General features: G+C 39.8%; 2 protein-coding genes across 3 annotated transcripts in view; one reads left to right on the top strand and one right to left on the bottom strand.

The window, feature by feature from the left end:
* Positions 1 to 461: 461 nt before the first annotated feature.
* On the top strand, positions 462 to 56,332 carry LOC133400070 (versican core protein-like). 2 transcript variants are annotated; one of them, XM_061672286.1, is made up of 15 exons: positions 462 to 559; positions 19,799 to 19,862; positions 22,861 to 23,241; positions 24,106 to 24,280; positions 24,367 to 24,494; positions 26,947 to 27,240; positions 30,722 to 31,930; positions 34,684 to 46,650; positions 46,731 to 46,844; positions 46,932 to 47,045; positions 48,454 to 48,612; positions 48,768 to 48,850; positions 52,682 to 52,826; positions 54,315 to 54,497; positions 54,566 to 56,332. In XM_061672286.1, exons 1-15 carry the CDS (start codon positions 548 to 550, stop codon positions 54,721 to 54,723), a joined length of 15,186 nt encoding a protein of 5,061 aa, XP_061528270.1. In that variant the 5' UTR covers positions 462 to 547; the 3' UTR covers positions 54,724 to 56,332. The 2 variants fall into 2 exon arrangements, with proteins under 2 accessions (XP_061528270.1, XP_061528271.1); XM_061672287.1 differs by lacking the exon at positions 462 to 559 and adding an exon at positions 18,180 to 18,368.
* Positions 56,333 to 60,393: 4,061 nt separating this feature from the next.
* The window catches only part of LOC133399559 (hyaluronan and proteoglycan link protein 1-like), an 8,868-nt gene continuing 8,313 nt past the window's right edge, over positions 60,394 to 60,948 (bottom strand). Inside the window, exon 5 of the mRNA XM_061671125.1 lies at positions 60,394 to 60,683. Coding sequence (XP_061527109.1) covers positions 60,394 to 60,683 — 290 coding nt within the window. The remainder of the gene's footprint in view (positions 60,684 to 60,948) is intronic.

Below are 60,948 nucleotides of genomic sequence, written 5' to 3'. Positions count from 1 at the left end.
GGTTTGTGGCTCTGTCTGTGTGATAACATCCTACTTTGACACGCCTTGTGTGGAATGTCACATCTCTAGTTGGAATCAAATGGTCACACCACTTCAGGATTGGGATCGTGCAGTTACTCAATGTCTACGTGAGGTAGAAATGCACATAATTGCCACAGATGCGCCATGAATGATGTTGATGGAGATTTTGTTTGAATAATAAACAGTTTGCGATTTTTCTATGGAATTGTCAATAATTCAAAAAAATGTAAAGCAAGACATCTGTGTGAAATTGCTAAAAAAAGACATTTGAGCTTCTACATTAGCAATCTGATGGATGTTTTGAAGTGTCTGAAGTCCATTTGTGTACCCATTTGTTATAGAGTAAAAATGCTTGATTTTTGATGAACGATGCTGCCTCTAAATAAGTGTTTCTGTCTGCAGGACATTATCAGGTCAGCCAGGGTTTTTCTTTGGACCACACCATGTCTCTTGATGAGAATGTTCAAGCAAGATGGAAACCAACGGAAGCAGTTGATGAACAGAACCTTGGCGCTTCTGAAATGGAATGAAATCACAGGTTTGTCAGTCAGCCAATTTGGTAAAACTAATTAAAGGGTATTTCATCCACAGTGTCCTAGAAGCACTGTTTTGTAGTTTAAATTACTTTTGCCTGGTACCACGTTTCAAGTCAACACCACTGCTATGACAGCAAATGCATCGGACATGAAGAAAGAGAATAAATAAATATATGTCAATATGTCACAGTATGTATGTAATATTATGGCACTTATGGTACTGACTTCACGTACCACTGGCCTTGAGTGTGGCTACCATCATGGATTTAGCTGTGTGAAAATGTTCTTTGGAAACAACAAAATCATAAAACTAGTTCCAAAGGGTTATATTCTCCCATCAACCTTCAATATAGGACCTATGGGGTCTAAATAGTCCATATTTCACTAACTAGTTGATTTTATGTATTTTCTGCTCAAGAAATTGAACTGGTATTTTTATTTCCAATGATATATCTGTATATATCTATATCTTTTTTGGAGCAATATGTAAATAACTAGAACGCCCCTTTTTTATCGCCAAAATCGACACACGCCCATGTCAGTGTCAGCAGCAGAGACCAAATTCACTGCATAACCAGTGTGGAAAAAGGAATGTACAGTACTATAACTATTAAGTGGCAGTATTTAGTCATATTTTATATATCGAAGCTGCCGAGCGTAATCCCCCCTACATCCAAAATGACAACTTTTCAGGAAATTAAGAAAAAAAGACATCATGCTTGCGTTTCCAAACACTGCTTTGTTCAAGTTGCTATTATACCTTATAAAATTATGCAAAATTATGTTCAATCGCTAATTTAATATGCTGAAAAATTGCTAATTTATTAGGTTGTCATCGATAAAATGGTACAAACACGGCCAGCCAGCTGTGCACATCAAAGTCTACCTGTGTCACACGACACCACCACCCTACAGAAAAGCCTTTAAAAGCAAACGCCTGTGTCACATTATCCATCCAAACTCTTTTGGAAGATGTTAGCGGTATTCGTGATGCAATCAATACAACTCGAGCTGACAAAACACGTGTATAATGGTGGAAATTAATTTACAAACACGTGCAGGAGCATGTGGCTGGCTTTTTCTTCGAGACATTTCAGCGATTTATTTAAAAAGACAATCCTACTAAAATTTGTTAATATCATTGTTTTCACTCATTATTATCTAAAAAATCTAAAAAATATATCCAGGCTTTCAATGTAGGCAACAATTATACCACAGAACAGTGAGGAAATGTCTTCGCCTTCTGGACTTGACGTGTCAGGCCGTGACAGGCTGACGTGACCAAAATGTGGGTGGACCAAAATCTGGCTGAAAATCAAATATTTTATTGGAAAAAAAAAGCCTAAAATTACTACTGAGTCTATATTGGGGGGATTTTTTTCTGCAGACATCGTTTTTAAGTCCGGAACTATGGAATAAGTGCCAATGTTCACAGAATTAGAGAGTTCCTCTAAGTCTGTCATTTAACCACCTTTGCCAGATATGCAATCTGATTGAACTAACCCTAAAATGTGAGCATTGCCTGTCAAATCTAGCTTTTTGCGCATTCTCCCCTAGACTTAAGTACTTTTGTCTTCTTACATGCGCCAGAGGCTGTACTAAATCCAGCGCCCCTTGAAGGTGAAACATATTGCACTTTGAGTTTAAATTCAGTTACAGCATGCCTTGCCACACGTTTTAAGGGATTTCCAGAAATGTATGTAGAGAGATGATCAGAAGATATTTGTTTGAGAGGAGCTGTGAGTCGGCTATTACAGCATTTTATCAAACTGCTTGCAACAACAAGAAAAATCAACGAGCGAATCCTTGTCACGTGAAAAACTCTTAACTCAAGGTACCACTAAACTGCATAATCCACTATATGAATTATATAATATTATGCTGATGATGGTGATGTCAAACTTCACAGGACAAGTGGTATGAAAAATAGATTATTATTATTATAGTTATTATAATGTTTAAAATGAAAGGCGCAATACTATATTTTACTGTGTTTAAATACAGCTCCAAAGGAATATCAAATAAGTGTAAAATGGTTCCATTTCTTTGCCCTATTGCTTCTTCCTCAGTGAGATCGCATCTGGGAATCAGCATGGAAATGAACCAAGACAGTTGGAACAAAGTAGCTGCCTGTGGTGCAATGTTGCTAGCTTCTCTTTGCTGGTTAACCCCCCACTTTTAGTCCTCGAGGGAGTCCCCGAATTTGATCCAAGGTTGCTTCTCCTATTATAAAAAAAAAAAAAAAAACCAACAATTTCACATCTGGTTTGTTTTAATTGTGGCTCAGCCTGCGTGGAGACATCAGTGGTGCTATGATGAATTTGCTCACATGCGTCACTGATCATGTGATAAAGAGGAACTGAATGCTCCCCCTGAGGTCCCTTGGGATGGATGGCGTTGCCTCTAATGACTTGGAGAACGCGTTATAGAGACTTGACAAAAGGAGTATGGAAGTCGTTTTTCAACAGTTGGACATTGCCTTGGCTCTGGGTGAGACCGACCAGAGAGCAACATCTTGCACAGGCTACACCCAGAAAACATAGTGTCATCACCAGGCAACCAATGTAGCTTTGTTGCAGTTTATTTGTCATGGCTTGCTGAGGTTTCATTGCCTCTCCCTCCTCATTTATGGAAGGGAAATACAGTATATGCCTTAAGCCATGGTGTCCAAACAATAGCCCTTTTTTTGTTTGTTTGTTTTTTTTAAGCAGCTTGTGGTGTAAACTATCAGTACATTTAAAAAGAAGAAATTTGTCCTCATGTCTCACTTCATCGTTTTCTACCAATCACACATAATTTAAATAACAACATTTCTATTCATAATGCGCCGATGAATAAAGATAATTCAGTTACAGCAGCAAGTACCATGAAACACCATTGTTCTGCTCCGTGCTAAGGTCAGCTTCGCACAGATTTCTCTTATTTTAGTTCTTAATGTGGGGAATGCAAAATTCCTGAAAGATCTATGACATTTTGATTTATCACTGTGCTGTTTTTTTTAATTTTTATTTTTTAAATGTGCAGTGCAAAATACATACATCGATCTATTTTCTTTCCCACTTATCCTCATCAGCCTATCCCAGCTGACTTTGGGCGAGAGGCGGGGTACATACACCCTGTTTACTGTATATCATACATTGACAGCCACTGACAATGTATGATGTACAGTAAACACAGTGTTAAGGGAGTAACCCATCCATCCATCCATCCATCCATCCATTTTCTGAGCCGTTTCTCCTCACTGGGGTCGCGGTCGTGCGGGAGCCTATCCCAGCTGTCATCGGGCAGGAGGCGGGGTACACCCTGAACTGGTTGCCAGCCAATCGCAGGGCACATACAAACAAACAACCATCCGTACTCACATTCACACCTACGGGCAATTTAGAGTCTCCAATTAATGCATGTTTTTGGGATGTGGGAGGAAACCGGAGGACCCGGAGAAAACCCACCCAGGCACGGGGAGAACATGCAAACTCCACACAGGCGGGGCCAGGGATTGAACCCGGGTCCTCAGAACTGTGAGGCTGACGCTCTAACCAGTCGTCCACCGTGCCGCCGTTAAGGGAGTAACCATGTAACTAAATTAACCATGTAACTAAATTACAAAAGCTCAGATTTTGTTCATATCACTTCCTCCTCCTAAAGACAACGCTTGTGATTGGCTCTCTCTTGTCATGTGCCATTCTGCAGCTGTCTCAAACATGACATATATGACCTCAAAGCGCTATCTCGTGGTGCAATCTACTAGTTTGTCTGACATTTTGAGAAGGTTAGACTCATAATTACACTTTTAAACAGTTTCATCTACATAGGTTTTGGACTTTTTTTTATGTAACATTCTGTTATCTGGGTTGTCATATGAAACAATATTGTCTAAATTGTGAACATTTGTCATTCGGTCAACGTAGTATGGTTTGGTGGTTTTCCACATCCTGTACACATATAATGCAACACATTTTTTTTGCTATGTATTATCATGTTTTGTTAATAGTATATTATTTGTGTAAAGAGCAAATATATAGTTAATTCCAAAATAATGATCTGTGAACCTACTTTTTTTAAGGATACATCAAAGGGTCCTGTTGATGCATTCATTCGAAATTAAGAAAAGTAATCAAAATGTTATAAAATGGAATTAGTTATATTACTTTGAGACAGTAATTGAAATAGTTATACTACTATTACATTTTCCACAGGGTAATTTGTAACTGTAACCAACTACATTTCCAAAGTAATTTTCCCAACACTGAGTATATAAAACAATATGTACAATACCTACATTGATGGATTGTTTTTAGTGTGGTAAATAAAAGTGAAGAATGTCAAAATAGCCAATGCATCCTTTGAATCCCTGTATGTGTTCTGTGGAAGAAGAGGTTTGGACAGCCCAGCCTTATGCGTTGACCTCTTTATATTTGTTGGAGTTATTCACTTGTCTTGTGACCTCAAGAAACTGAGGTGTGTTAAACTGAGGTTAATAGGGTTATTTTCTCCACCTCCTCACTTCCTCCCTCTCTTCTAACCCTAACCTCTTGAGGTCATGGCAGTCAGTCGTCCCACTGACAATAATGAATCAAAGAAGACTCGTGATTCCTGTATGTCTAGCCATCCTACAGTTGACTCCAGGTTGTCTCCGTCGGCCTTTAACATTCTAATTGAACACGTTTGCTGGGGGGTGTCGCACGGCCACCAAGATAATCCCTCAGGATTCTTCTTTTGTCTTTATAAATGCAATCAATAATACATTTTACATCCAGATTAGTGTCCAAGGGTAGTTTATAGATTCGTGTGGGACATGCCTAATGGTAGTGGAGACGCCTTGGAAGAACATAATGAATATTTCAGTCCCTTGATCCTTTCAGCATTTGTTGTACTGTGTGCTGTCAACTATCTCCACCTTAATTATAAAACCAAAGTTGTTTTATTACTTCATGTTCTCTGCTTTTATTCATTTTAAGTGAACATATGAACATATTGTGTGTGCAGATTATTTTGTTGTACTGTATTTTTTTGTTCACAGAAATATAACACTGTATGTGTAATATGAAAGGTATGTCATATATTTGTGGTATGTATTCGTCACGAGAGTTTATGGTCCATTTGAAAAAATGTTGTCAGCTTGATTTGGCTCCTGGAAAAAAGATGATCTTGATTTACCTTAATAAACAGATGATCAATTGCATGCTGGATTACTATATCAATTTGTATCAGTCTATGTGGAGACACGTGCTGTTCATCTAACAGTGGAAATGATGTAACATTCTTTCCACATTTAAGTACAAACTGCCTCATAAACAACGAGGATGTCATTGCTAATGAAGCCCCATTACCGTGCAGGCAACATAAGTTGGTTCCTACTGGACACAACCACCTTGGTAGTCTGTTAAAAGCTCAAATACCGTTCGTTAACTTTTTTTATTTGGCCATTTTTAATTTTGCTTATGTGAACCTGTCTGATTCCCATGATCTCGAGAAATGACAACCTTCTTCCTGTTTTCCAGCCACAGAGGTGCAGCGAGACAAAGCGAGCTTTGTGTGGTTCTGGCTCCAGTGTGCTCTCACTGAGATGTCTGAAACAGTTTTGCATTTCCTAAGCAACTTTTCTAAATCAAGCAGGACTACTTATTTGTGTTAAAATCAAACATTGAACATGAACTTGAATGGTGTGCACTGTAATTAAGTACTTATGTTACTAAAATGTTCAAAATAAATGCATTCATTCATTCATTTACCGCACCGCTTATCCTCATTAGGGTCGCGGGGGTGCTGGAGCCTATCCCAGCTATCTTCGGCTCAGAGGTGGGTTACACCCTGAACTGGTGGCCAGCCAATCGCAGGGCACATACAAACAACCATTTGCACTCACATTCACACCTTTGGGCAATTAACCTACCATGCATGTTTTTGGAATCTGGGAGGAAATCGGAGTACCCGGAGAAAACCCACACAGGCACGGAGAGAACATGCAAACCCTACACAGACGAGGCCAGATTTGAAACCGGGTCCTCAGAACTGTGAGTGCGGATTGTTTTTCTCTATATTGTGCTGTGAGTTAGCTCAGCCTATGCCACTGGCAAATACAATCGGCTTTGTTTTAACACCCTAATTAAAGCGACCCTTTGATCATTACAAGCAACGTTTTAAGATTCTGTAGTAAAATGATCGAGCTCATTATTTGAATTAAATCAAATGTTCTGCAGGTTTTAAGAAGTTGGTAGTTGAACAGCAGAGCTCATTCGCTTTTCACTTATTGTGACGCACACACAAAAAAAGCTTTTTAAAAGAAGCTTTTTAAATATATGATTTACCCACGCAAGGAAAGGTGTGCACAGCGAAAGCTTTACTGAACCTCTACATTTTTGAACGGAAAAGTTTGAACGTAATTCACTTTTGCCCATTTTAAGGTAATGGTAATGCTGGCAGACTGTTGGCATGTGTCACCATCATTGTTTTACTTAATGCCACTGCTTACTCGGAGCAGGTTCGGAACAAACACTCACTACGCACTTCATGCAAATCTAAACCAATGAGAGCCAATATAATAGTTGTATCTGCCTTTACACAGATAACTATATTAATATTACATACCGGTAATATATAAACTATTGAATGTAGTTGTAGTTTGCAGTGGAGTGCAACAGAGTTACATCATATCAAGAGGTACAATTTCACAAAACTCTAAACTACAGGTTATCATTATAATCTTGGCGATATACAGTTTACAGGATAATGACCACTGCCACGTATTTAAATAGAGTGGTGCCTTGGGATGTGAGTGATGCAACTTTCGGGTTTTCGAGATACCAGCTGTCGTTTGGATGATGAGCGCTGTATGGTGGCGGTGAATTCAACTCAGCTCACTTCACAACGAGCAGCAGTTTGGCATAGTGAACTAATATCCAAAAAGAGTCTTCAAGCCATTATTGCCACTCCCAGTTTGAATCAAGTTTATTTGTATAGCACTAAAATCACGAAATTCTCAAAAGGGCTTCACAGGCTCACAGTTGTCTAATCTAAACGCCCCAATCAGGCAAGGGAAAAACTCAAAACTCTATTTGGGGAATACAGAAACCTTGAGAAGGGACCGCAGACAGTGTTGGACCTGAACGAGTTCAATGAACGAAACTTCATGAACTAGTTCATATTTTGTGAGAACATAAACTGAACTTAGTTCAGTTCTGCCTAATGGACGTATTTTAGAACACGCTCATTCTGGCGTCAACGAACGGTTTACGAACGTGCCACGTTTTATTAAGGAGGAAAAAATCCACTATTTACGACCCTTCATATGTCAGCAGATAAACGCTGTATTTGGCAAGCGATGGGCGCCCTGCCATGGGCAACTGCGTTATGAGGATTCCCACTTCGTCTCGAGGCAGGACACGCCCCACTGCAACAGGAAAGGCAGGCTACGCAGATGTAACGAGATGACCATCCCAAACATGTATCACATTTGTATGAAATTAAAACAAAGTTTGTTAGGTTTAGGGCTAGGGTTGGGGTTTCAGGCGGTTTAGGGTGGGTTAAGGTTAGGATTAGGGTGGATTACGGTTAGCAGGAAACTTTAACGCCGCCATAATTCAAAAAATTTATTACGAGGAAAATTATTGTTTTTCCATCAGAATGCTTTTGTTAAAACTGTACGATCACACTGTCATGATATGACATATGATATGTGCTTTTGTAGTATGGGGTACCAAACCCTCTGAAACGGGCTGTTCGGTCCTTGTACGACTGGTGTCAGAGGTTGGTTCGCATTGCCGGCAGTAAACTGGATTCGTTTCCAGTGAAGGTTGGACTCCGCCGAGGCTGCCCTTTGTCCCCGATCCTGTTCATAACTTTTATGAACAGAATCTCTAGGCGCGGCGTAGAGGGGCTCCGGTTTGCTGCCCTCAGTATTCCATCTCTGCTTTTTGCATACAATGTGGTTCTGTTGGCTTTATCAAGCCGTGATCTCCAACTCTCACTGGAGCAGTTCCCAGCCGAGTTTGAAGCGGTTGGGATGAAAATCGGCACCTCCAAATCTGAGACTATGGTCCTCAGTCGGAAAAGGGTGGCGTGCCCTCTCCGGGTCGGGGATGAGATCCTGCCCCTAGTGGAGGAGTTCAAGTATCTCGGGGTCTTGTTCAGGAGTGAGGGAAGAATGGAACAGGAGATCGACAGGCGGATCGGTGCAGCGTCTGCAGTAATGCGGACTTTGTATCGGTTTGTTGTGGCAAAGAAGGAGCCAAGCCAAAAGGCGAAGTTCTCAATTTATCGGTCGATCTACATTCTTACCCTCACCTATGGTCACGAGCTGTGGGTCGTGACGGAAAGAACAAGATCCCGGATACAAGCGGCCAAAATGAGTTTCCTCCGCAGGGTTTCTGGGCTCTCCCTTAGAGAGAGGGTGAGAAGCTCGGTCATCCGGGAGAAGGTCAGAGTAGAGCCGCTACCCCTCCGCATTGAGAGGAGTCAGATGAGGTGGCTCGGGCATCAGAAAAAGTGGCAACAATAGGAAAATTAAATGCCAGTTTTTTGTTTTTTTTTAAAGAGAATAACCTGTCAGCAACATGTTGAGAGAAAAAATAAAAACGAGCTATGAACTAGTTAATTTTTGGAATGGTGAATTTAGTTCAAAATTTTTAATTATGAACTATGCACTGAACGTATTTGTTAAGTTGACGGCGCTGGCTCGGAAACGGAGAGGGGAGGTGGAGATCTTCGGTAGTGACGTAGATAAGCTCGAGAAATTCGAATGACCCGATTTAAAGCCTCTCGGCAGAAAACTCTCTGGATCTCAGGAATGCGTGGATGATTTCAATTCACGGCATTTAATTTCAGATGTTTACTGAGGCACCATATACGAGAAAAAGTTGGTTTGGCAAACTACGGGACGTTTAAAACAACCACATAACTTTGCCTACAAGGCTGCTAGCTTACTGCTAACACATAATGGGAAACACCATAGACGTGCCATCTGTGTGGTGGTGTTACAAGGAATGGACTTTAAACACAAATGGTGCATCAACTCAAGTAGACAGACAATATAAAAAAATACTCACAGGCATATATTCTTTATCCCCTGCAAAAAATGACAAATTATAGTAGCTTACTGAGTCACTTTAAGGAGTTTTGGAAGACTTTTTCGTTTGCGTCTGCATGACTGTATTATACTGCCACCCGGTGGCCAAGTCGTGCACACCAGAAGGAGGTGCTATGACTTCATGATGCGCAAACTGTTTAATTCTCTACATTCTGTTATGTTAATACTATATATCTTTTTATAAAGTACAATATTATAGAGTGCTTTCCTTATTAAAAAACATGGCACTTCCGTTCATTTCAATGGGGAAAGATAATTTGCGATACGAGTGTTTCAGTTACAAGCGTAGTCATGTGACAAATCCACTCGTATTTCAAGGTTCCACTGTACTTTGCATGCCACCCAAGCTTCTTTAGAGATGAACAAAAATAAATACTCTAAAACTGCAATTTAAACCGAAGCAAATTACATGATATAGTGCATTATTACCTGTAAGTGACAGGCTCTGGAGCGGAATAAACAGTGAACCCTAGTATACCCATGTCTGCACATATGACACAAAACTGTGGTGGTAGTATAAATTATGATAATTGCCCCAATGCAATTTTAAATCTTTGAATGTCATGTAAACGGCTTGAGGTTCACTCAGTTTGCACAATGCTGTTTTATTCTAACGGCACATGGGACAGCTCCATGACGTGGGAATGGTCTGTTTCTCGTTATCGACCAATTTTCTTGGGTCCTTCTCACTCACTTCCTCTTTGTTTGTTCCTTTGCCATTCTTTCAGAAGAAGTGGTTTGCAAGACGGTGGTGGTCACAGTGATTCAGCATGCTGGCCTTTTCAAATAATCACCAGAAGACCTTAAGCTGAGGCAGGGTCGTTATAGTTAGTTGGCTGAGTCACAGTGAATGGGTGCAACATGCTCTGTGTGTATAAAGTACTCAATGTCTTAACACATCATTTACTCCCAATACAATGATCATCACTAAGATGTGAAACTTTTTAATGGAGTTCAGTTCATTTTGGAAAGGTGCACAATTTGTATGCACGTACATTGCAAACAGAAACAACAAGCAGTTCCTATCACACTGCCCTGTTGAAATCAATTATTGCTGCTGTATTTGGTGAAACCAAGTACCGGCAAAAAAAGAAATATATGTAGGCCTACATGTTCATCGGAAACGAGGCAAAGGTTTCATTCCTAAAAAGTACATTTAATAATATTGTAAGCCAGTCTAACATCGTACTCCGTTTGAACACTAAAAACTGTGCTTAAATATAACAAAATACAAAAACAGTACTTAAATAATAATTTAATTCAAATGTATTACAGATGAAAGTTAGATACAAATTTTGGCTTGCATTTCAAATGAACTGCAAACATGTTGCACTAAAAGTTAAATACAACTGAACTGTATTTAACAAGTTTAGTACTTGTAATTACTCTTTTCGTCAATAATGTAGAATTTTTCAAATATATTGAGCCTTAATTTGAGGCAAGTGGCAATTATATTTAGCATAAACAACACATGCTTTATTAGAAATTTATTTAATCTTTCATACAAGGTTATCTGCAAAGTAGTTGATATTTTTACCCACCTTTAATTTTTAGTTTGACTAAGGAATCTTAATATACTAAAGATCAACTCACAAGCAAATTTAGTTTTGGTATATATACAGTGCTGAGAAAAAGTATTGGCCCCCTTCTCAAATTCTTATATATTTGCATAGTTTCCCCACTTTAATGTCGAATATCATCAAACAAATGTAAATATCAGACAAATACAACCCAGGTGAACTTACATTTTTTATATGGCGATTTCATTCATTAAGGAAAAAAACAAAACTATTCAAAGTTACCTGGCCTGGCCCAAAAACTAAATATGAGGTCCATCGTCAATCACAAATGCATGAAAAAAAGAACGTCTCTCTTTGAAAAATCCATCTTAAATCAGTCTATACTGTGCTTCTAGTCATAAACTTACATTTCTCCACCACTTAATGTAAACACAAAGAAAAGGAAAACATATATGGACCTGATTTTGATTTGTGAGAACACAATCAAAATTAGTTCTTATGCTGCTTACCTTTTTTGGCCTCCAAATAAAGCTTGAGGGATCATCCTCAGTGGTCTGGGCCTCAATGCTTGGCTCCAAAGGATCAAGGTTCACATCTGTCCAGAGGCAACTTAATTTTCCCACGGAATAGATGGCTCACCCGCAAAAAAACACTCGTTTTTCTTGTAGCTGGAGGTTACGCTTTACGGTTCATTATGTAGCGATACAGACAATAATAATTGTCAGTTTTGAGTGACGTGAGACAGGTATGAATTTGACTTTGTTTCTTTATGGTGATTTAGTTTGCAGGGAGAACGGTACTGCATCATATTGTAATATATCCATGCGGCCATTTTCTTTTGCTTATCCGGAGTTGGATCGCGGAGGCAGCAGCTTAAGCAGGGAAGCCCAGACTTCCCTCTCTCCAGCCACTTCATCCACCTCTTCTGGGGGGATCCCGAGCCATTCCCAGGCCAGCCGGGAGACATAGTCATTCCAGTGTGTCCTGGGTCGTCCCCAGGGCCTTCTCCCTGTGGGACGTGCGCGAAACACCTCACCAGGGAGGCATCCAGGGGGCATTTTAACCAGATGCCCTAGCCATCTTCTCTCGATGCGGAGGAGCAGCGGCTCGACTCTGAGCCCCTCCCGGTTGACCGAGTTTCTCACCCTATCTCTACGGGAGAGCTCGGACATCCTGTGGAGGAAACTCATTTCGTCCGCTTGTACCCGCGATCCTGTTCTTTCGGTCACAACCCACAGCGCTTGACCATAAGTGAGGGTAGGAACGTAAATTGACCGGTAAATTGAGGGTTTTGCCTTTTTGCACAGCTCCTTCTTCACCACGATAGACCGATACAGAGTCCGCATCACTGCAGACAATGCAGCGATCCGCCTTTGGATCTCCCGCTTCATTCTCCCCTCACTCGTGAACAAGAAAAAACATTTTTTGTTTGTTTTTGTTTTTTTACCCCCAAGAATTGCATCTACTACTAAAAATAAATAAATAAATACACTGTTGGTAACACTTGTCTAGAACATGACTACATGTAGAACCTTAATTCTAGGATCTGGAGTCACCTTCGCAATTCACCTGATAACATTTCCATCCATCTATTTTCTATGACACTTGTCCTCAGGGTCGTGGATGAACTGGAGTCTATCCCAACTGACTTTAGGGAGAGGTGGGGTGTTACCCCGGACTGGTCACCATCCAGTCACTGGGCACATGTAAACAACCATTTACACTTATAGTCACACTAATGGACAATCTAGAGCAGTGGTTTTCAAACATTTTACACCAAGTACCACCTAAACAATACTCAGCTTTCCAAGTACCATCATCATGACCAGCATGAAAATATACCAGTGTAGTAGAGCTAAGTGTTCATCGACAATCCATCCATCCATCCATTTTCTGTACCGCTTTATCCTCACAAGGTTCGCGGGCGTGCTGGAGCCTATCCCACCTATCTTCGGACGAGAGGCGGGGTAAACTCTGAACTGGTCGCCAGCCAATTGCAGGGCACATATAAACAAACAACCATTCGCGCACACACTCACACCTACGGGCAATTTAAAGTCTTCAATCAACCTACCGTGCATGTTTTTGGGATGTGGGAGGAAACCGGAGTGCCCGGAGAAAACCCACGCACGCACGGGGAGAACATGCAAACTCCATACAGGCGGGGCCGGGATTTGAACCCTGGTCCTCAGAACTGTGAGGCAGATGTGCTAACCAGTCGGTCACCGTGCCGCCTCATCAACAATGACACAGATTTTATTCCTAAAAAAGTTTGTTTCATATTTTGTAAGCCACAACATTATGCTGAACACTGTGCTTGAACATCGGAAAATACAAAAATGTTTTACTTAAGACTCATTTAAAATGTATTGCACGTAAAAGTTCAATAACAATTGTACCCGAATAAGTGTTTAAAAATAAAAATGTCTTTAAGGTTTAATGCAAATTTAGTGAACTTAAGTTCCTACAACTGAACTGTACTTCTTTAGAGAATTGCTGAGCTAGAGTATCCTGTATAATATGGGAGGAAGCCAGGGTACCCAGAGAAAACCCATACAAGCATGGGTAGAAAATGCAAACCCCACACAGGAGGGCTGGAGACAGATTCAAACCCCAAACCTCAGAACTGTAAGCTAGAGGTACTAACCATTAAGCCACCCACCACGCTACCCTGCTAATAGTCCTTAAATCTGTACAGTACTCTCTTATTAATGCTTATTTAAGCTATCTTCATCCACTGTGCTGTCTACATTTGGAATAAAATCCCTGGATGCCTTTCAATCTAAGCTTTTTCACAATGTGTATTTTTATCATCTCGATGTTGACCTCATTTATCTTCTGCTTTTTCAAGGACATTTTTATTTGATTTATGAAGGAAAATGTGCTGAGCGAAACTAAGGTTGGTTTACGTTTGAAACATTCATTTCGACATGCCGCCAAAGAAAACACAGGAGTTTATTCTTACTCGGGCAATGTTTTCCACAGTTGTCTTATGACTGTAGTTTATAGTACTGGAGGGTTCCCTGGTCTCTTCAACATTGCAGCTTTATCCGTTTCAATAAGACAAATCCCTGCGGGCTCAGAGAGAAATTTAATGCCCCTTTAATGCTGTCTGAAGTGGCATGGGGCCGGAGATAGACCACCTTTATGAGTCATGTGATATGTGGGTCATCATGGGGCCCATGCAGCAGATCTCATGGATCAAACATTCTTTGATTGGCTCTTTAATGCCATAATTTATGGAGTCTGAGAAGCAACAGCAGATCCTGGCTTGCGCATGCAGCAGAGACGATTCACACAGCAGTAAGTGACTTGCAAATTCATGCCGGCGACTCGTTTCAAAAGGTAAAGCCGTAAAATGATTAAATGATTCCCGTAACCCCGAGCAAAGTGGTCGTTTATGAACATCCGGGTCAGGCGGTAAATTCCATGCAGAATCCAGTTCGGTCTTAGTACTGTGTCAACGTCCTCGAGAAGTGTCACCGGGAGGTCTACAGTATGCCACCTTCTATGAGGGTCAACATCACTGTGAAGTGCTTTTGGTGTCGTCATCACTATCATTCAGTCGAAATGAAAATGTACTGGAAAAAAAAAATTGAGTCATTTTGATCATGTATATTCTATTTTAAGAATCATATTGAACATTTGCATACTGTATGTCCCTGAAATATAGGTTAATTGTTCCTTTTGGAAACTGTCTGAAATTTTCACTGGCGTTACTAGCAGAATTTTGTCTTTCTTCACTGGAGGCTAAAACAGTGACTCGTTGCAGAATAAATACTTAAAGCAATGTTTCAGAATTTAAAAAAAGTTGAGATAGGACAATATTTTTTCAAAATTTAAAATAAAAATGAAAAAATGTTGGGCATAAGATATCACACTTTTTGTTTGAAATGTAGAAAAAAGTCCGGCGCGGTGCGTATTGTAACTTTGCGAGGGGGCGAGTTAGACCGGGTTGTCGTAATCTTGCAGACGAGCAGAGCCGGCGTATTTAACAAAAGGGACTGTCTGAAAAATTAGGGCGCACGAAAACTGAGGTTCAACTGTAGTTCCCCGTTGGAGATGTTCTATGTCTGTTTTTTTATTTCCATTTTTTTTTTTATCCATGTCCATCTATAAAGCACCCTAGCTCAAATCCAGAGGTGGCAAAAGTACTAACACTCTGTACTTAAGTACAGATACTTGTGTGGAAAAAAAAAAAAAGATTCTCGTTGAAGTACTGATTCACCCACTTTACTTAAGTAAACATAAAAAAGTACGTATATTGTCAAATGTACTTGTAGAAAAACTAACAAGTAAAAATGAAAATGTTCTGTTAATTATAAACAGTACCTGTTTTGACACAACAACAAAATTCTCTTGACACAAGTTAGTTTCCTTCATTTATCAACTTTCAAAGTGTTCGTACTGAGAGCAAAAAAAAAATAACTGTGCACAGCTTTGCTACTCGCTTAATTCTGACAGCATAATCGTCACTGAACTGATATCAGATCCTACATGAGCAAAAATAAATAAATAAATGCGACAACAAACAATTGTCTTAAATAAGGCCATGAGGAATATCTTCTCTGAATGTGTTGCATCATAGTTGATGTCCACGTTCCTTCATGTCGCTGCTGTCCCTGTTTGTTTTCTGTCTTAAAGGAGTTTGATCAATAAAGACCTCAACCATGGTTGATTTTTACCTCTATTTGCGACTTTTACGACATGTCGTCATCCACGGAGGTTGAACATACTGTAATAGACACATACAAAAATACACATGATGTTTTAGCAAAATAAGTACTACTCTGTAAAAGTAAAAAGCCATCAGAAAAAGTAAAAGGCCTACTCAACCTACAGATACCTGAAAAATCTCGTAGTCTAATATACTAACAAAGTACTTGGTTACGGTACTTCCTACCCCTGCTCAAACCCGATGTAGGCCTATCTGAGAAGAACTCCATCCCACCTGCCAGCACTGACAAAATTGTGCTGCTGGCAACAACAACAAGATGTGACTCAATTTGAAGCAAGAGACATGACTGTACCACCCTGTTTCCATTGCGCACCCATGAGCAAGAGATGCGCGCACAGGACGCTGATTGAAAAGGCGGACTGCTCGGATTTGCATCCTGATCAAAGCAGCAACAACTTTAATAACACCAGACTGTTTGAGATGTTTTGTTATGTTTTGGAGAAAAGCAGATAATAAACCATTATATAATCTGGTCCTCCAGCAGCCCGCGAACCTAGTGAGGATAAGCGGTACAGAAAACGGATGGCTGGAAGGATGGATCATTTGGTTCAAGCATTAACGGTACACTTTTTATGAGACTTTTATTTGTCATATCATATATTTTGCTTTTCGATGCTACATTGTTACAAATAGTAGCTACTCAGGCACCTGAAAAAAACAAAAACATTTTAGTATTACTGTAATTAAAGGAAGAGGGTTACAAATCAATGCTAATGTTAGTTTTTGATCAAGAATACGTGCTAGCTGGCCAAAAACTAACTTAGCTATATAATAATAAAAAGAACACATTTCATATTTGCCATTCAACGGCCTTACCAAGTGGTTGAAATGTCACTTGATGCTTAAAGAAAATAGTATGAGAAAAAACAGGAAGAAAAGTTACTTTTTAAAAAGAAATACACAGCTCAAAGCTTTGGGGACTGTATTTGTTTGTATTATTGTATTTGTGTTTTTTAATGCATGGAAATATTGCAGTAATATGAAATATTACCATGGTAATATTACCAGGGTTGCGTTGGTTTAAGAGACGCACCCCAATACAACTGAAAACATTGAAAAATATGTCAAATTGAGGCGACGGCGTACTTATGCAACTACCCATGGTGAGAGCCATCAGTTTGATGATGTCATTTTTGCTGAGTTATGTAGCCCACTTTTTTTTTCCAGTCACTTTCAAAGTACTTATACCACTGGTGGTAGGTGGGCACCCTCTAGTGGTAATTGAAAAAATAACTGACCAAGTCGAGTTCAATTGTATTTAACTTTTGAGTACATTGGAATAACATTTTAAGAACTGTGTTTGAATATTTATTAAGGCACATTTTTTAGCCTTTTTTCTGTAATCCATTTTAATTGAATGGTTATTTAAGTACAGTTCCCCCACCGCCCTATATTTAAGCACAGAATTAATGTTCAAACTGCATAATCTTACAACGGCTTGCAATACTATGAAATATAGTTTTTAGGAATAAAACCTCATTTTGAAGAACACTTAACTATGCTTGCTTCTATTTTAATGTTGGTCATTATAGTGGTATTTTGAGAGCAAATCTTTGTTATGTGGTACTTGGTGTAAAAGGTTTTAGAACCACCGCGCCAGGTGACAAACGGTTTTAGTAACAGGGTTTTGTGTATCTTAAGAGATGCGACTACAGAGCATAATTACTACTATCGAACATATGTCTGTGATAAAACAAAATGTTTAAACAATTACAAGGAAGAGTATAGAAACACAATCATACAAAAAAAAAAAAAAAAGCTGATCCAAAACTTATTTGGTCATTAAGAGGGAGGGACAAGTGACAAAAAAAAAAGCCATTTTTAGCGGTGCTCAAGAGCTGTTTGAAACCACCTTTACTCGAGCTGCAGTTACAATTTTTGTCTCAGGAGAACTCTTAAGTTTCACAACAAGGGCATGTTTCTGTATTTTGTGCAGGGATCGTTTGAAATTTCATGGGGGTGCGTGTGACCAAAAATGTCCTCCAATTCTGGGATGCCCCATTTGTTTTAAAGTGTCACCCATAAAAGTGGCTCAGTGGGTGGGTGATAAAAAGGGGCTCACTCGCCCTACTGACAGATGTGGTACCTGGAAAAGTCTACTCTGATTGGACGATGATGACACCCAAGAGGCACAGAGCCAAATGAAGAGTTCCCCCTCCCCAAGGTGTCTCCATTTACTTTCAGACGGGCACTTTTCTGCCCCTCCTCTCCAACACCAAGGAAATAACAGCGTGCGTTAAAGCTCAAGCCAGCTTGTCGATCGCCGCAGTTCGAGCCTTTCTGTCACTCCATCCACAACCGCGACAAATCCCGGAGTGGCTTCACGCAGCTTTGGAGCATCAATCGAGGGAGCGAGAAGGGCTGGAGTGGGCTCTTTTGGAAGGCTTTTACGCACGCACGTTACGCACTGGGATTTACTGGATTTAAGGAAATCATTTGAAGTTTTATGGAATAATAACAGTTTCGCCGTAAGTAGTTTTGTTGCTTTTACTATTAATCCAGTATTACACGTTCTGCTTGGGAAAAAAAACCAAAAAAAACGATCTTTTGTATAACAATGAACAAAATAATGATTTTACGTTTCATTGTTTATTAAAACGAACTGAAAAGTTTTGGGAAACTTGTTTTTAGAAACATGACTTTTAGGGGAATTCTTAATAGGTATCATCCATAGGGAACCTGCGCGCGAGGATGCTGTGCTGTCCTCATATAACCTTGAAATCCTGTCGCGGAAGTGGCTTTCAAGTGATATGGCGTGTGGTTGATAAATGTAACCATGATTGACTAATTACTTATACCACCAATCTGATCTCTGCGCAACTAAAATTAGATTTTATTATCCCAAAAATAGCAAGTTTTTCTTAATAAAAAAAAAAAAAAAAGAATTTTTAATTTTTATTTTTTTGTATGGATGCAACAGGTGAAGTTGTTATTTTATGATTATTTTTAGCACTTCACCTAAGTGTATTTTGGCATTCTCCAAAACTTAAACTAACAATTATCGACGTTTTTAGTGTTATTTAGTTCATTTTGATCCTTGTTTTGTTTATGTAACATGATTATTCGTCATATCAGGCTTTTTTGCTCTTCAAATGTGCTTCTTAATATCTAAAATATTTGATTTCTCTGTGGTCAAGTAGAGGTTTATAGAGAGGAATATTTGACTGCTCCAATACACGCCACTTGTGTTTAAGAGTGTAAATGAGGGTGTGCGTCTGTGTGCGTGCGTGGGTGGGGGTTAGTCCTCATGTGTAGTCTGATCCCACTTTTTTTTTTTGTCTTTTTCTTTTTTGCCTTTGTGCAGTAGTGTCCAACTCATTTTCATGGCTGCCCAAATTGTAGTTATGGTCTCCCTCAGATGGCTGTGTTGGGTGTGAAAATCTATAAATGTGTATTCACCTTATCATAATGATCACAAAAATACAATGGCCCGTGCATTGTTTTTTTTAAAAGTAAATACTGTATATTTTAATAACAAATTGAATTTAAAATTAGGAGACATGGAAAATAGGGGCGACCAAATATATAAGTATACAACGATCGTTGGATTTGGTGAAAAATAAGGCTTGCAATAGCTGTTAGACGTTTACATTTTCGTACAGATTTTCAGCCAAAATAAAAAGAACAAATCCATTTAACAAGAAACATGAAGTAGACGTTTTATTTGCCTTAGTGGGCCACATAAAGTGATGTGGTGGGCCAGATCTGGCCCCAGAGCCTTGTGTTTGATACCATGCCTTAGCACAGCCATCCATAAAATTGACTGAAAATTGAAATTTCTCATTACTTCTCTATGCCAACTAAGCTGGTCTGAACATGATTATGTTGAATGAGAATAACGTGTTAAAAACCACAAAAACAACAACAAATGCCTCTGTTTCTGTGTTTTTGTCAACAGATGATACTAAATATAAAGCAGATCCTGTGGTTATATTGTCTCTGTGAAGCAGCAACTGCAAGCGGTAGGTTTCAAACCAGCTTTCTGAATGCTCTTTTCAGGCACTCCCCTTTCTCTCCGCTCATCCGCCAGTCTACTCTGTCTCTCTCAATCATTCTGACAAGGTCACATTGAACCATGTGTTACTGAGTGACGTGTGAACAGCGACGCCTCGCAGTGCAAAAGTTCCCCTTCATTCGTTAAACCGGTGGTGTCAAACATATGACCCGTGGGCCAAAACTGGCCCCCCAGGAAGTTCAATCCGGCCCACAGAATGCATTTGAAAGTGAAAAAATACTGTAGCGACCCTACATTAAGAATTATATAATTTTCAACTGTCTGTGAGCTAGTGAATGTGAATAGGCAGAATCCTAACTTGTGATTGGATGAGAAAGCCAAGGGGCAAATTGCAAATTTTTCTTGATAAATTTGATATTGTTGTTAATGTTTCGTACATGGATAGTTCATTAAATATAAAGATTTTATTAAGGTGCTTTTATAGCTTTGCATTAAATAAAAGGGGAAAACAGCAACTTATTGTTATTTATATTTAACAACTGTACCTGCTCAGCCAATCAGTAGAGTACATTAAAGAAAGCAAATAATCTGTTTTAAGGACCATAGATGCAAGCTCAACCATTTATTACAGCTTGTTTTTAAAGGAATTATTTAACATTTATAAAACATTTTGTTATTGTAGAGGTAAAAACAAATGAGATGACAATAGAAAGAATCACTTTCTGCAATATTTTTAAGCATTGAAAAAAACAGCAATTAAATAACCCCCCCATTTGTATTGGTTGTTAAAAGACGCCCTGGGTTCCCTGGTCGGGCCCACTTGACATCAAATTAGGCTGAATGTGGCCCCTGAACTACAGTGCAATGAGTTTGACACTCCTGCTTTAAACCAACCTGTGAGATGTTTCTCAAGGTGATATGTGTCCTAAGACCTTTGCACCTGGGGGCCCCGTTGGCCCCCTAGGCTCTTCTTGGCCACTGGTCTCTGTCTGTCTCTGAGGACGGAGGGACACCTTTCAATTAGAGCGAGTTCCCAGTCTGGAAAGAACAGCTGGTTTCACCTCTCATCCTAATAAGGCCATCCGTTAAAGGGCGCACACTCATGCCTGGAAGGGAGTCTCACTGCTGTTTCCAGAGCATTCCCTACATTATTCCTCTTCAATACTCCCCCACCCCCTTCTTATCCCCACTTGGAACCTCTTCGCAAAAAAAAAAAAAGAAGCAAAATCCCTCCTCACCACATGAGTCAGCGTGATTCAGCCTGTTGCCATGTTGTGTTTGGTTGTCTGTCTGTGTCCTTTTCCTCCCGACTCCAAAGTGGACTGAGATACAGTCAGCAGGAGCAAAGTAATGGTCACCCTGTCTAGTTCAGGACAGGGCCTTGTTTAGTTCTTAACTGTGTGCAGAAATAGATACAATAGAAAATAAAAAAATCAAAATTAAAAAAAATAAAACTACCCATGTGCTGCAATGGAAAAACTGCGACCACTAGTGTTCTTATCTGGAAAAGAAAACCCAAAAAACAAAAAAACATTTTAAGGTGCTGCATATACTGTACAGGATCATTCCTTTAATTGAACCACAAACAACTTAGCACGATTGTAAAGAAAGAAGCAGCTTGCCCTGGCTGCTGTAGCTATATTATAATAATACAAAGACAGTAAATGTGTGAGAAAAAAAGGAAAGTGTGACTATTAGAGAGGATGTTGGCAACGACCGTCCCATTCATTTCGGAGACAGTGACTCTCCACGCTTCACTTTTTAGCTGCAGGCACATATGAAATAATACAGATATATAGATTATGTAGATATATTTACTTATTATTGTAAAACTCAAGCGGCACGGTGGACGACTGGTTAGAGTGTCTTCCTCACAGTTCTGAGGAACGGGGTTCAATCCCGAGCCCCGCCTCTGTGGAGTTTGCATATTTCTCCCTGTGCCTGCGTGGGTTTTCTCCGGGCACTCTGGTTTCCTCCCACATCCCAAAAAACATGCATGCGAGGTTAATTGACTACTCTAAATTGCCTGTAGGTGTGAATGTGAGTGCGAATGGTTTGTTTGTTTGTTTGTGCCCTGCAATTGGCTGGAAACCAGTTCAGGGTGTACCCCGCCTCCTGCAGATGATAGCTTGGATAGGCTCCAGCACGCCCGCTATTGAGGAGTAGCGGCTCAGAAAATGGATGGATGAATGTAAAACTCAACTATATACTGTACATACAGTATTGGTATGGCTTATGCGATACAACATTGTATATTTGATTGGCTTTCACAATCGATGTTGCAATATCAAATTTCAAATTGCAGAAAAATTATTTGCTGATGGTTGTTCACTCATGCAACTATTTGCAAAACTCCCCACATTCAGTCACGTCACTCAGTGTGCGGCGGCCTTTAGACACACTGTATAGTCTGTATGAAATTGGGCATAATTTAGAAGCTGAGTTGAGACTTTCCAAGGGTAATTTTCAGACTCATGATATTTCTGACAGTTTGGGTGGTTTTCTCACACCCTGCCAATTCAACTGAGTCTGGCAATAGTACATATCAGACCTTTGGCGGTACAATGGCTCATCACTCGGGTGGTACCACTAAAGCCTTTTTGCCTTAGCACACTATGGGGTGTGTTAGTGTAGTGATTCTCAACTGGTGGGTTGGGTTGGGTTGTGTTACATGCAGTTATGTACATCCTCAGTTTCTTAATAAGGTGCTCTAAAAGGCACTTGAAACATGTAAGCATGAGGAGTTATGTTTAAAAATATGGTATTTATAAGTTTTCAAAGACTGTTTGTGAGCAATACATGTTCTTTATTGTTCCTAACTTCTGTAAAAGTGGGTCCCGACTTAGCAACAATAGAAAGTGTCAGGTCCACGGGTGACAACAGTTGAGGACCACTGCGTTAGTGTGTTTACTCGGACCAGAAAAAAAATTCATGCTATAACATATCCGTATTTTTTTCTTGATGATGAATGTACTTAACCTCTTTTGTTTTGTTTTCTCTTTCAGTCGCCAACTCATTATCCATCATGAAGCCAGTCACTGGTTCCCTCTCCGGGAAGGTTAACCTTCCCTGTTTCTTCTCAACTATTCCAACCTTGTCACCAGTAAACCCCAACGCCACCGCCGCTTTTTCCATAGACTACTTACGTATCAAATGGACAAAAATAGAGGGAGAAGTCGAGTCAACAGTGTTAGTGGCACAAAAGGGGGTCATCAAGATTGGCTCCAGCTACAGGAACCGGGTATCTGTGCCCAGTCACCCTGAGGATGTGGGGGATGCCTCATTGACAATGGTGAAGCTGCTTGCTAGCGATGCGGGCACGTATCGCTGTGAGGTCATGTACGGTATTGAGGACACCCATGATACAGTTAACCTCAATGTTGATGGTAAGAAGATTCTTGTCTATTTGCTGTGAAATCAAGCAGAGAACAGTGATGTGTCTACTGAACATATTGTGCTTGCATGGACATTGTGATAGTCAATGTTAGCAACTAAACGTGTGAACTATAGACCTCCCAACTATGACCGTCCTTCAGCTTGCTTTCGATACTCAAAGTATATAGTCTCAACTACTAGAGCTCCATTGAGGATGATAGAGCACTCTGTGTTACAACCTGATGCTTTTCATTTTGACACTTACTAAAATGTTTGCATTCTCTTTTCATTTACCTATTATAACAATTAAACAAGATATGAACTATGATATTTGAACATAACTCGCCAGCCAAAAGGTATTGGGCTCTATTTTTGCAGCGGGCGCATCTGCGGCAGGCCGCAGTTTCTGGCGTATCTTGAATTTCATGGAAGCACAAGGTTAGCTGTGCGTGTTTGCCAATTTAGCAGACCTGCAACAAGCTGGGCGTTTCAGCGCAGCGAGAGTGTGTCCTTTGATTTGCACCCAGCAAAGTGACAATTTGGTGGTAGAAAGTCAGTCCAAATGTATGGCCGCTGAGACCACATCTAAGGCGTGTCGACTGCTGGTCTAACGGGATTTTGGTAAATTTGATCATGGGTGCGACTATCGTGTCATTACCTTTTGTGGTGGTTGACAATCCCCACAACGTCTTTTATGTTTGTGGTCAAAGTTAGATTTTTAGTTTGTCAGATTTTTCACACACCATCTTGTTTTATTACAGCGTTTCACCTTTGCAAATTCAAACCATCCCCTGGAGATTTAAATGAATTAAACAGTTCAATTCTTGACGATGTTGCTGCATATATGGACGGCATTATTCTGTTTTTGTGTCCAGGTGTTGTCTTTCATTACCGTGCCAACACCAGCAGGTACACGTTAGACTACAAGAAGGCTGTTGAGGAGTGCTACAACATCGGCGCGACTATCGCCACATACGACCAGCTGAAAGCCGCGTACCAGGATGGTTTTGATCAGTGTGATGCTGGTTGGATTGCTGACCAAACAGTGAGGTATGTTGTCTATCAAACAATTACATTCATTGGATTTGTCCACATATCGGAGAGTTGTAAAATGGATCTTCCATCACTGTGTCTAGATACCCGATCATAAAGCCCAGAAAAGGCTGCTATGGCAACTTACAAAATAAACCTGGTGTGAGAACATACGGAACCAGGAAACCCACAGAGACTTATGATGTCTACTGTTATGTGGACAAACTTTATGGTAAGACACAAACTTTCTAGCACATTTTCATTGAAAATGTATTGATAAAACCAACATTCGCTCACCCAAGTGGTAACCCAATAAAAAAATGCGATAATGGTGTTGTAAAAGTATCTGGCATTGCTTCTGATGATCTTCCCTCCATGTTTTTTCTTATCACTCATGTTCCAGTCTGTGACTGCTGACAAGCTCAATTCAACTCACAACAGAGCTTTTTAATGACGGTTTAAATCTTTGAGCTGAAGCCCAGTCTCCTTTCAGTTGTTCCTCTCACTGGTATTTCGACTGTTCAGCTCAGATATTCCATTGCAGCATATGATATGAAGCTTATTTAGTTGTAGTTAACAAATACGACTGCAGAATGACATTTCCATCATTAGTGTGAACAGATGCACATGGCGGTGTCAGCCAGAGAACAAAACCCAACCCTGCAGCCAGCACGGAGAAACTATACTTGTATTTTCTTTTGGCTGTTGAATCCAGCAATCATATTTGTTTTAACATTCATTCATTCATTTTCCATACCACTTCTCCTCACGCGGGTCGCGGGCATGCGGGAGCCTGTCCCAGCTAACTGTGGCCGAGAGACGGGGTACACCCTGAACTGGTTGCCAGTCAATCGCAGGGCACGTATAGACACGGACAACCATTCACACTCACATTCCTATCGTCATTGAGTGGGAACTGAAACCACGCTGCCTACACCATCAGTGACTTTTTTTAACGTGTGTTTATATATTGAGTGTTGATATATTTGTTTCTGGATCTGTATCGGAAAAATAAGACATGGCCCTTGACTAGAAATCTGATAATAATGACATTTATTACCACACTTGATTCAACATTTACTGAAAGTCCAATTTGAAGGAAAATAAATGCTGAATAAAATCAAATAAAAAATTACTAAACCATCAATGTAACCTTCTGAACTTGTGTCATGCTTTAAGGATGGGTGACAGCTCTTGGGTGGATGTCAATACCACTGTAAATCAAAATAATTGATATATTATGGGAGTGGTTGAAGTGTTACACCCTGGACTAAATGAAAACATGTTTTCAGCCCTTTATCCACTTTTGTACTGTAGTTTGATAAAGACCAGGAAGCAATGTGCGGGTTTGTCACCAAATGAGCAGCATATAGTTCAGTTCAGAATTGTAAACACTAATCCGACAAGTAATTCCACCGCAGGATGTTTAGACATGACGGCAATAGCTGTGTCAGCTACATAAAGTAAGCAGTGTGAAATCATAGCAGTACAATACAGTGGAACCCAAAAAATAATTAGAAAAAACAGGAGGAATGAACACAAGTACCATGATGTATGCATTATAGTTTTAATTAATACTGTACGTTCCCCCCCCTCCCCATTCCATTTCCCTTGTTTCACTGGCCACAATACTGGCCCTTTTTTTACTCTTTAGGGTAAAGAGTAAAACCGGGGGCCAGTTGTGGCCCGCTGCAGGTTTTCTAATTGGCCTGCTGCGTAGTCGAATACAGTTGTGCCATGAGATACGAGTAACCCAATTTAGGAGTTTTTCGAAATATGAGACGTTGTTCGGGTGATTTTTTTGCCTTGTGATTTAAGATTTGAGGTCTCAGCGCTGCATGGTCACTTAACAAAAAGCGGCAGTTTGGCAGATAGTGAACAGTTCTTCTCAGCAACGGATATTTGAACACAATCAGTAGTACACAGACAATATAACAATACTACAGGCAAAAGCATTATCCTCTGCAAAGAATGACTAATATAACTGCAGATTATAAAGGAGTTGTGACTGTCCTCATTTATGTATATCCCTATGTCTTTATTATACTTCCCCTTGGGTGGCCAATATAGATGCACACAGCAGAAGGAGCAACACAATATTCATTGAATTGAAACACAAAATGTGGCCAAAAAAACAATTTAATCCGTTACATTTGATTTGATTATGTCATTACTGTACATTCCTATGAAGTACAAAGTTAGAGAGTTATATTTTTCTTATTAAAAACACATTACACATTGTTTTTTTTGGGGAGGCGGGGCAGAACGGATTAATGACATTTTAATTCATTTTAATAGAAAAATATTTTAAATAGGAGCATGGTCGTGGAAAGAATGAAATTCATATATATATATTCATATCTCTCAAGGCAACAATGTATTAAAATTAAACACGGCGTGTCATCAAAAGGTTATGAGAAAAAGGCAGTTAAAAGATAGTACACTTTAAAAAAAAAAAAAAAAAAAAAAAATGTTGAACGTGACAAGATATCACAGTTTTTTTAATGTAAAAAATGTTGAATGCATTTTTTGGAATTGTAATTTTGAACGTGGCTATCCCTTTTTTAAAAAAAATAAATAAATTAGATCTTACCCTACTTGATGACTTGCTTTGTCACTGATAACTCAAGCTTATCTGATGTTATTTGTTAATCCTTTGTTGCAATTTGTCATTGTAATTCCAGGTGACGTGTTCTACGCTCCTGTGTCCCAAAAAATGACTTTTGAGGAAGCAAAGGATGAGTGTAAGAAGAGGAAGAGTGAGCTGGCAACTCCCGGCCAGCTTCACGCTGCGTGGCGACGAGGCCTTGACAGGTGTGACTATGGCTGGCTTTCAGACGGAAGTGCACGACATCCTGTCGCTGTACCCAAAATTCAGTGCGGGGGAGGCCTGCTGGGGGTCAGAACCATGTATCGCTATAGGAACCAAACTGGATTCCCAGAACCAACGACTCAGCTTGGAGCTTACTGTTTTAAAGGTGAGCCCATCATGTTTACTGTGAGTGATCATGGAAGTGTCATGGAACATGGCGTTACCTGTGTGGGGTGGCGCTTACACCGTAATGTGTTCATATTTGGCTTCATTGAAAACTGGGATTGAAGGCTCAGATGTTTTTGTAAAACTGTCCAGACGATGATCTCATTTTCTATTTAGTCCCACCCATTCACTTTGTTTCCCGTACATTCCCATGTAGGTACCAAACAACACATTTATTCCCCCTATTTTTACATGTTTTGCCACTTTCTGATATGAGTTTCAGTATGGTCAACATTAATTAATTAATTAATTAATTTAATTTTAAAAAATTAACACATTTACAAGTCATTATATTTATGATGTCCCAACCTCAGCCTTCTCAGAATGCAGTGTCCAGTTAACCTTGCTGTTGCGAGCTTCCCCCCCCCCCAGCCCATTGCTGTTGCTGCAAAAATTAGCCAAGGGGAGGGGTAATGGTGACAAACTATTTACCTAAAAATTATTGGTTGCACCGGCCATTACTTTACTGGGAGGGTTCATGACCATATTTGCTTGAGAGGCTAAATATTTCCTTCTCCTCCTTCAGGCTTATCCTACAACATGCTATTGATTGATCTGAAACACATTCACACACTCAAGTACTATTCAAACACTGTTTAAGTGTCTCTTGGCGTAGCTTCCATGTCAGATGAGAGTTAATACGTTTCAGTTTTGCCATGTCTTACGTGATCTCAGGGCCTATCCCATTGAAAAGATGCAATTATGCGTACACATAAGGTCATTGTTGTGCCACGGGAAAAGAGGAGACTACGGCAATACATCCCACGAAACGTCGTGGTTCAGTGGAAGTTAGCAGACTGGGACAATTCTTAACTAATCAGCAACCCCAGGGCAAAGCAAACGACTGATGATAGGTTCCTTTCAGACAAGCAGCAGAATCCCTCACCTGTCAGCCCTTTTAGGCTAGGCTCACTATCTTACTCCCTTTTTGCCTTTCTCCCCTCATTTCCGCTGTCAGATTTTTTCACTCCATCATTCTCACTTGTACTTATCAGAGCAGACATTTGGATAATGGACAAAGCTACCGCTGGACTTCTAAATTCAGTCATCCTCGGTGACCCTTGACCAGGCCTTTCCATCTTTACAAACGAGAGCTTGGGCAGATAAGCCATCCCCTGCCTGGCCATTTAGTGCTCTGAGGAAGGCTGACTCTCGCGGTGATAAGTACCCGTGGAGTTCAGAGGGCATACAAACAGCCCACCCTTTTCTCCCCGCTGTGTGTTCCATGTCGCCTCGCTCAGCCATTTGTATTTACGCCCCCATCTGACTGCTTTTCAAGTGTCCTTGTTTGGTGGGATCCACTGCATCATTTCCTGCCTTCCCGCTCACAGCCATATGTCACAAGACAAACTATTATGTAAACTATGTATAGTTACATCATTTAGACTGGTGTTTCTCAACGTGTATTGCGGCAAGGCCAGGTTTTCAGACTTAACATTTATTTATTTATTTATTTTTTTACTAGGGGCACAAGCACAAAATCTAATGGTTTTGTAAATCTCATATTTACATTTCCTCTCATTTCCCCTGTATTACTGATAAATACTTTGACCATAAATGCAGAAACTACAATGTTTTAAATTCAGATTTTATTGTGCAAGTTTTGACAGAACATAAGCATAAAAACAAGTTATACAGCTTAGTAATAAAAATGTAAACTTAATGTTTTAGCTGGCAGTGCCAGTGTTATTATTATTATTATTATTATTATTATGTTTTTTTTTATTGTTGTTGTGGGTGTCGACAGCAGAATTTGAAGTTCATTAAATTTGTATCCATGAAATACCTCAGCCAAGTAAACTGAACCACTCATCCCAAAAACAAATTTATACTGAAATAATGACGATTTTTGTCTCACTTTACTCGCAAATTTACTTCCTGTGTGTGAAATCTGTTCCTGTACAGTTGAACACAGTGCTCGCGGAAAGCCATGACTTATCCTGTTGTATGAATAGCAACATGTGGATACACAGGTTGTTTCTGTCAGCTAAATTTAATTGTTCTGCCGGTCACTATACGTCACTGGTGTAGATACCGTAGATACATTATTTTTTAGTAAATAAATATTTTTACCGAATTTCTTTAGTAAATAAATATTGTTTTTCAGAGCAATGGCACACCTGATGATCTCTCAGCTCACGTAATGTGGTTGGGAATCACTGAGTTACACAGAAAGACCAGCTGAAATGAGGCCACACAGAGGGAAAAAGGGTATAATTGGGATCTAATTGGTTCCTGGATTGTCTTGTACAAAACAAAGGCCTCAGTAATAGCAACAGCTCCAATGTTTCAGTGAGATAATGCACTCCCTTTATGAGCTGCCTTTGTTTTCCTGTTTGGAAAAATTGTGTCTTGCACCTTACATCAGGGATAGTTTCATGAGGAAAGAGAGACTGCATGTGTACGTAAAGCTGCGTTTACACAAGCTGTGTGCCATTGAATCAGAATCAGAATCATCTTTATTTGCCAAGTATGTCAAAAAAACATCAGGAATTTGAAAGCTCTCTAAAGATGTTACACTCATTTTTATGTGAGAGTCAATGACTATGAGTCCTAGAAGGACAACGAGGAACATCTAAAAAGATGCTACAAGGATTGATAATTTACAATAACATGGAGAAAAAAAGAAGATGCAAATTTGTTTTCTCCCACCAAGTGAAGAAGATCCAGCAGATTCACATCTGTCAATTTTGTGTAGTTGCAGAACGGGTCACCGTTTTATTTTTATCAATTTAAATTTGTGTGCAACAGTACTAGAGATCTCAACAAAATTGTACCTCTTTCTTCAATTATGATCAAGATGTGATAGTTTTTACTCATACATTCACTCACATTCAAAAAGTTCCTTTGTTGAACAACTTTTATGGTACAAATACATATACAGTATCATAATAATGCCCAGTGGTCATCTACAACCATCGGTTTTTACTTGTGTTTGTACTTGACGATAGTAAAGAAAGGTTGAAAGGTTCAAGCACCAATGAATTGTGTAAAGCGTTTACAGAGTAAAGGGCCCGGCTGGGTCTAAATGTTTATATTCTGTTCTTCTAAGAATCACATTTGTTGTTTCAGGGGGTTGAGGAAAGGTTTTGAGAAATTGAGTTCTTATTCAAACTGGGTCCCTTGCTCATCTCCAACAACAATGCATTTTTAAAATCACGGAAAACAAATATCATTGATGTAAATTACCCAACAGTTCAGTTTGTTTGAAAACATGATTAAATATTCTTGAGATGGCATAATCAACAGATCACACCTTAGAGAGGAAGTCCTTCACTCCAGCATTTCTTAGAAACATACAGTAGTTTAAGTTGCATCTTCATTACAAGGCATTGTTTCTGCTTTGCAAACTGGCAAATGCCTCCACTGTAATATTTCTTAAAGATTCGTTGTCTTATATTTATAATGTGTGTATTTTACAGGAAGGAAACTGATGTTCAACCAAACTTCTTTTGTGGACATATCAGTGGCCAACATTACAAGTATAACCTTCGGTTCCTCCACCTTTCCTTTACTTGAGAGTAGTGTGGTTACTCAAACCCAAACTTCAGAAACTGGATTAGAGGCTGAAGCAGACTCTGCAGTTGCTCCAAATCTTCCATCTATGTTTTCTACTAGTATGGTTCCACCTCAACCGACTCCAGTAGGCAAAGAAGAGGAGTTATTCACTACTGTGGCACCGACCATTATGGAAGACCATGAAGACATTGATGATCTAACACCAGTAGACCCGGACTTTGATGACTTTATACATGAGAAGGTAACATATGTTGAATCCGTTCCCCAACGTGGTGACACATTGCCAGAGCTCCACTTCACAACTGGAAGTGCTGACGCAACAGAGTCAGTGTCCGAAACAATGGGAGAGCCAGACGATCATTCAGTAATTGAGATCAGTACCATTGGTCCTGATGTAGTACTACAAGATGCTTCTCCCAGCAGAGAGCCCATGTTTGCTGGGGGGGAAACGGAGGAAACTATTCTGAATTCTAATACCACCGACAAAGTAGCAGAATCATCTGATGTGAAAAGCGAAGACGTTTTTAGTGCATTAAAAACATCAACACCAACTGATTCCAGAGCAGCCTCCCCATTCTATGATAGCAACACTGATGACATAAAGACAGATCTACTGGTAGAGGCACTGGCACCCACACAGTCACAGGACCTCTTGCTCAGCACAGATGGGACAGACACCCCAACCACCACTACCATTCTCACCAGCACCACATTTATGTGTAACACTGAGCCTGGCACTGAGGTGGACATAGGCACCACCACCCCCTTGCCACTGGAAACAAACCCACAGAACAAAGTCCTAATACAACATATTATGACACCAGAAGAAAGCCTGTTTGCAACAGGGACGGGCACTCCCATTCTCATCGAAGGTCCAACATCAGATGATGTGTCAATGAGAGTCTTTGACGAGTCCGCCGATCAGGTGTCACAGCAAAGTGGTGACACCCTCACACAGGTTGACACTACAACAGAGATTGATGAAGAGTTCTTCACAACTGCTCCAGTGATTTCAGCTGTAAGAAGCAGCACCACCATCGCCCCGGAAAAAACGGTCACAAAGGAATCGTCTAACAAAGAGACCACTGTCATGCAGAAGCAGAACACATCAGGTAAGACTTTCCAACAAGCCTTTAGCCTCGGAATTGTTATGTACCACCTTTAACAGTCAATTTCGTTGTTAAAAGTCTAGTTTAGACTTAGTTTTTGAGTTTGGGCTGGCATTCATTTTGTTTTTCATGCGTTCCTATTAATCAGACTGATGTTGCTGCACGGAAGGCGCCTGTTTCGTGAACCTGTTTGTATCTGTCCCTCGGCTCAATGAACAGGCGCAACATTTTCAGATGGGTACTTCACTTTATTTGCAGATGGGTGCCAATTCAGGATTTCAGCTCTGTTTCCTATTTCTGGAGCTTTGGCTTGGTTTGTCTTGAGATTTAGTACTTATGTTTGTCTGTTGTGTAAATGTATCCATTGTGTCCTGGAGCTCTTCTTTCCAAAGTCTGAGAGAGAATTAGTTTTTTGCTAGGACATCTCATCCCAATTCATCACTTTGAAAGAGTATGCCTTTTAAAAGCTGTGTGACATGGCGTGCATGTCATTTACACTTTTGGTCTTCCCGGTTGACAAATGTGACATCTCAATAGCTTTTACATAGAGGTTATCCTAAATTCTTAGTTTGTATAGTTTTATACAGATGAAACGTGGCCTTCCACCACTTCTGGTACATTTAAAACAACTTGCAGATTAGAAGCACATTCGATTATGAGCTCACTTGCAAACAGCAAGTGCATCCCTTCTCCCCATTTTAATTCAGGATTCATCACAACTACTGACATTTCCACAATGACTTCAACAATGACACAATGGATTTCTGAGTGAGAAAATTCAGTCTGATTTATTGCTTATTTGGCTTCCTTGGAAACTGTATTCCAGGTTTTCCCCCCTTGGTATGTTTCATGGAACACTAGCAGTCAGTTTCCAATTGCTGTATGTTTGGCTCTGTATACAGAGAGTCTAGTCTGTATAGACTGCTTCAATCCAATATCTCTACAATGTTTGGAGAATTTCTTTCCTTGTGAGAACATTTCCCCGAGACAAGACAAACAGACAGCACATACAGTATATGTGTGTTGCTCATAAGTAAGCACAGATGCCCGTCTTTCACTCACTCACATTAGACCAGAGATCAAGTGATGATGTCATCTCTAACACAAAGTCTCCACTTTCTGCCAGGACAGCTGGATCCCGCATGACCAAAGTGGGCGATTACAGCTAGTTTTACTTCTACATCATGTCATGTGGCTCAGATGACACACACTTTTTGCTCTCTTAGGATTTGTGGGAAACATTTTGGAAAGATTGCATAGTAGGAGGCAAGTCTTGTCTGGTTGCATGGTAACAGTGCAAAAATAAGATATAGATAGATACGCACTTAATTGTTTGACATGTGATATGTTTGTGAATAATTACATACAAACTAATAAGTGCAGAGCTGTAATTGTAAAGTGTCCTGTTTACATCAAAACTGTTTGGATTGTGATTTACTAGATGCATAACAACAAATCAAGCATTTGGTCTAGAAGAAACTTTCCCCCCAAAAAAGCCCAAAGCATTTTACATTAATTACAAAAAATTACAGAAATGTGTGTGTGGAACATGGATTTTTTATTTCTTGGACCCAGAGGTCTTATAATTGTCAGAGACAAAAACAACAACAGAAGCCAAACACAAATGCTTAAATTAAAGGCAACCAGTCTCGGAAAAAAAAAAAAAACTATGCCAAGCAGTGTTTTTTGTGTCTACACTTTGACATAGGCGGGCTCTTTAGTACAACCAGTGTGAGGGCAAGGGAGTAGTACTCGTTTGGTTCACACTGGACCTCATGTACACGGAGGAGCAACAGATGAAATGTGTTACTATTTTCACCTGTCCGTGTACGATGAACTTCAATGTGATCTAACCGAGGACGGACGAGGAGAGCGTGTTTCAATAAAGTATGTGTGAGATTCGAAAGGCACATGTGTGACTTACAAAGTTGCATGAGCGAGGTACGTAAAGCAAGCGCAAATACGAGGGGCTGTCAACGACATAATTTAGGATCACACACAAACACACATCACGCACACAACTGAAACACACACTACTTAAATGCACTTACACACAACTGAAATGCTCTGAGACACTACTGAAATGCTCTCAGACATAATGAAACGCTCTCATACACACTTCTAAAACATCCATCCATTCTCTGAGCCGCTTATCCTCACAAGGGTCGCGGGAGTTCTGGAGCCAATCCCAGCTATCATCGGGCAGGAGGCGGGGTACACCTTGAACTGGTTGCCAGCCAATCGCAGGGCACATTGCAGTTTGTTCAGAAAAAACATACAGCACTGATGTTCATAGTAAATCATCTGCTTCAAGCATAATGTTCATTATCCAAGGTCGTCGGAATTTGGTTTAAAAACAATTGGCTTTCGTTTAACACCATACAGTATATTAACACTGCTCATTTGCACCAATCTCACTTCTAATAATAATATGATCAGATTTGAGTTGAGCCCAGGTTATTCTATGTTATTCTATCTTCACCCAGTATGAATCATGTTCCCTTCTACAGGCATGTTGTCAAAGTTTGTTTATTTGTTCAGAGGTATGCAACTGCTATGGACAATACAAGAGCATTTAATGTTGACTAATCTGACTTTTACTCATGATATTTTTATTTCAATATTTAAATAATATGTACCATTAATCTTATTATTGTGAATATTGATTTTGTAGTTTACATTTGAAGTGTTTTGTTTTTTGTACATTACAAAGATCAGTACTTTTGTTTTATCTTCAGCCTTGTCTCTTTTTGCAGTTGCCCAGATCATTCAGTCAGAAACTTCTCTGTCTCCTGTTCTGCCTGACCATGCCACCGCCTCAATGGCAGATGGTGAGCCCATCCTCCAGAGTGGAAACCCAGACTTGTCCCTTGCCACTGTAACTACTGCTCCAATTGTTAGCTTTATTAATGGAAAATATGAGATAACACTTGATCCACAGAGTCCAGAGGACAAAGAAGCCAAAGGTACCCAGATTGTAACAAATGTGAGAAGTTTAGGAGGAAGTGAAGCGTTTGATGATGGATGGCCCGACCACCCTGTAGATAGCTTTACTCAATCGACAGAGGGGTTCCTCTCAAGCACAGAAACACTGGGCCTAGATGAGCTTGACACTGATGATATCCCAAAAGCTGAAACTAAGCCTCATCACATTTTACGTGAAAATGAAGAGGGCCCCACACACAGAGACAAAAGCCCTGCTCCAACTACAACTTCGGGTGACACTACATCATTTGAAACCACACAAAAAGCTAGCTCTCCAACCACAGACAGGATGTGGGATATGACAGCTCCTTCTGCTCATTTGTTTCTAACCGCATCAACATCTGAGGAACATATGACCAAAATAGCAGAAGACATCCTAATAACCTTAACAGATAAGGTAGCCTCCACTGTCATCTCCACATCTCTGCAAAAAGAGAGAGACGAGTCAAGGGACGCTCACACAACTACGAGTGACTCACAAGTCACTCAGACAGAAAAAGCAGAGGATCCATCCCTTTTTACTTTGGCAACTGATCTTCACACAGACAGAAACATAGCTAAGGCCACAGTGGAAATAAAAAGCACATCTGTGCCACCGGCTGCTGAAGATTCCTCTCAAGCTTCTCTACAGACTGTGCACACTCCCTCGTCTGATGATGCAGATGGGAAAACAACAAGCACAAAGAGCAGCATTACAGAAGGAACGTTAAAAGAATCCGTCTTACAAATGACATCAACTATTTCTTCTGACGCCAATCTAACATCAATGCCAACCTCTACATTTAGTTCCACCCCAAGTACAGTTTTTATTCACAGCACTGAGACTTTCATGGCAGCTACTGATGGAACTAAAATCAATGATTCTAAAACATCCACAGGAGAGTCTTCTATATCTGGAATAACAATGGTCACAGATACACCGCCCAGCATGGTCTCCAGTATACTCTCTACTGTTTCAGAAACTTTGGACACAGTTACTTTATTGTTACCTGAAGAGGAACTCAAAACTTTAGCAGATCAGACAGAAGAACAATCATTTCTGACTCCTGTTTCTGATAAGACCCCTGATGAGGGCTCAGGGGACGAAACACCTGATATTTTTGTTACATCATCTTCTGTTATAGCGTCATCTTCCCAAGACAGCACTGACATATCCAAAACAACATCGTTTGTCAGAACAGAAAGTTATCTGAAAGAGCATATGAATATACCGTCAAGTTCTCGTGTCTCTAATGTTACAGAAGAAAGCTCTGTGACAGTATCTCCAACGTTATCCTCTACTCCTGGTGATATTTATGATAAAATTATAAGCAGTGAGACTATGATGGTTGATTCTGTTCCTTCACTGAGTGGATCAATCTTTACACATGGGACAAGTTCATTATTCACTACAACAGACACAGAGACGTCTGGGGATAACTCTGATGCTGAAGAGTCAAGTCTTATAACTACTATCTCTTCAATGTTTAGTACAGAAACACCAGCAATGACAACCTCACATGGTGGTGGAATAAGTGGCATTTCAAGGACATTTTTCACTGCTGCAACATCCATTTACAGTACTGGGAAGGAAAATCCAATAACTCTGGAAATGAAAACATTAAGTACAGCTAAGTCTGAGGAAGTTCAAGATGGTTCAGGTGACGAGACGCCAGATATGATCATTCAGACATCTTCTGTGACTGCCACATCTGCTCTTGGCAGTACAGAAGTATTTACTACCAAATCACCGATTGTAGCATCTAATGTTCCAGAAATTAAGGTGCAAGACGCAAGCACTGTGTCCAGTCAATCTGTCTTTGGGTCAGGTTTGACACCTGAAACAGAATCATTATCAGTCAGTACTGCTTTCATAGAAGGTTCTGGAGACATGGCCATCGAGCTCACTGCAAAATCATTTGTTTCAGCAACCACGTCCACCTCAATAATTAGCACCAACACCCAAGTAGTGACAGCATCTCATAAAATGCCTACTGAGCCCCCTCAGACTGAGGACTCATCCGTACCACCAGAGACACCAGAGAACATTGGTGAGCAAAGGTCCGAGCTATCCACAAAAGTGACTGCATTGCCAATTTCGTCATTTTATAGCACAGAGAAAGCAACAGATATGCCACTTGAGGAAAAATATACTGTTATTAAATATGCATCCCTAAACAACACTGGATCCCCAGAAGAAATGTCATATCAAACAACAAAAAGCTATGAAACTAAAATGTATTCAATTAAAGAAGAACCTTCAGTTTCTCAGATGTCAGATGTGATGAGCACAAGCTCTGTGTCCCCAAGTTTTTCTTCGATGGTATCATCTACAGTTCCAGATATTGAAGAAGGAGGTATGGGCACCGAGACTATGATGGTCGAGTCTATTCCTTCCTTCAGTGACTCACCTGTCCAACCTGCAATTGCATCATTTTCCACTTCAACAAATGAAATAAAGAGTTCTGGAGACATAGCTCAGGATTTTATTGGCAAATCAAAAATCATAACACCTACTGTTTCCTCATTTTTTAGTACAGAGACACCAGCATTGACAGCTTTAACTCCAAGGTATCTTGAAATTCAAACATCATTAAATATGGCTAAGACTGATAATGTGATATTGACAACAGATGAAACTTCTCTTATGACCCAATCAGATCAAGATGCTCCAGATATTGAAGATGAAAATGTGAGCACTAAATCCATTCCATCTGTCATTGGCTCAAGTAAAACACCAGAAACAGAACCCTTATCAGTCAGCAGAACCTTTACAGAAGGTTCTGGAGATGAGCTCACTGGAGAGTCTTTCATTTTAGCAACAATTTCTTCTTTAGTGTTTAGCACTGATATGCCTGCAATGACATCACATAGAGTAAGCCAGAGTGAGAACTCCTCACTTACACCTGAAAAAAAATCAGCGTCTTCAGAAAAACAGGGAGAGAGTTCGGGTGAGCAAAATACTGAGGTGTCTCAAAAACTGCCTACATCTCCAATCATTTCCTTGTTGTTTAATACAGAACAAACAACAGAAAAACCTCTTGAGGATAAAGAAGCATTTTCCACAGGTTCACCTTTCACCACTGACTCCCGACAAATGATGTCACATGAAGCAACAGAAAGCCATGAACCAGAAATGCCGTCAGTTACAGGTGAACCTTCAGTTTCCTTGGTCTCTGATGTGACAAATCCAATGTCAACCATCAGTGGCTCAAGAACGAGTGACAAGGCATCCTTCTACACTACCATATATACAGAGAGCTCTGGAGATGGCCCAGATATTTATACTGAAACAACAACTTCTGTTTCTTCAATGTTTAGTACTGATACTCTTGCAGTGACAGCATCACATGGAACAAGCCAGACTGAGGACAGATCCCTTACACCTGAAATCAATTCAGCTTTCCCAGAAACAGAAACAGAGAGCTCAGGTGAACAAATAACTGAGGGGTCCCAAAAACTGCCACCATCTCCTACCATTTCATCATTGTTTAGCACAGAAAAAACAACAAAACTGCCTTTTGAGTATGAAGAAACGTTTGTCACAGGTTCACTTTTCAACATCACTGACTCCCAAGAAGTAGTCTCACATGGAGTAACACAAGTCTATGAACCAGTTACAGGAGAAGGATCAGTTACCCTTGTCTCCGATGTTGCAAATCCAATGCCAACTATGAATGTACCAACCATGAAGAGTGTAGTGGCATCATTCTATACTACCACATATACAGAGAATTCTGGAGATGGCACTGATGTTTTTAGTGGTCAGTCAAAAATCATAACAACTTCCGTTTCTTCAATTATTAGTACAAAAACACCAGAAGTGACAACATCACATGAAGATGTGATGAAAGACAGTTCAAACAAACCTGTTACTACCACTTCATCCCACTCCAGTACTGAAAAAACAACTCAAAAGGTTCCTGAAACTTCAGGTAAAACTGAGGAAGCTTTGGCTGTAACCCCACTAGATCGAGATGGTTTAGGTGAACAGACCCAAGACATGCTCCATCAGACATCTTTTCTCAAAGCCACATCTACTCTCGACTTCACTGAGGCGCCACCTGCAGAATCTCCTGTGAGATTATCGACTCTTCCAGAAAATCACATTGAAGTAGTAAGCGCTGAGCTAATTCCATCTGTCCCTGAACCTAGGATTACACCTGAAACAGAATATATTGAAGATATTGATGATGGATTTATGGGCAGTGTGCTCATTGAGTCTTTACCTTCCTTACATGGAACAACCATGACGCTTGGAATGGCAACAGCCACAGAAGGTTCTGGAGACATCATCAATGAGTTTACAGGAGAGTCAAAAATCACACCAACTGTTGTCTCATCAATGTTTAGTACAGAGACACCCCCTGTGAGAGTATCACATAAAGAAGTTACAGATGATATTTCAAAAATCTCAGGTACTGTTGCATCGTCCGTGCATAGTATTTTGAAAACAACTCCAATGTCTCATCAAATGCAAACATCATTAATCACAGGTAATTTTGACGAAGTGATGTTGACTACAATGAGTCCTGTTCTGACACCAGCGGATCAAGATGGCTCAAGCGACCAAACCAAAGACATGTTCATTCAAACATCTTACATCACTGCTGCTACTCTGTCCACTACTGAAGCACTAACAAAGCCTCCTACTAGTTTATCTACAGTCACACATATTGAGATTGAGGATGTGAGCACTGAGTCAATTTCATCAGTAACAGGATCAAGTATAACACCTGAAACCGAATCACTATCATTTATCAGTAACACTTCAAGCAAAAGTTCAGGAGACAATGTTGATCTAACTGAAGATTCATTAATTTTAGCAACCCCTTTCTCCTCCATGTATGGAACTGACACCCTAGCAACAACAGCACACGGAACAGATTCTAAACCCCCGGCACGCACAAGTCAGACTAAGGACTCTTTAGTCACCAGTTTTACTGTGAAGGCCTCAAATGAAGAAATTACCGAGATGCCCAGTAAAGTCACTGCATCTCCAGAATCTTCACCCTTGTTTAGCACAGCGAAACCTACAAAACTGCTCCTTATTGAAGAGGACATGGTTTCTTCAGGTGGATCATCTCTTTACAATACGGAGTCTCTTCATGGCTTTCTGGTATCATCAGTTGTCACTGCAGACTCTGATGGTTCTGGCGACAGCAATGATGAGTTAACTGGGGAACCAAAAATCATAACACCTACACCTTCTTCCACGTTTAGTACAGGGTCATCTGCAGTGACTGCATCACATGGTTATGGAACCAGTGACATTTCAAAGATGTCTGGTACTGCTGCGCCATCCTTTTTTAGTACTGAGAAACCTACTCCAACTGTATCGTCTGCTCTTCCAATTATTGAGGACATTGATAATGAAGAAATTACCAGTGACACTATGACGGTTGAGTCTATTCCTTCCCACATTGGATTAACAATCAAACCTGGAATCGTACCATATGTCACTATGACCGATTATGACAGTTCTGGTGACAGCACAGATACAGGAGAAGGATCAGTTACACTTGTCTCCGATGTTACAAATCCAATGCCAACTATGAATGTACCAACCATGAAGAGTGTAGTGGCATCATTCTATACTACCACATATACAGAGAATTCTGGAGATGGCACTGATGTTTTTAGTGGTCAGTCAAAAATCATAACAACTTCTGTTTCTTCAATTTTTAGTACAAAAACACCAGAAGTGACAACATCACATGAAGATGTGATGAAAGACAGTTCAAACAAACCTGTTACTACCACTTCATCCCTCTCCAGTACTGAAAAAACAACTCAAGAGGTTCCTGAAACTTCAGGTAAAACTGAGGAAGCTTTGGCTGTAACCCCACTAGATCGAGATGGTTTAGGTGAACAGACCCAAGACATGCTCCATCAGACATCTTTTCTCAACGCCACATCTACTCTCGACTTCACTGAGGCGCCACCTGCAGAATCTCCTGTGAGATTATCGACTGAAGATATTGATGATGGATTTATGGGCAGTGTGCTCATTGAGTCTTTACCTTCCTTACATGGAACAACCATGACGCTTGGAATGGCAACAGCCACAGAAGGTTCTGGAGACATCATCAATGAGTTTACAGGAGAGTCAAAAATCACACCAACTGTTGTCTCATCAATGTTTAGTACAGAGACACCCCCTGTGAGAGTATCACATAAAGACAGTTCTGGTGACAGCACAGATAGATTAATGAAGGAGTCAACAATAACAACTGTTTCATCACTATTCAGTACAGAGACACCAGCAATGACAACATCACAAGAATTTCAAAACAGTCAAGTCTCAAAGGCCTCAGTAACGCTGTCATCTCTCTACAGTACTGATAAACATACATCAGTGTCTCCTGAAATACAAAAGTATGTGACTACAGCTAAGATTGATGGAGTGCTGTTCACAAGTGGGACAGAACCAATCTCTGGTCATCCTGAAGGGTCAGGTCATCAGACCCAAGAAACACATACACAGACATCTTCTGTCTCCTACACCAAGATGCCTGAAGGAGTAGAACATGATCAAACAACCAAACCCAAGATGCTTTCATACTCACAGACCGTTAGAATTATAAGCGTTGCTTCTTCCCTCAGCCCTGAGAAACAAACACTGGAGTCAGAGATGCACACTTCTAATCAAGTAGAAGGCTCTACTGCAGCAACACCTAGTTCCAATCACTTTAGCCAATCTGCAATACCAGGAATAACTGCTACAACACCTGGACAGTTGATAATCACACAAACTCAAAAACTACACAGCACGGAAAAACCTTCAGATATTCCGATCATCAATGAATTTGATGAAGGTTCTGCAATCATTCTTACAGAACAGGACAGCTCACATGGACATACAACTGAAATTTTAACAAAAGAATCATCTAGTTTGTCTTTTTTGCCAACTACAGACAGAATAATGGAACATAGCAGCCACTCAGCTCTTTTGATTGGCACCTCGCAGGAGACATTTACTAAATCTCCATTCTCCCTAAAGCCTTACATTCAAATAATTGACGACACAGAGTTTATTGAGCAAACCCCTGAATTGTCTACAAAAGTCACAGGGAATACATCTGCAACCATCTCTTCAATGTTTAGTACAGAGACACCAGCCCCATCAACATCCCATTCAACAAGAGGAAATGGCAGAGATTATTCTCAGTATAGCATTGAGACTCCAGTTTCAAGCTCAGGAGATGTTGTATCTGCTGTCACAACTGAATTGAACCTAGCAACACCAAAACAAGAGTCATCTACAGAACAAACGACCTTGTCAAAAACCACCATCAGCCCATCAGTCACAATTGAAGAAGAAAGTTTGGGTGATAGAATATTTGCTGTTTCATCAAGTTCACTTATATTTGAAGGGACTCAACCAATCGTAATCCAGAGTCCTTCAAAAGAAACCTCCACTTATGATGACATGGAGATCTCTGGGCTTTCACCCGAAGAGAATGATTTAGAGACAAGTTCAGATGGATCAGGTGGAGAAATATCAATTGATACAACCGATGAGACAGAAATAGACAAGAACACAAATAAATCGTCAACTCAACCGAGCAGACAGTCCACGCCGGAATCTGTGTTATCAACCCAACCTCAACAAGCGACTCGCAATGAGATTTACTTAACTGAGCAAGGAAGTGGTGTCTTCTTTGATGATTCAATAACTGTAGATGAGAGTTCAGGTACTGACATTTTTGACATATCAACAACATTCCAACCAAAAGCAACATCGTCTGTGCTTGACACCACTCCGGCAGCTACAAGACAAATCACTCTCTCACCCAGTACTCTTGCTGTCTCTGAGGATACTTCAACTGACAAGAACTCTACAGAAAAAGTTGTAACACAAAATCCTGCTTCTCCCCTGTACATCACGGTGGGCTCAAAAGTGTTTACACCAGAGACACAAACAAGATCAGAGAATAAAGAAGAGAATGAGACACGTGAACATTCCACAACCATGGTAATTTGGAGTACCATGTCAACCTCTCATGAAATTACATCTACTGAAAGTGAAACAATTACAGCCTCTTCTCCACAAGAGACAGCAGCAACATCAGAAAATCTAAAATCTGCTTTTACTGAAGCATCTTTTTTCGACCGTACATCGAAGTCTACTGCGACTGCAGTTCCTTCTCTCTTCAGCACAGTAAAACCAAACCTCAAAACATCATCTGTGGTGGGATCTGCCCAGTCAGTTGTTACACCTGTAACTGATGAATCAACACAACATTTGATTTTGACAGAAGGTGAGGGTTCTGGTGAACAAACCACACAGATGTTCCCTGCTGAGCCATCTGTGATTATGAATGTTACATTTGGAAAGGCAACTAGTGAAACTGAAACATTTGTTCCAGTCACTTCAACCACAGATGAGGTTTCCTCACAGGAGAGGGAAACAACTCAGGATACAAAAACTCCGAACACCATTGAGATTACACAGTCTCAGATTTCTAACACTGGTACTGATGCATCTACTATACCAGAGAAGAAAACACAATCATCTTTTACAACTCTTCTCCCCCACATAATTAGTGGTTCAATGGATGTTCACAGTAAGGGTGACCTAACCACAGTCCACTCAAGCAGTGAATATAAACAAGTTGAAGTCACAACTCTCCCAACCCCTATTCCTTCAGTTATATATCACAGCATTTCAGACCAACAGGTAGTCATTGTTACTCCCAGTGGCCAGGCCAAGACTGATTTAAAAGAAAAAACATCCACCACGTTGCTGCATGTGTCAAGACCATCAACCAGCAAAACAATTTTATTTACAGAAGATACAAAGAATGAAGATGAACTATTCTCCCCAGTTACTCACAGCTTAAGAGAAGAAAGCCCGTCTCCTGAGCTCCTCCCGGGCACTGATATTATTATTGATGCTGATACCATTTCCATCATCCCCTCTTCTCCATTTTACACAACCATTCAGACAGAAGAGGCAGGAGGTCTCACACCAGTTACAATGATGAAACAATTGGAGGTGACAGAAGAACCAGAGGCTTCAGGAACCGATGCTATAAACCTCTTCACTCCTACACATGCATCAGCAACCTCTTCTGAATATTCTCCATCTATGTCTGAAACATTGCATGTGGAAAGTGAAACATTGTCATCACAAGCCACCCTAGCTTTGACTGTTGCAACCAAACCAAGGCAGGGAGTATTATATGATGTAACACCATCACAGCCATTTTTTTCACTTGATACTCATACACCGCTAGTTCCGAAGCACGTGGATGGATCACCCACAGCCAATACAATCACAAGTGTGGCTGATGAAACATCAAGTGCATCCTCACAAATGTCTGTACCAACCAGTCGAGTATTTAATCAGGAGTTGTCAAATCCATATGACTCAGATGAAGGCTCTGGAGGAGAAAAAGTGTTCAGCCCTGAACCCACAGCAACAATAGCATCATCCTCTGAATGGACAGCATCTGATAAAAGAGTAACATCGTCAACATCTTCACTGTTCAGCACTAAGAAGCCTGAAACTATTACTGGAGCTGCTACAGAAAAAGGTATAAAATCATCTAGCCCTTGGTCATCTCTCTACAGTACTGTGAAACCAATGCCCAATTTTGTATCTGATGTTACTGGCACCTCAAATAATGAAACCCTGACCGTTTCAACAGTGAAGCTTGAAACAATATCACATCTAAGTGCTTTGCCTGAGCCTGGTCGTGGGGAGGCTGAAATAGTCCTATCAAATGCCGCTTCAAGACTCTACAGCACTGAGAAGCCAACTTCCTTCACTGAAATTACTAAGACACAATCACATAAATACATTCATGTAACAGAGCGTCCAACACAAACATCTGCTACTCTTAAGTGGCTCTTCACAACATCATTATATCCTGCAGCTGTGAAGGGCTCTGCCGATGAGATCTCAGATGGCACAACTGCTTCACCAATCATAGTAGCTTTTGATAGTAAAAATACTTCTGGCAATGTAATATCAACTCTTTTCAGCACAGATAAAGCCATAAAGTCCCAAGACGATGGAATAAATGATGTAACCACAATGCTAGATGAAGCAGTATTTTTAGAAACTGTTTCACCTTTCTCTGACAAGATGATAGTCAACCCATCACAGAATGAGAGCACAATAGACCACATTGCATCTTCATTTGCAAAGGACTCATTTTCTACATCAACAGTGCCTTCTGTAGAAAGCACCTCTCAATTTGACCCACTTATCCAATTTGTTACCACTTTTGTTCCAGAATTAGACACATCCCCATCTGAGATATCCTTGCAACATGCAATGTCTGAGATTGCATCTACTCATCATTCCAGTATTGCTCAGAGTGTCATAGCCACCACAAGCCCAATGTTTCCCATTGAAGGGTCAAGTCAGTATTTCAGACCTAGTGGCATGCTTACTCAGACTGAAGTAGAAGATAATACATTTGAGCCCTCACCGACTATTGTTTACATAACTTCCCCTCATTCCCCTGAAATGCTATATTCCAAAGCAACAGCCTTTCCTGATGTTGAATCTGAAACACCTCCACAATCTATTCAGTCTGAAAAACCACAGGAAGAAGCTTCTCAGACAGAATCTGATTCATTTGACACAACTCCTGAACGCCACATTGAAAAAATCCTACATGGAATAACTGAATCACTTCCAGTGCAACCAGAAAATACCTCATCACCAATGTTCTCTTCACTGTCAAGCCCTACAACTCCACCAGCAGCTACCATTTTAGATGTTACTCAACAATTATCTTCTGCTGAAACTGTGAATTCAACTACAGGGGCACCACATACAGCTGCTGTAAGTTCAGGTTCCTCAGAGAGTGAGCATGCTTCTGCATCAACAGAAAAAAGTTTAATCACATCAACAGAAGAAATGGGTTCAGAGTTCACAATATCAAGCGTTTACAATGCAGACATTGCTAGTCCAACATCAACTCAGACAGGGTTATCTTTATATGAAGCAACATCTGGTTTTACATCTACTGAGACTTCCATGACAGTGGGTTATTCAACGCAGTCCCCTGATATGTCCCTAAGTTCTATTAAGTCAGGCTCACAGGATGTTGAGAATAAGGAGACACAATACACTGAAATAACAAGCACACCAGAACCTACTAGTATAACAGGTACTGAAGAGACCTCTACCGACTACCAAGTGATGGCTACGCAAATACCAGCAGAGCACATTTCAGATATCCCTTTTGGATCAATACCTTCACAGGAAGGTATTTTGGTACAATATGTCTCAACCTTTCCTCCCAAACCAAATCTTACACTCCCCCAGAATCATTATGTCACCACTATGTCACCCTCCATCTTTACAACTGGAGGAGGGAAAGAAATAGTCACTTCTGAGGGTCTGCCCAGAAAGTTGATCACCACAGCAAAACCAGGATCAGATGAAATTCAGACAGTGTTCAAGGTAGCTGCTACCACCACTGCATCAAAAGTGGAGTCAGCTAAAGTTCAAAGCACTGGTACAGAGGAGGTTGCATACAAGACAGAACGATCTACAATACCCCCACCAGACCAGGCGTTCACAACAGTGACACCGGCTGAAACTCCAAGCCAGAACATACTATCAGGCATATCAGTGGCCCACACCCAACTGCTCTCTGGCAAGGATGACAAACCCGACATAAAAGCACCTCCGTCGCTCACTGGAGGAGAATCACATATCACAGGGGAGGGCAGTACTTTGCTTCCTGATGCGGAACGTGACCTGGGGCTGACCATTGTAGGAGAGATTCTAGGTAGGTTTCTTAATTTGAATGAATGTTTATAAACAAATACAATTAAATAGACCCTTGTTAATTTTTTTCTTTTTTTTCAGGAATTGACACCTGTACTGAAAACATTTGTCTGAATGGAGGATCTTGCCTCATGAGTGGCAGCATCCTAACATGTAGCTGTGCACCTGGTTATGGCAGTGATCACTGTGAAACAGGTAGGAAACTGTCTTAGAAATATCTCTGCGTAATAATGAACATTTGGAGAGGTCTGTGGTTTGTGAATAATGTATCTGTTTGTTTAGACATTGATGAATGCCAGTCCAACCCTTGCCGCAATGGAGGTACATGTGTAGATGGGATGGCTTGCTTCACATGTGTTTGCCTCCCGAGCTACTCTGGGCTGTTTTGTGAGGAGGGTACGTTTTTGGTGAATAATATTTATATGACATTATGTGAAAAAAAAACTTATTTGGGTGATTATTTTGTGTAAGTTGGCTCAAGTTTCAAGCACATTTCAAAGAAATGTAGTAGCTCTAGTTCAGAGCATGAAATAAACTGAAAAAGAGTAAAGGACTGTAGAGACACATTGGAACCTCGGTTTAAGAATACCCCTGTTCACAAACAAATTGGTTTAAAAACTACATTTTTGGACAAATATTGCTTCAGTTCAAAAACTATGCTTCGCAGCAGCCACGTGGAATTCTCAGTTTGTGCTTTCTCTTACGCAGCGTGAACGTTGTTACCTCAGTATTGCACATATTGCACATACATATCTTTTTGTGTTATGCTCCAAATTAGCCCTCAGTAGTGTTCACAAGAAAGTGAATTGTACAAGTAATTGTGCTACTCGGAAACCCTAGAAACTAAGTTCCTGGGGGGTAGCCACTGTTCTATGGCAGGGGTCCAGTGGCTTGGCACAGATTTCTCACCCACACACAAGTGCGTCTGCATCAGTCATGCGCGTGAATTCGAAATGTTTTCTGGGACTGGAATGGAATAATTCCTTTTTTTGGGTAAATTTGCTTCACTTACAGAGGCACAGAATAAATAAAGTGTGTGAACTAACGTTCCACAGTATTAATGAAAAATGTTTTTGACATTTCATAAATTATATATTACAATCTTTTGTCACTTTATTGCATCACCTCAAGCTTTTTATCAATGTAAAAAAAACACACACAAAAATTGGAAGTAGTACAAATAATTTGGGGCTTAACTGTACAACTAGATATTGCTGTCATTTCTTGAAAAAAAAGGCTGTTTTTTTTCCCATTTCATTCTGAACCCATGGTATTTTTGGGAGGGTATAGGCACTTGGCGAGTGTCTATTCTACACCTTTTGTTTCTTTCATCAGTGAATTACACTCAGATTGTATACTTTAGGCACCTGCTGTCTTAGAAATGCTTGGTTAAACAGTGGCCCAGAGAGATATTTGTCTTTGTATTCCTCTTTTACTACAAATGAAAGGAGGTTAACTAACAGAAAACGTGGATTGTGTTGTTAATATTTAGACACAAGGCTCACCATCAGTGTGATCCATCGTACTGTGTAATCAATTAAGGATGGGCAAAATCTCAACTCTTTGGTCAAATACCCATTTGACTACACATTTTCTTACCTTCTAGACCTCTTATTGTGCTTATAGAGGAACTATCCAAACACATTGTTCTTCCTTCACCCTTATTAGAAGTACTAGCCAGAGATACGGAAAGCCTCTAGGGTCAGGTGTTAACACTGTGTGAGGTCGAAAAGATACTTGCAGGGAACAGAGTAACTCAATTATTTGTGTGTTCCTCAAGCTCTCTCCCTTTCTTTCCTTACAGATACAGAGGCATGTGAATATGGCTGGCACAAGTTTCAGGGCCAGTGCTACAAATATATCCCCAGGAGAAGAAACTGGGATACAGCGGAGAGAGATTGTCGCATGCAAGGGGCTCACTTGACCAGCATTCTCTCCCATGAGGAGCAACAGTTTGTCAACCGTAAGTCTTAAAAGCAAAGTACCTGTATATTATTTGAAAAGCACAGGGACATCTAAAAATATAGATTCATGCATAAAAATACTATTGCTTCTTTTGTTCATAAACAGTACTAATATGGTCGAGAACTGTAATATGTTGTCTATTCTGGTTGATAGGTCTTGGACAGGATTACCAGTGGATTGGCCTGAATGATAAAATGTTTGATAGTGACTTCCGCTGGACTGATGGGAGCCCCACGGTAAGATAGGTTGCTCTCTCACACAGCTATTTTCTCCCCCCTCAACAAACATGGCAGAGCGACAGTCTAAATATTTGGACGTCATGTCAGTGACAGGTGCACTTATGTAGAGAGGAACACCCTTTATTCGGGGGCACTGTTGGTTTTCTCATGAAGTTCTACGCTGTCAAAAGTATTCCCAGTGTGAGCCTAAGAACATATGAAAGCATTCAAAGTTTGTAAAAAGGAGCACACAAGTGGAAACATGTTAGTAGTGTACAGTGTTGGGAAGTAATTTGCCATACAAGCACTATGTAAGATAATGAAAGAGGGAAACTCTTTTGTGTTCCCCTGTTACGCCAAGTTATCAAAACAGGGGTTGTATTTACTGTAATTAACAGGAAATATTTTTTTTTACTTTTTACTGTTGTACTTAACTATAAGTGCATTTTGAGTACTGAAGTACAGGAGTTGAATTACTTTTACCACCTCTGGTAATATAGCGGAAGCTGTTGAGGATACTTGTCACAAGACAGGAAAGTGACTAATTGCCATGTGCATCAGTGCTGTACAGAATGATGTTCTCACTTCAAAGATTATTCAACAGACGGCAGTTTAAAGATAAGCGCAAGCCACCTTTTGAGACCCTTTCTCAGTTGAGGGGTGATGAGGGTGTGAGTGACACTTTTTGGGGAGGATGCAGTCTGGCAGGCGTGGACAGGTATGGTTTAGTGTGCCACCATCCCCCGTCCCTGGCTCCCACGGCATGCAGCCGCTCGCTGGTGGAAGGGCCACCAGGCAAGGAAAACAACACAGATGGACAGCACCTGTGCCCGCCTGCAGAAAGACAGAGAAATGGATAAAGCAATATGGGGGGTCTGCATGGGTGGTCACACAAACCCCGTGGATTCACATTTGCTAAATATACTCCACTTGTTGACATTTTTTCTTTACCATCATGACAAATGTTAAAATACAGTAGTAGCAAGCCTAAGGGTTCATCAAATAAATAAATAAATAAATAAATAATTTTTAAAAAATGAGGCAGAGGCTTTATTGCTACAAATATATTCAATATTATTGTAAGTCTCTGTCACATTATCCACTCTTTAACCAATAATGCTGCACTTAAATATAGGGGGAAAACCCTGTAGTTAAAAATGATTACATTAAGATATATAGCACATAAGTTAAATTTAAAATTTTACCTTCATAAATGTTTGAAAGCAAACAGTTGTAAAAGGTTAAATGCAACTCTATTCTACTTTAAAGGTAAATGTAAATGACCTATAGTTAACAAATATGCTGTACTGGATTAGGAAAATTTAATAAATCACTGTAACATAATGCACAGTTTGAACAATTTCATATATATATATCCATCCAATTTAGAGTCTCCAATTCATGCATGTTTTTGGGATGTGGGAGGAAACCGCGCAGGTACGGGGAGAACATGCAAACTCCACACAGGCGGGGCCGGGGATTGAACCCCGGTCCTCAGGACAGTGTTAAGGTGAGCACTGTTGAGGATCTTTGCCCAGTTACATTGTAGCGTACACAAACTAAAAATTGTTTTGCCACTTCAACACCATTATCGATACGAACAGTTTAATATGACTGTACAAATGTTTGACATGGACGGAAATCAACTCTTTTTTTAAAATCAACAACCAGAAGTGTTTTAATTACTTGATGCATACATAAAATATGGCATTAAGAAAGACAGCAGCTGCTGGTTCCAGACTGCAGCATTGAGGTTGTTTGGGGAATATTGACATTTTAAAACGAATGTACTTTTTGTTCTCAATAATACATAATTATTGAACACCTTTTTCCTTATCTTTTTCCTTTTTTTATTATTACTTTTAAGTGTGCCCCTCAACACTTTTTCCGACTTTCTAAACCGAGAGTAATGAAGTGTCTTTGTGTTGTGAACTTGTGTGGCTGATCAGTTTGTTTGATTATTTTGAAGAAGATGAGATGAACTCTACAGCCGATGGTATTTCTTAACGTAGCAGTGAGGCGAGCAGGAAGTGACTGCGTTTGTGAAACCTAATTACAGAGTAGCACGGCCCAGGGACAAGACATGTCGTAGAGTCGGGGGTTATGTTGTGTGACGGCGCACGTAGGGGTTAGGGGTGGGGAGGTCGCATCTTTGAAGAGGTCGTTTGAACCCACAATGTGCTGAAAGACTGCAGGTCGCATCAATTGCATGTTGAATACCCCGCAGCACGACAGCTGTGTGTATGTTGTAGAAATGTGTAAATGAGCAGCACATCTGTGAAGTAACATTTGTAATGCTAAGTATGCAGACTGTGTGATGTCATGTTATGTCAACGCTTTAGGCTGATCCTCATTTACATGGATAGCTGTTATCAGCTACTGTATGTAGTTCATTTTAAAATCTTGTTAAACAATTCACTGGACTAGAATGTGTTTCAAAACTTGTGTTAGTGTTAAGGATGAATCCTGTGTTAAGGATGAAGCCTTTTGAGGCATTTCAGAATTGAAGTACAGTTTAGGCACAAACATTTTTGAAAAAAAATGATCATTTATTTTTTTAGTTTTTGTTATTTTTTCAAGACAAAACATCATATAATTGTACTGTCCAGCGCAAAAATATATTTACAAAAATGTTGCTGAATAAATCATTTACAATTAAATTAATAAAGTGAAATTGTATTTCAATATCACTTTAATGTTTTATGTCACTCTGATTACAATAACCAGGTTGCAAATGACAGGGTTTTTGCGCAAGGGCACATGCTAGCTTTGTTAGCTGCTATGCTAACTGGTCAACAACAAATTTGGGTATATAATAAAAAGGAAAACATTTGATATTAATATGTTTTTCTGATAATATGAGTAACTGGGTAATTGCATTGGTTTAGGTGACACACTCCATTACGGTTGAAAACATTGACAAAATATGAAAATTGGAAGAGGTTTACCCATGGTCATAACAATTAGCTTGATGATGTTTTTTTCTGCTGAGTCATGTAGTCATGTTTTTCCGTCTGCATCTAGATGCCTTTAATGGTTGAGTACATGTTGGGAGACACAACTTCAGACTATAATTACTGTTTTTTTAAAATATCATGATCTTGTTCATGAAGTAGGCGAGGGACAAGAGAAAATAAGCCATTTGACAAGGAATATTTAAAATTTCATGGCTGGGACAGAAAATGTCTTCCAATCTTGAAATGTCACTTTTGCGTCTTTGGTTATAAGTGGGCGGGATGGTGCCGACTGGTTAGCACACCCGCCTCACGATTCCACGTGCCTGCGTGGGTTTTCTCCGGGTACTCCGGTTTCCTCCCAGATCCCAAAAATATGCGTGGTAGGTTGATTGAAGACACTAAATTGGCCGTAAGTGTGACTCTGAGTGCGACTGGTTGTTTGTTTGTATGTGTCCTGTGATTGGCTGGCGACCAGTTCAGGGTGTACCCCGCCTCTCGCCTGAAGATAGCTGTGATAGGCTCCAGCACACCCGCGATCCTAGTGAGGATAAGCGGTACGGAAGATGAATGAATGAATGGTTATAAGTGGTTATAATTTATGGTTTGTTCGGGTCACACACAGGTCAACTGACCTACTCAGAATCAACTTTATTTGCCAAGTATGTCCAAAAAACACACAAGGAATTTGTATCTGGTAGTTGGAGCCGCTCTAGTACGACAACAGACCGTCAATTGACAGAGAACACTTTTGAGACATAAAGACATTGACAAAAACAAAAACTCACGCAGAGGCGACCTCGTGTGGGCATTAATGAAAATTGCAACTGAATGAAAAATATTTTCTATTTACATGACATCATGTCTTACACGCCCTGTGCTTCTTGAATTGCAGCACTATGAAAACTGGAGGCCCAGCCAGCCTGACAGTTTCTTCACTGCAGGAGAGGATTGCGTGGTGATGATCTGGCATGAAGACGGCCAGTGGAATGACGTTCCGTGCAACTACCACCTAACATTCACTTGCAAGAAGGGCACAAGTAAAAGTCACACAGACAAGCCAGAATATCTAATGAGGATCAGATCAGTAGCACACTGTATACCGTCATAGATTTGTACATTTTACACATACCTTGAATTTTGTAATAAATAAATAAACACATAAACGCACTGAAATTAGGGTAAATATCAATTACACCAGTGCAGTAAACCAGTTCACAGATATTTTCTAAATGTTTCTTTTTAATGGTTGTCCCTTGATTACTGGTATTTCCCTTGACGTTCCACACAAGTGTACAAGCTGAAAATCACAACAACAACAACAACAATCACAACCTCCAAATGCAGAAATTGGTTTATGATCGTATTACATGTACATTCATTGACATTAACCTGCCCAAAAATGAAAAAGTAATTGCTTGATTCATGTCCGTTTCCTCCACAGTTAAGTGAATATTAACTAACTAGTCTTGCTAAATGAAAACGCTGAAGTAATGACTTTGATATTGTTTTACTTGACTTTGATATTACTTTACTTGTTTACTTGATTGCATCATTTTTACCAACTGACATGTACCTGTTTCATTGTTACCCTAAATGGACATAGCTTGATAGATAGATAGATAGATAGATAGATAGATAGATAGATAGATAGATAGATAGATAGATAGATAGATAGATAGATAGATAAAAGAGGGGCCTAGTTTGTGTGCAGAGAAGTGTCATACTTTTTCCGAGTATCTGCACTTTTACTTAAGTACAATGTGAGCACATTTACTTTTGCTTCACTTTTTACACACTGCTGGAACACTCACACACTACTGAAAGACTCATGAACCACTGAAATGCTCACAGTCACTACTGAAAGACTCATTCACTAGTGAAACACTCTCACACACTACTGAAAGACTGATACACACTATTTAAATGCTCTCGTACACACTACAGAAACACTCAAGCACTACTGAAATGCTCACACACACAAGTGAAATGCTCTCACGCTCAACTCGAATGCTCTCATACACTACTGAAAGACTGTCATACACACTTGAAATGCTCTCATACACACTACTGAAAGACTCTCATTCGTACTTCTGAAATGCTCTCACACACAACAGAAACACTCATACGCACTACTGAAACACTCATAAACACCACAGAAATGCTCTCATACTCAACAAGGAATGCTCTCTCACACACTACTGAAAGGCACTACTGAAATATACTCACACACACTTGAAACTCTCATACACACTACTGAAACACTCTCATGGTCACTACTGAAATTCTGTCACACACACTACTGAATTTTGTTTCGCTCACACACACTCAAACACTTTCATACACACTATTATAACACTCTCACACACACTACTGACTCTCATTAACAGCCCTGAAATACTCTCATACACAGACACGACTGAATCACTCTTACAAAGTAATGATTTTTTTATTTTCGCTCACACACAAAACAGATTTAAATGCTCTCACGCCCCACATATGTTTTTTTTTTTTTGTGTGTTCCTCAGTTGCCTGCAGCCAGCCTCCACAGGTGGTAAATGCACGGACCTTTGGGAGACAACATGAACGCTACGAGGTCAACTCGTTGGTCAGGTACCGTTGCAGCACAGGATACATTCAGAGGCACCTCCCAACTATCCGTTGTCGTGGAAATGGACATTGGGACATTCCTAAAATCACCTGCATGAACCGTAAGTAGAATTCACCAAAATATTAAATAAAAAAAAGCTACTGTAACTTTTCACATTTCTCATTGCAGCATCCAACTATCAAAGAAGCTTCTTTAGAAAACATCAACACAAAAATCTGTACAGCATCAACAACTTCAGGCAATTGCCAGATCACACCTTCCACTTCTACCATCAGCGCTACAGGGGACGGAGAGACAAGCCGGAACAGAAAAGGAAGCGAGTGTGATTACCAATACAGTATACTGTATGCGGTTCTAGAACAAATCAATTACTTGTGTGTGGAATATAAGGAACAAGCACAAGAGAATATGAACAATCTTAAGAGGACCTGCATTCTGGAAGACAACGGAATCTAACGAAGTGCGTCTTAAAGGAGAGGACTTTTTCTATTGAGAGACAATGTTTTCTAATGTTGCCTACGTGGAGAGAAACTTTGAACTAGCTACTGGAAATGTTTTAAAAAGTAGACTTTTTTTTTTAGGTTATCAAACAATGCAACAACGACTGTTGCATTCTGACATGACTGTTACTCAATTCCATCTGAGCTATTTCAAATTGCCAGAAGTGGTCCTTAATCAAAGAAAAAAAAGACGTTGTGAATATATAGCGCTTACGTTATGTAAATGACATTTTTATGCTATCGTGCTGTTTTACAATGTTGACTTTTCGGAGCAGAGTTAGCAGTGTCAGTGGTGATTAATCATACAAAGAAGTTGGTGTTGCCTTCTTATAACTGTCAACCAGTCTAATAATTTTGAATTAAAATCAATTGACCTCTTTTATATTGAACCAAATAGTGGAGGCAGCTTTCAAAGGTACCAACCGGACCCCCAACATTTTTTTTTCTTCTATTGAACAGACTTCTATATAGAGAATAAATGATATTTTATTTTGTAGGTATGGTCTGAGCAGCCTTGATAGAGCTGTTGCACACCAATAAAACCTTTTTAAACCAATGGGCATCGATACCTACCAATGGCTTTATATAAAGGACGGTGTGCACAACGTCTCGCGAGGACATGTTTACAGTAAACATAATGCTGATTAAATGTACACACCACAAAACTATGCTCTCATCTGCTGCTTCTGAGCTACACTCTGGGAAGGTTTATGCCTTTTATTGAGAGAATGTATTTTGTGAAACGCTCCGAACGACTTGTACGTTTAAGCAGGGATGCATATAATTTATTTTTCATATGCTCCTCACCTCCTTAAACGTTTCTACTCTATTTAGCTAACAAATCAATCACACTGATGGTGTTGACCAATATGATGGGAGCTTTAATATAAGCAGTGGACCAAATAATATGGAGGGCCACGTCGGCTTCAATAATGCTGTTATATACCATTCATTCATTCATTTTCCGTACCGCTTATCCTCACTAGGGTCGCGGGTGTTATATACCAAAGACATAATAATATACCAGTGGATGCATTTTATTATTATTATTTTTTTTTTATAAAGGGAAAACGTGTTTTTGTTTTGTCTGCCTGTGAATGTCCAAGTGAGTGTCTCAGCCTTAATGTGCACATAATATTCTTTTATATTTATAACATTTTGTTTTATTGTGTCACACTGTGAATGTCTGGGATGTTTGTGTTTTTAGTTTTTTGAAAAACAGGTAAGCCTGTTCACTCTCTGCTTTAAGTCACAAAAGAAATAAAATGGAATATATGAATATGATGAGCAGATTTTATTTCCTAAGAGAAAATGAGAAAATGACTGAAGAGAAGGAATTGAGAGACAATGTTGTGGTTGTACCAGCAGGTAGCACTGTTAATCAATTCTTTGTATCGCCATTGAGGGGGAGAAAGGTTTTTCATTTCTGGCAGTAGCAAGCATAAATCATTAAATTGTCTTTAAAATGGCCACGAAATCCATTCAGAATGTCATATTATTCTTCTGGTTCTGAAGAAACACATCAGACATACTTGACAAGACCCTGCGGATACATACACGACATTCCAGTGAGCTGATCATGGGAATTATAGCAAACATATGGAGTAAGAAAGTTTGCCTTGAGAAGCCGACGACTGATTCAGGAAGCTTTTGCACCATAATTGCATAGCAGAAGAGTCTACACCAGGGATGGGGAATCTTTTATGGGGCCCATATGTTTTATCCATACACCCAAGGGCTAAGATTGGGAAAGCCTCAAAAGTGATTTATGACATTTAATAAATGAAAAACAAACCTTATATAGTATATACTTTATTATTATAAATTGTTAGGTATTTTTCATTCCATTGGCCTGCAAGTGGACAAGTCGTTAGCAATTCCAGCGGTTTCCCCATGCTTGCGTGGGTTTTACACTACTGAAACATTCTCACGCACACTACTGAGAGACTCACACAGTTGATATTTTTTGCTTATGTACACTACTGAAATGCTCTCACAAACACTACTTAAACACTCTCACGCTACTAAAAGGCTCTAACAAACACTATTATTGTTCATTTTGTTCGCATAAACTACTGAAACACTGATTGTTTTTTTGCTCACATACACTACTAAGATGCTGTCACACACTAATGAAACGCTCGCTATCAGTATTAGACAGTCACGTAGTGTAGTGCAAAACATCAATTTCTATAACGTCTCATGCACTTCAATTGAACTGTCAATAGCAAAAGTTTTAAAGTTAGTATCAATAACATCTTTGCCAATTTGATGTATTTGCGCATGGTATTATGCAGTTGTGGCAAATTGCTCAAACGTTCTTCTTTTGGCTTTACGCAAAGACAGGCGGAAGGTGCACATTGGCCTGCAGGATGGACGACTCCCACCCAGATCAGATCGTTCTTGTTCGCCGGCTTCCTCAGCTTCTCCCGCTGTGAATGAGTCGAATCATTAGAAGCTGGACCTTATTCACATGGCTTTCTCACAGGCCACTTTGAGCAAGAGTGGGGTCAGGGGTCGCCAGTCACCCCATGCCTGGTCGACGCAGCAGAAGAGTGATTGAATTTTGTATGGCTTGTCAGTGGGGAGCAGTATGTGGCAGGAGGGACTATTCCTAGAAAAGAGGGTAGTACAGTGAAACTTCAATTTTCCTGGGGCTTAGGGTCCTCGCCCAGATTTGAATAGCGAGAATTTGCGAGTAATGGCTGCGCAATGTTTAAAATTGTAATATTAATAGTTTAAACCATAAATATGCCCCCAGAACTATGATCCCAAATTACTTTAATATCATTTCAAACATTTTAATCATTTTATATTACCGTGAAAACAAAATGCCTTACAGATTATTTGATTTTTTAAAAAACTCTGTTTTTTTACTCTGGTGCCTTGTCTCTCAGGTTTAATTCAAATAAACTCGAAAAAAAAATATTTGACTTGATTAAATTAGTAGTATTGCTGTTCGACTTTGTATATCATGATTGCGTTTTTCATGAGTAATAAAAAATTGTTTAACACTGACATATTTCATAAAACACCATTATTAGTGGATATCCAAAATTATCATCGGACAGTGACAATATATTCCAATATATAGTATAACAGGTTGATTGTACCTGCTAAATAAGCCACAATGCGGCCCAAAAACATGTGGTGTAACTGTTATTATAGTGGCATGCTTTTATTTTGAAGCGCTGACTTTTGACAAGATGTTACGCCAGTTTTGCCCCAACTAGTGCGAGTGTGCTCAAGCATACAGGGAGGTTTGTTATTGCCTCAAGTTGTTAATAAAAGGATGCAATAAGTGATATGCCTTTTTACATCACATGACAGACAGTTCTGACTGCCAGTGATTTGATAAAAAGGTGAAAAACATGAGCAAGAAAAAAAACAAAACTGGCTCCCCTCTTTTACCTCCTCACTGTATATGCCATCAACATTTTTAAATTAAGGTGAAAGTGATGTTAAAAGTTAATTTATCCACTGCATTAGTCGTTTATATTTACTTTACACTGTTTTTGTATGTAAAAGCTATAGTTATTCTCTGTAAAATGTCTTTTTTGTTCATATGTTTGGGTTCCAGGAACGAATGATTGGATTTGCATCATGTCCTATGGGAAACATTGATTTGGGTTTCAGATTAAACTTTAGTCAGACTGTCTGGAACAGATTAATCATGAAAACTGAGTTATGTTGACATGAGTTAAGGAATTTCATTTGGACAAAACTCTTCTGCGTCTATGTACAAACGTGTGTAGATGAATCACTTCAGAACAGCGCATTGTGGGTACATTGACCTTCACCGAAATTCCCCAGTACCCATCCAAGCAAGTCACCTGAAGTCTACTGACACTAATATTGCAAAGCATCATTAATGAAGTTTCACTATGCAGTGTCTGTTGTTTTATATGCTTATTTGTGTTGTGATGCCACTAGAGAAGAGTAACAATGAGGCCAAAGAGGAAAAATGTGTGGATTACTTTAGGACTGCACATGGAGCAGTACAGAAAAGTGACTGTTGGGTCTGGGTTTATATTAAAGGAGGGTTGTATTGGGTTATAGAAGGAAATCCCAAATTATTTGTGTTGTCTGTGAGATTTATATCATTGCCATTGGAATCATTCTTTGAATGTAACATACCAAAGTGGTTGGTGCACACTTTTTAAAGATAAAATGCCACTGAGTATATTTTGAGTTAAATCTCATTTCTATACATTGACCATACATAGACTTTGCATCAATGGACCTTTCACTAACCATTTCATATTTAGCTGGCATTTCACTGCTGTCGCAGCCTACATCTGACCCCATTCCCATGCGTTGCAATAGACTTCCTTTGAGACAGACCATGGTTCCTTTTGTCTGACTTGAGGGGCTTCCCTGCCAGCTTAGTGCAAACTCAAAAAAAGCCAAAGAATAAATAAGTGCATTGGGGTTAGTTTGGTGTTAAATCTTCTCAATGCAATGGGTCCATGCCAGATGTGTGGCCTCTAATTTGGCAGTTTCGAGAATTCAACATTTTTACTGCATGTTTACGTTTTACTACAAACACAAATGTTAATCGTGGGAAGAAAAACTCTACAAATTGACAAATCACTTTGTTTTTTATATATTTTTTTATTTCAAATGGTTATGTAGGAAAATGCACCCAGAATTGAAAAAAAAGTGAAATATACAAAAATACAAAAATGTTAAAAAAAAATTCTGATTTAGATACACTGCTCTGTAAAACACTCACAGTGCACCAGAAGACAATATTTGTGATGTAAACAGTCTTATTCCTGACTCAGTAATGCCAGGATTGTCAAATATGAGTTTGTTAATTTGGGATTATTATTTTCATTTTTTCCCCCCACGTTTTATTCCAGGCATAAATGGATTAGAAGCATTATTTGTAATCATGAGTATTTAGATGAATGTGCCAGATGTTATTGTCTCAAGACATGTGTTAAGTATTTCATATTACTAATTGCAAGTGAAATAAATTTGTTATGTTTTATTTTTTAAATATATTTTTTTAAAAGCACAAAGATTGCAAAAGTAAAAGTGTGTAATTGTTATGGAGGCTGATTTAATCGGTGCTCTCTATTCAGAAGAAATCACAGTCTAAGTTGTTTACATTCATTTTACCTGCGAAATGATACATTTAACACTACACCATCTGATTGAAATGAAAAAAGGCATTCAGCATTGAAGCAGCAATATAAAATGTTAACTGCAGACCAAAAGTTGTAGCAAAGTTTTAGTTTTTGTGCAAGGGGACATTTGCTAAATATAATGCATAGTTTTGTTTTAAGGAAAACAACAATGGTTTAAATTTTTGCACTATGTTCATAGTATTACTGAAATGGGAGTGATATGTCCAGTAGGTTTTTCTTAAGGTAACCATGATTTCTATATGCTATAATGTTCATTCTACTCAATATCCATAGACTTTATCATAATTTTTTTGGGGTTGTGGTTGCAGCTCTTTGGTGGTCATGGCTTCTACCGGGCTCGTCAGGGCTCAGGCCTAAAGCAGTAGACACCGTAGAGCTTTTCTTGCTTGTCTGGAAATCCAACAAAGCGCACTGCAGCCTCTGTGGGGCTGCAGTTCCTGCGGGGCCTGGAGATCGGGTAGCGGACGCTACCGTCAGCCAACCAGCCGGCGTCGCAGCGATCGTAGCCTTCTAGCTTCCAAGCGGCGAACATGTGACCAACCTTGGCAATCTCTGCGCCATCATCGAAGCAAGCCTGGACGGCCTCGTCGAAGTTGAGCCTGTCGGGCTGCGTCAGCCAGTAGAAATGTCCTGTGTGGCGCAGACTAATTAGAACATTTGGCTGGGACAAAGTTTCAGTCCCATAAATTAAAGTTAATGTCGGAACTGTCCTGCTACAAATTACACAGACAACTAAGAAATTACACTCAAATACACTTGTCACAGCAGTGAATTATGGTCCACATGTGGGCTGAATCTGTTGGCCAAATGTATGCTCTGTCCCTGTCTCCTCCATCCCAGTAACAAATCAAAAGTGGTGGGAAATAATGAAGTACATTACAAGTACAATTGAATT

This window comes from Phycodurus eques, chromosome 3 (assembly GCF_024500275.1).
Source record: "Phycodurus eques isolate BA_2022a chromosome 3, UOR_Pequ_1.1, whole genome shotgun sequence".
In the NCBI taxonomy this organism is placed as follows: Eukaryota; Metazoa; Chordata; class Actinopteri; order Syngnathiformes; family Syngnathidae; genus Phycodurus; species Phycodurus eques.
This window is presented reverse-complemented; position numbering and strand designations above follow the sequence as displayed.

Coding starts and splice junctions, on each gene's coding strand:
- LOC133400070 (XM_061672286.1), top strand. Junction 19,863..22,860: donor TGAAGCAGCAACTGCAAGCG/GTAGGTTTCAAA, acceptor TTTCTCTTTCAG/TCGCCAACTCATTATCCATC. Junction 46,845..46,931: donor CAGTGATCACTGTGAAACAG/GTAGGAAACTGT, acceptor CTGTTTGTTTAG/ACATTGATGAATGCCAGTCC.